The sequence below is a fragment of the Enhydra lutris genome, unplaced genomic scaffold (assembly GCF_002288905.1).
Source record: "Enhydra lutris kenyoni isolate GAN:26980312 unplaced genomic scaffold, ASM228890v2 scaffoldscaffold45, whole genome shotgun sequence".
In the NCBI taxonomy this organism is placed as follows: Eukaryota; Metazoa; Chordata; class Mammalia; order Carnivora; family Mustelidae; genus Enhydra; species Enhydra lutris.
Window position 1 is genome coordinate 13,460,194 of NW_019154129.1, and position 64,010 is coordinate 13,524,203.

Here is a 64,010-nt window from a genome sequence, read left to right on the forward strand (position 1 = left end):
CAGAGGTGCCTGGGTGGCTCAGTGGGTTAAAGCCTCTGCCTTCAGCTCAGGTCATGATCCCAGGGTCCTGGGATTGAGCCCTGCATAGGGCTCTCTGCTCAGTGGGGAGGCTGCTTCCTCCTCTCTCTCTGCCTGCCTCTCTGCCTGCTTGTGATCTCTGTCTGTCAAATAAATAAATAAGATCTTAAAAAAAAAAAAAAAGCAAATCCTTATATTCTATTAAAAAAAAAAAAAAAAAAGATTTCCACCCTGCTGGGATGTGTCCTGCCACTCCACTCTCCTTTCTCTTTCTCCTCATTGTTTTGTTTCTATCACTCCACTTCCCTTATTCTTTTTTCTTTTTTTTTCTTTTTTTTTTTTTTTGACAGATAGCGATCACAAGTAGGCAGAGAGGCAGGCAGAGAGAGAGGGGGAAGCAGGCTCCCCTCTGAGCAGAGAGCCCGTTGTGGGACTCAATCCCAGGACCCTGAGATCATGACCTGAGCTGAAGGCAGAGGCTTTAACCCACTGAGCTACCCAGGTGCCCTATACTCCCCTTATTCTTTAATAACTGTTTAAATTTCCCACCCTGCTCAGACCAGCCTCTTGACTCTCTTCTCTGACTTTCCTCATTTTCTCATTAATTAACCTAACACTAACTTTTTTTTTTCATTTCATGTGTTCTCTATATCCAACGTGGGCTCAAACTCATGTCCCCAAGATCAAGAGTCTCGTGTCTACTGGCTGAGCCAGCCAGGCGCCCCACATTTTTATTTTTACTAAGACCCACAAGAGGAAGCAGAGACAGCAAATGCTAAAAGATTTCCCAAAATGCCCTTCGGTTTTGGAGCCGCAGGTGATATGGGGTCCCGTGCAAAAGGGCATCCCTTAACCAGAGCCTTTACCATGCCCTGGGAAACCAGCATATTCAGAGGGTGAATGTCCGTCATGAAGCCAGTCCTGCGTGGCTGGCCTACAGAGCACATAAGCTGCTTCATCTGGGGCGCTCCGCTTGGCATTTATACAGAGAAACAGACAGCCCACCTGCTTGGGGGAAACAGACCTTACAGTGGTTTTTATCCCATCTGCTACGCTGGCTGTTCCCTCCCGTGGGTCTGGATGGTGTGCAGCCATCTGTGATTGTTTAATAGGGAGCCGTGCGTTCTGACTCACCCAAACGTGTTCTTCCAGCATTCACAGCCCAAGACAGGCCCCACGTGAGTCACTCTCCCAATCGAGTCAGTAAGGGCTCCTCGGAAGCTAATGATAATGATCTATGAAATGAAACAACTCCTTCGCCCTGGCCTCTGGTTCCAGTGGCTTCTCAGTTTTGCCCTTCCCCTACACTGACTACCTCCTTGGCAAGCAGAGGTCTCAGAGGTCCTTTCTGCTGTCACTGGATCACTTTTCCCTTGGGGAGTGGCTTTTAGGCGAGCGGCCGAAGCAGCGAGGTCTGACCCAGCATTCTCTTTTAACTGCATTTTAACTATTACAGATAAGCAAGGGATTGAATATTTTGTCTTTTTCGTACAAAATAGTTTGCATTTCTGTACGGCTCCAATGAACCAGCTCTCAGGAAGTTGGCTCCATCCCTATGTTCCATGGGTAGCCCTTCCCGGGAGTGATTGAGTGCCGGACAGCTCCTGCTTCATACCGTGGGTGACCACGTGGCCACTAGGAACTAGAGGCTCCTCGTTGCCCACCGTTTTGCCCTTTCTCTTCCCAAACCACATTTCTGTGAGTCAGGGCCATTCTGGCAGATCCCACTTCCGTGACACCAACTGTAATGAAAACCTCGTGTCCCTGGGACCCTGATTTACAAGGGTTTGGGGGCAAGTGGAGATAGAGAGATATACACCCTCACATTTTTTCCCTATTATTTCACACCGTGTTTGCCACCAGATCGGCAGAAATTTAAAAGTCTGGTGATGTCAAGTTGTAGACAGGTGTGAGCTGGGTGAAACTCGTGCTGCTGTCAGGAGTGTGTTTCGTGGCTGCCCCTCTATGGGGTCAAGTTTTCACCCCAAATGGGATTCAGATGTGAAGACTGATGAGGCCGCTCATACCAAGACACTGTGACAAGACTGATGACGCACATAACGAGGCTTTCTATGGGCAGCAGGGCCAGTGTCCAAGTAGGTCTGAGATGGCTTGAGAGAGCAAGGAGGGGCTCTCGTCATGGCGATGGGGGGCAGGCTGGGTGGAGGCCCCCACACACTGGCCAGGGCTTCCCTGCTTTAAATTTCCCTCCAGTGCCACAGAGAGAGCACCAGCGCCTTCTAATCAGCTTGCCCAGACGGGGAGCACAGGGGGAAAAGGAGGCGTGTAGCTTTAAGGCTGTCAGCCATCAAACGTCAAAAATGGAGTCAGACTCTTTATTACAGAGTGTAAATTAATACCTATACTCTGCAAACCAGTTTGGCCATATTTAATAGAGCTAAAGAGCATAACCTCCGTGGTGGGTAAGAGATGGCTGCAAATTCTTTGTTACTCCTCCCACTGAGAGGCGGACTCAAATTCTACCCCCACTACCCTCCCCCCCCCCCAGCCTGGGTTGGCCCCAGTGGCTTGACCCGCAGAATGCCACAGAAGCGATGGCCCTTGGGGTTGAGGTTCTCAACCCCCAAGGCTGAGTCTTGAGAAGCCGAGCAGCTTCCGCCCAGGCCTCTTGGACCCTTGTGCTGGGGGAAGCAGCTGCCATGTCTGGCATCACCACCCTGTGAGGACATCCCTGCAGGCCACAGGCAGGGGCCACATGGAGAGGGAAACGCCGACTGGCCCCAGCTGATCCAGTGACCCAGACGTCCAGCCCGGGCGCCGGATGTGGGAGCCGAGAAGACTCCTGAGGACCCCTGCCGCAGCCACTACTCATGTGCAATTGTGCAAGAGCCCAGCAGCAAGAATCCTAAGAAGCACCCAGCCCACCCTCGACGCTGTGGAACAGGAAACCAAATCATTGTTTGAAGCCTTCTAAGCTGTGGGATGGCCATTACGCATAGGAGAACGACGGAACACCTCTCCCTGTTGATTCCACTTCTAGATGGATAACAGCATAAGACTCCCACCCACGTGTCCACGGAGGTCTGTGTACAACGACATGCATTAGAACGTTGTTTATAACACTGAAAAAGTGCCAAAAGGCTAAGTCCTCCACTGACAGAAGAGTAGAGAAATAAATTGGGGCATAAACATTGGATGCAAAACCATATGGCAATGACCAAATTGTATCCAAATGCATCTTCGGGGATAAATCTCAGAAACATTTTGGAAAAACAGCTTCCTGGAGTTTTTTTTTTTTTAGATGTTTCTCTTTTTAAGTAATCTCTGTATCCAAGTTGGGGCTCAAATTCACAACCCCAAGATCAAGAGTCACACACTCCACTGACTGAGCCACCAGGTACCCCATGGAGTCCTTAAAAAAGAAAAATCAGTGTTCTGAAAGACACAGAAAAAGACAAGCAGACTATCTTTATTTATTATTTTTTTTTAAACTAGGCTCTACACCAAACATGGGCCTCGAACCCATGACTCATGATCCTGAGATTGTGACCTGAGCTGAAATCAAGAGTCAGGTGCTTAGGGACGCCTGGGTGGGTCAGTTGGTTAAGCAGCTGCCTTCGGCTCAGGTCATGATCCCAGCGTCCTGGGATCGAGTCCCACATCGGGCTCCTTGCTCGTCAGGGAGCCTGCTTCTCCCTCTGCCTCTGCCTGCCATTCTGTCTGCCTGTGCTCGCTCTCTCTCTGACAAATAAATAAATAAAATCTTTAAAAAAAAAAAGAGTCAGGTGCTTACCCGACTGAGCCCCCAGGACCCTTAATGGACTATTTTAGATTAAAGGAGACCTAACAGAAATGATAGTTAAATGCAGTGTGTGGTCCTTGATTTCATATTGTCTAAAATGGTATTACCAGGAACGTTAGAACACGGGTTTTACATTAGGTAAGGTTATTGTGTCTTATTTTATTGTTTGGTTTGTCGCATGTGATAATATTCCCTGATTACATAGAATATCTGTGTCCTCAGGAAATGCCGGCTGAGGTAGTCAATGGTTTAGCAAAATGTGTGCAGGTATGTGCTGTGTAAGAGAGAGATAAAGCACATGGGGCAAAACGTTCGCAACTGCAAGCCCGCAGAGATGGTGTGGCATTATATTATCCCTGCAACTTTTCTTTTCTTTTTTTTTTTTAAGATTTTATTTATTTATTTGACAGAGAGAGAGATCACAAGTAGACGGAGAGGCAGGCAGAGAGAGAGAGAGGGAAGCAGGCTCCCCGCTAAGCAGAGAGCCCAATGCGGGACTCGATCCCAGGACCCTGAGATCATGACCTGAGCTGAAGGCAGCGGCTTAACCCACTGAGCCACCCAGGCGCCCCCCTGCAACTTTTCTTGAGGTTGGAAAATTTTCGAAACTATGGATTCCGCCAATACACACAACACAGATGAGTTCAGAACCATTACGCTAAGTCAAAGAAGCCAGGCACAAAAGACCATCCACTAGACAGGATCCCATTTAGAGAGCATTCTGGAAAAGACAAAACGATAGTGACGGAAAGCAGATCAGTGGTCGCAGGGTCGAGCTACAGGAGAGAGACTGACTGCAAAGAGGCTTGAGGCACGCTGGGGATGAAGCAATGACAATAGATCATGCTTACCATGATTGTGGGAGCACTTACACCCCAGATATTTGTTAAAAACTCATCAAATGAAATACTAAACTTGGTGAGTTTTATTCTATGAAAACTATTCCCAGGGCGCCTGGGTGGCTCAGTCGTTAAGCATCTGCCTTCGGCTCAGGTCATGATCCCAGGGTCCTGGGATCCGCACTGGGCTCCCTGCTCGGCAGGAAGGAAGCCTGCTTCTCCCTCTTCCGCTCTCCCTGCTTGTGTTCCCCCTCTCGCTGTGTCTCTCTCTGTCAAATAAATAAATAAAATGTTAAAAAATAAATAAGCGAAGAAAGAAAGATTTCACGATGAGACCATTCTGGATTTAGGATGGGCTCTACATCAACGAGAGAGAAAGTGGAGAGCGATCTGAGACCCAGGGTCACAGAGAAGACCCGAGGGGAGCCCATGTAAAGAGGCAGGCAGAGCTTGGAGCGGGGTTCTTCCTAGCCAAGAAACATCCAGGATCTCTAGCAGCTAGGTGAGAGGCTCAGAATAGATTTCATCCTCGGAGCCTCTAGAAGGAACCAACCCTGTTCCTACTTTGCTTTTGGACTTTTGGCCTCTGGAACGCTGAGACAATAAATCATTGCTTAAACCACCCAGGTTGTGGTGATTTACAACAGCAGCCTTAGGAAACAAATACCTACTTCCATAAAGCTGACTTTTTTTATTTTTTGCAGCTTTTCTTTAAGATGGGAAGAAACTTGGAAACATCAGGTTAAATAGAAACAGCGAGCTGTCGGCCAGCGCGTTCGGCGTGAGCGGTGTCATACGGAGGGTTAAAGTGCTCCCAACAATTCTTCTTATTGTTCATAGATTGTGTCATAAAAGCCTGCAGGCCCCTCGGTCTGGACCCGAGCCATTCCCACGGGGTTGCCTCTACAGCAGGGGGCATCTGCTGGCCTCTGGATGCCAGTGTCAACTGCCCCTGGCTCTGTGAGGTGTGTGAAGTCTTCCCCAGGGAGGAGACCTTGGAGCCAAGACCTGGCACAGCGGGAGGCCCAGCAGGCGGCGGGGAAGGTGGGGGAGAGCGTCCTAGGGTGAGCATGAGCCTGTCAGAGGGCTGATTCTCCAAGGGCTGGTTTATCTTCCCCTCCCTTCACTGTCCCAGGCCTCTCCTGGGGACACTCTGCCCCTCTTGGATCCATTTTCCTCCTGGAATCAGCAGGGAGGCTGGGGGAGGGGAGCTGAGGGGCAGGGAAGGGGCTGAGCAGCTGGAAGCCAGAATTCCTGGGTCCAGAGGCAGCAGGGCACTGATTCAAATGTCCAAAGAGTGACTGAGGCTGAGTGCCAGGCAAGCCGAGCTGGGGGCCTCCCATTACAGGCACAGACAGATCACCGAGCCTCCCTGAGCTGGTTTCTGGTCCTCGAATGGTATGACCTCAGAGGGTGGCTGTGGGATTCTCTGGAACATGGGTGGTGAGTCACTTCTGTGGCCTTGCCCTGCCCCTGCTGAGGGCCACCAGCAGGACTGGACCCTTACTTAAGCCCCACAACCCTTGAAGCTAGCAAGTGCTATCATCCCCATTGTACAGACAGGGAAATTGAGGGCTGCAGAGGTTCATCAGCTGAATGACCCAGGGACATCCAGTGAACATTACAGCCAAACTGGAATTTGGCCCGAAGCCATGGATGCTGGAGTCTGTGAGACAACCTCCTTTGCTGTATTGCTTTATGAATTCATTTCTGGTTTATAGGTCTCTGCCCCCTCCCTGCTCCTGGGTAGAGCTTCGAACCTCCTGGGAGGAAGGCCTTGCCCACTTCATCACCAGGTAAGTCCAGCCCTCTGCCTGGCAGAAGGCGGGGCTCAGGGAACATGTGATAAGTATGGGTGGGGGGGGGGCTAGGCATTGAAGGGGTCAGATGGTGGCACCCAGGAGAGACTGAAGCATCTCCAAAGTCCACCAGGCTGTTGTCACAGGTGCTGTGGGAAGACATGGTGGCCTCACTAGGCCATGCCACCCTCAGACCTCTTTGCAAAGCAAACTGGCACCCGTACTCTGGGTTGGCGGCAAACGTTGTCCTAGCCTTCCCATGATCCAGCAATCCCAGTCCCTAAACCATCCTTCCAAGGAGTCCTTGAACCCTTTTCCCACAAGTCAGGAGGTCCAGCTCCCAACTTCCTTATTTCTCTAAGACCCAGGCAGCTGAAGTCCTGACAGCCAGCCAGAGGCCTGCGAACCAGCTGCTCCCAGTAGCACACATCTCTTCCCAAATTCTCATGCAATAATGTCGGAGGTAGCTCGAAATCAGCCAAGCAGGGATCACTAACCCTCCGAAATTGCCAAGTCTACAAACTAGGCCTTTCTTTTTTCCGCCAGAAAGCCTTCTGTTGATAGAAATTCCAGCACACCGCTGTTCCAGCCCTCCCTTTGTCCTTGCCCACCAGGCCAGGAGGCCCCGGACCTCCCGGCGGCAAGCCCTGGGAGTCTGGAGAGACTTAACACCCTGCATGCCCAGGCGGCCTTGGGCTGGACCCACCCCGAATGCTCCTGGCCTCCACACCAAGTCCTCTGTCCTCGCACTGGAGCATGGGGTCCAGCCTCGGGCCACCTCGAGACGGAGAGCCCCAAGCAAGTGAAGGGTCCCCCTCTGCCTCAGCTTCCTCATCTGTAAAATGAGGACAATAGCAGTTCCTGCTTCATTAGGATGTCATAAAAGTAAACGAGTTGTGCTCATAAAAGAGCTTACTTAGCAGAGTGCCTGGTATGTTATATTTGTCCTCGTTGTCATTCTCAGTAATGTCCTACCCCACAGGGCAGTTGTGAGGGGAAAGGAGCTGACGTCTGTGCGCAGCGTGGGATCTGCACCCAACAGGTGATCAATTAATGGGGCCCATGGTTTCCGATGGCAGCGGCACGGAGCAGGTGCCCAGAGCTGGGTGGAGGCGACTTTCCTTCAGCCCCGCCCCGCCACTCTGGCCGCCAGGGGGCGCCCCAGTCCTGCCCGCGTCACCGCCCCCTCACCTGCGCTGGCCGGGCACCTGGCACCGCCTCCGGAAGAGGGGATCAGGGACCGCGGGGACGTTGGAGGGAGCCCGGCATCTGCGGGTGAGAGCCTGGGGGGCGCCTGAGGACGGGGGCCGTTGGAGCTTCAGGTAGAACAGGGTCGGCGCGAGAAGGCGCCGGGGGTGGGGTGGTCGAGCCTGGCTCCTGGGGCGCGCAAGCTGGAGGCGAGGGCAGGAAGGTAGGTGGTCGCTGAGCCTCGGATGCCTGGGGCCGGTGGGGGTGTGTGTGTGTGTCGAGGAGCAGGGGGCTCAGACGCCTGGATCGAGATGCTAAACAGCAGCTCGGTACGAGAAGGTGCGAGAAGGCGGGAGGAGAAGGGACGCCCCCGGGTCTCCAGAGCGGGGTTGGGGCCACAGGGGCCACCTCAGGGAGACTTCGGGACCCCGCTAGGCCGGAACAACCGCGACAACTGGGTCCTGCGGATGGGGCTGGGCTTAGACATCTAGGGTGGAAGGGACAGGTGTGTGTGGGGGGGTGCACGCGTGTGTAAGGGGTGGGGGGGGACCCCCCAGAGGACTGGAGGTGGGGAGGGTGCCAGCGAAATCTGGTGTGTCTCCTTCTGAGCCCCCGATCGGCCGGGCTCTAAGCAGCCCTGGGAGAGCGCCACTGGGCTCCCGTCCCCAGGGGCGGGCCGGGAAGTAAACAGAAACCTGGAGTGGCCCCACCATCTGCTGGTACAACTTGTTACCTGGCCCAGCCCCGGGCCTGCCCCGGGGCCCCTGGGAAACTGGGGCCAACACTCCAGAATGGGAGGACTGGGTCTGGGCACCTGAGCTCCAAGGCATGGGGACCAAAACACCTGGATCTTGAGAAAATAGGAAAACAAGGACCAGGATACCTGGGAGGGAAGGGGGCTGGGGTCCTGGGCTTCTAGAAGTGAAGGGATCTGCAGGCCTAAATTCCCAAGGCCTGTACTCTGGGAGGGGAAGGGGCTGAGCTCCTCTTGAGTCCTGAGTCTCTGAGAACTTGGCTTCTAGAAAGAGCTTCCCTGCTGGTGAGGGGCTGGGAGCCAGGTCAGCTAAGGTGTGGGGGGTGGGGGGCACGGTCAGCAGGGTCCTGGAGCACTGGGGCAGTTACCTGGGGGCAGAGGATGTCTGTCAACAGCAGCTCATTTCCTTGTACTCCCTGCCTCAGTTTACCCCGGGGACATTAACGGAGCTGGGTGGCCAAGACACAGATCATTAACCCTTCACAGCCCAAGGAGGCCCTAGCCGCAGGGCCAGATCTTGACCAGCAGGGGGCAAGTCCCAACCAGCTGCCTGTCCCCACTGACCCTCCTGTGCCCACAGAGGCTGCAGCCACCATGAGCTCCCCACAAGGACCAGGCTTCCTGTCGGGGCTGCTCTCTGGAGGTGCCTCCCCCAGTGGCAACGAGGGCTTCTTCCCCTTCGTGCTGGAAAGGCGGGACTCGTTCCTGGGAGGGGGACCCGGGCCTGAGGAGCCGGAGGACCTGGCCCTCCAGCTGCAGCAGAAGGAGAAGGACCTGCTGTTGGCTGCGGAGCTTGGCAAGATGCTTCTGGAGCGCAATGAGGAGCTACAGCGGCAGCTGGAGACACTGAGCGCCCAGCACTCTGAGCGCGAGGAAGTGAGCTGGCGGCCCGGGCAGGGGTGGGACAGGGGACAGCCTGAGCTGGCGGAGGGCAGTTGGGAGACAGGTGCGCAGGGGGAGGCCCCTGGAACAGCAGTTCAGGATTGGGCCCCGTGTTCCTGGAGGGATTCTCCAGTGGTTGAGGACATGGGCTCTGAGGACAAGCCAGGACCTGGGTTCAGGCCTCTGCCTGGCTGTGGGACCCTGGGCCAGCCACCGGCCTTCTCTGAATCTTGGGTCTGGCCCCTCAGTGGGATGGCACAACCCCAGCCCCCAGTTACTGGGCACCCCTTCCCTGCCTGGCCCTGGGCTAAGCCCTTTCTGTGTGTTATCTTGGCCAATTCTCTCCTAGTCCTGTGACATAGAATTCCCCCCTCTGCCCACACAGCCATTCTGAGGGTCACATCGGGCCCCTAAACACCCTGGACAACCCCAACTCCAGCATCCATAGAGCCCCAACCATTGCTTCAGGATAGACCTGGGGAGCTTATGTCCCTCAGTTCCTCCCCCGGCCACCTGGTGGGTATGTCAACATTTAAGTGGTGCATCTTGACCCCATCACCTGTGGTCCTCATCCCCGCTTCCCATATCAGGACCAGAGCCCAAGCGTCTCATGACCTCTCTTCTCCCACATGTGCAAGCCCTAGGGATTTTGCCTCTAAACCAGATTCTGAATCTACCCGCTTCCCAGGGTCTCTGCAGCCTCCAAGCTGGCTGAAGCCAACATCGCCTCTGCCCCAGCCCCGCAGCTGCCTCCTCACTCATGCCCAGCTTCCACTCCTGCCCCCAGAGCCCATTCTCCATGCTCCATTATGGGGCCGCCAGAGGCATCTTCAAGAATTGCAGATTGGATCATTTCTGTCCTTGCCTAAAATCCCCTCACGGCTCCCCATCTCACAATGACACTCTTCACCAGGGCCCAAAAGTCCCTGCTCGAGGGCCTTGGCCGGTGACACCGCTGTCCTCCCCTAGCACCTCTTTTTAGTTTCTCAAGTAACCCCCACGTGTTCCCTTGGGACCTTTGCACGTGCTGTTCCTTGCTGTAGCCCTCTTCTGTCCTGCACTTTAGGTGTGAAGTCAAACGTCACTTTCTCTTTAAAGAACCCCCCAGCCTACCCCGCTCTTCCTCATCAGGGTTTCTTTACAGCTCTTACGCACTCCCTCTGAAACGACCAAGTTTGACCAAGTTCAAGCCTGTGTCCATGCGCCTGAGTCTCTAGACTCTAAGCTGCCAGAGGCTAGGAACCCGGTGGTCTCCAGTGCTGCAGACAGCCAGACCCCACGGCGGGAGGAGCTCAGGAAGTACTGCTGGGCTGGCTAGGGGGCCGGAACCCGGGGGGTATTAAAGAGCTTGTCTAATCACAGAGAGCAGCACAGCAGGGCACCAGCAAGGACAACTGGACCCTGAACCTGGGGATTTAACCCTAGAGCTGTGTTGCCCCCACGATATTTGGTTAAGAGTTTGTGCACGTGGGTTGGAATTGCTGCCTCACTGCTTAACTGTGTGTCCCTGGGCAAGGCATTTGACCTCTCTGACCCCCAGGCTCCTCATATAGAAAATAAGTACACTGACAACTCTAACCGTGGTTGGCCGGATGAAATGGCACCAGGAAGGCGCTAGCACAGGGCCTGGCCGGAGTGCCTGCTAATATCTGGAGCACCATACGTTTAGCACTGCCTTCTTGCTTTAAGGGTTTATAGAGAGTGGGGGCCAGAGGCTGGCCCCCCCGACTTGCCTGCCTCCCCAAGCCAGACAGCTGGGTGTGACAAGAGCGTCCCCCCGCCTGTTGGACAGGTTTTGGGGAGGGCACGCTGAGGCCTGGGGCCCAGGCGGGGCTGGCCAGGGTTAATTAGAGAGAGCTGGCCCAGAGGAGCTGGGGGAGAAGAGCTGAGCAGAGGCTGACCCTCCTCAGCCCCTGGGACACTAGCTGGTGAGGCCATGGGCCGGGGCTTAAATTCTGCCAGACTCAGGCGCCAAAAACGGCGCCTGCGACCTCGGGTGCAGAAGCCCAGACAGCAGCCGGAGGTGAGCGGGCATCACAGATCCTCACTCTCCTCCAATCCCAGATCAGCTCCTCCTGCCTGACCTGGAAACCTCTCTCCACTCTCCCCCCCGCTCCAAGGCTCTGGTTTTCACTCTCTGCCTGCTTCTCCCTCTTGCTTCCACACCTGTCTCAGGCCCCCCTGGACCCCCTCTGGGTCCATCTGTGTGTTTGCTCCAGCCTCCCCTCCCCCTATCCCTCCCTCTGTCCCTGACCCTCTGTCCGGGCCCCCACAGCGGCTGCAGCAGGAGAACCATGAGCTCCGCCGGGGCCTGGCAGTGCGGGGTGCTGAATGGGAGGCCAGAGCTGTGGAGCTGGAGGGGGACGTGGAGGCCCTGCGTGCCCAGCTGGGAGAGCAGCGCTGCGAGCAGCAGGACAGTGGGCGTGAGCGGGCACGGGCCCTCTGTGAGCTCAGCGAGCAGAACCTCCGGCTCAGCCAGCAGCTGGCCCAGGTGGGAGAACCGATCCTGTGTCCCTGGCAGAGGGAGGGCAGGTGTCTGTGTCCCAGTGTGGGGGTGGGTGCATGGGGCTTGGGGTCAAGGCTCAGGGCCAGCTGGGGGCTCCACTGCCTTCCCCCTCATCCCCAACAGGCCTCTCAGACCGAGCAGGAGCTTCAGAGGGAAGTGGATGGCCTTCGGGGGCAGTGCCAGGCTCAGGTCCTGGCAGGAGCAGAGCTGAGGACGCGGCTGGAGAGTCTACAGGGGGAGGTAAGTGCCAGCTGGGGCTGGGGGTGATCTGGGGCTGGCCTGGTACCCCCCCTCCAGCCCTGAGGTCTCTCCCCAGAACCAGATGCTGCAGGGCCGCCGGCAGGACCTGGAGGCCCAGATCCGGGGCCTGCGTGAGGAGGTGGAGAAGGGCCAGGCCAGGCTGCGGGCCACCCACGAGGAGCTGCTGCTACTGCGGCGTGAGAAGCGGGAGCATAGCCTGGAGGTGACCGGTGGGGGGGCGGGGGGGTGCATCTGACCAGGGCAGGGGCCACTGCCTCGGGGCTTCCAGGGAGATGAGGCCATAGCTGGGTCATGGGGAGCCCCAGAAGCTGGGCCAAGAGAGCCTGGGCATTAGCCCAGGGGCACGTGGGAGCTTTGGAAGGAGACTGAGCAGGAGTGGTCTGCCTTTAGAAGGCATCAGAGCCCAGCAGTTGGGAGGCCAGAGATGATGGAGACTTGGACCAGGTCTGGGGCAGTGGAGATGCACAAAAGGAAATGACAAGAGGCAGCAATGGCCTGATGTTTGAGCTCTCAGGAGCATGCACTCTGTGGTGAAATAACGTGAGCCCGGATCCCAACATCCCTTCTTACTTTCCTTGTCTGTGAGATGGGATGGGGATGATGAAGAGCCGAAGGGAGGGTGAAGCACTCAGCACAGCGCGGGGTTAGAAGGATCAATAAACACTGGAGGAGGGCCTGGGGTTAGCGGGCCGACCGGTCGGGGGGGGGGGGGGGGCCCCGCCAGGTGACCAGATGGGGTGGGGCTGGGGGGAGGCGGACTGGAAACTTTAAAGCCAGGGCACCTGTCCGCACCCTGCTTTATAGAGGAGGAAATTGGAATCTGCCGAGGGGACCTGCGCGGCCCAAGGCCGCCCAGCGATCCGGGGGTGGGAGCAGGATCCCTGGGGTGCTCCGACGCGCGGGACTGCGGGCTCTGGGCGGCGCGCCGGCGCCCCCTGTAGGTCGGCGGCGGGATGAGGGCGCCGGGCGTCCCTGGCTGGCTGACAACACTTCTGCCCTTCTGTCTGTCCCTCCTCTGTCCCTCCGCAGCTGGAACGCGCGCGCTCCGAGGCCGGGGAGGCATTGAGCGCGCTGCGGAGACTGCAGAGGCGCGTCTCGGAGCTGGAGGAGGAGTCGCGCCTTCAGGACGCCGACGTGTCGGTAGCCTCACTGCAGTCCGAGCTTGCTCAGAGCCTTGACGGCGACCAGGACCAGAAAGCGGACGGACGCAGAGACGCCCCGGTGAGCTCGTGGCCCACTAGCCCCCACGTGCCATGCAGACTCCGCCCCTCCTCCTTTCCCCAGGAGGTCCGACACCTCACTGACAGATTCCTTTGGCGAACAGAACACTCTGTCCCCTGAGATCCAAGAGGCATTCAGCCACCAGCCTTCAGCCCAAGAGGAAAGCCTGGAGCCTCCCAAGAAGCGAGCATCCCTGAGGCCAGGGGAGATACTCGAGGAGAAGGAGGCCGAAGTGGCCCGGCTGCAGGATGAGGTGTGGGAGTGCGAGAGCAGATGGAGAGCCCCTCTCCAGGCCAGTTTCTTTTGCCCATCTACACCTCTGAGCCTTTGCCTACTAATTCCCCCTCTACATGGATCTATCTTCATCCCAACAAACTTGTAGTTATGCTTCAAGAGCCAGACTGTATGCCACGCCACCTCTTCCAGGAGGGCTTCCTGGGCCCCATTCCCCCCCACCCCCCAGCCCCACCTCCTAGTGCTTCTCTCAGCATCCCTTCTGCAGGCTTACACCACCCCGCCGACCCTACCCCACCCCATCCTGCACCAGCCCGGAGGCTCAGATTATTCTCCACACTGGCTGCAGCTGCCCCGAGAGTTTGTGGAGCAGGCGAGGGAGGGGCTGGAGACCTGAAGCCCTGGCTGCTGGGAGACCCAGGGGCCCACCTGCTTCTCTTCACCTTCCCCTGCCTACAGATCACGCTGCAGCGGACAGAGATACTGTCCCTGCGGGAGGAGCTGCGAAGGCAGAAGGAGCTGCGAACACAGGAGGACCCCGAGGAGGCCCTTAGCGGCGCCCTCTCGGATCGGGACGAAGCTGTGAACAAGTGAGCCTCTGCCACCATGCACCACAGCCCCCGTGGGACTCCCAGGCACCCTGGGCCTTCGAATCCCACCCCCCAACCCCCGCCACGTGATATAGTTATCCCCACACCCACCAGGAGCCCTCCGACCTTGCTTTCGGGGTCAGCAGCACCACTCCCGTCGGGGTCCAGCGGCGTCTCGCCACGCCCCCTCCCTGACGCCCGAGCGCCCTCGGACCCACTCTTTGCGCCTCTTGCCGGCAGAGCGCTGGAACTGTCCCTGGAGCTCAGCCGCGTCTCTCTGGAGAGGGACTCGCTCTCTCGGGAGCTGCTTCGCACTATCCGCCAGAAGGTGGCGTTGACGCAAGAGCTGGAGGCCTGGCAGGTGAGGGGCGGGACCGGAAGGGCGGGGGACCGGAAGGGGCGGGGCCAACCGCGCTGACCCGCTCCTCCGGCCGGCGCAGGACGACATGCAGGTGGTGATCGCCCAGCAGCTGCGCTCGCAACGCCAGAAGGAGCTCAGTGCGGCCGGATCATCCCCGCATCGCGCCGCAACGCGCTTCTCGCTGCGCCTGGGTCCTGGGTCCGCCGGCGGCTTCCTGAGCAATCTCTTCCGAAGGACCTGAAGGGCGGGCGAAGGGGACCGCCAGTGGCCTCTGGTTCACGTAACTCTTCTGGCCAATGTAGCACCAGGGCCCTGTCTTCCAGAGGGGGCTGGTGCCCTCCCCGCCCCGGGAAGCTGGGCAAAGGCTCAGTGGGAGCAGGGGCCAGCTTTGGGGGCCAGGGACCCCAGGTGGGTGGCGGGGCAGGTGAGGCAGAGTTGTTTTAAATCTATATAGGTCTCTGTTTTCTAAGCACCTTGCGCCTGGCGTGCTCCAGGGCAGAGATGGGGGTGGGTATTTATGTATCAAGGTCGAACAGAGTAATATATAAAAATCATTACCCCAACTTGGCCTCCATTCTTGGGAAGAACATAAGCGGAAAAATAGCCTGAAAATTTATTTATTAAAAAAGAAAGAAAAAAAAAGCACTCCAAATCCCTACTACGGAAGAGGTGTTGACAGAGCTCAGAAGGACAGGGAGAAGGCGCGGTAGCCCAGATTGGTGAAGACATCCACCCGGCAGCTGTTACCCGCAGCTGTCAGGACCTGGAAGCAAGAGGGGGGTGACTGGCCCGGCCATACATGTGTCCCCCCCACCCCCTTCCGCGCCCTGAGGACCGCCGCAGCTCCTTGCAGGACCCACCTTGCACTCAGGTGCTGCTGGCTGCTGGTTGAGACTAAGGCTAAGCAGCCCTGGGGAGGAGCCAGGCACCTGGGCCTTCAGCTCCCCACTCAGCTGCCACTGGTTGACACAGCGGCCCTGGCCAGCAGACAGAATCTGTGGAGGGTAGGGAGGGCAGTCAGGGGTCAGAACTGGAGAGGGGAACCAGGAAAAGGTGGCAGAAGCAAGACAGAGGGCCTCACCAGGTCCTGGTAGAAGGTGACATGTTTCTGTGGTGCCCGCATGGGGAAAATGGTGGTGGGCGTGGAGGATCGGAGGTGCCAGAGGGTGAGTGCTGGGCCGCCTCCACAGACCTGGGCAGAAAGGTGGGGGTCCCCAGCCACTTTGAGGTCAGGCTCTCAGCTGGCAGGGCCCGCAGTGGTAACCCCATTCTGCACCTTGCCCTGCTCACCATCCAGTCTGAGTCAGTTGCCAGACATCCGATCCAACGCCCATTGTGGGGTCTCGAGCACTCCTAGGGGAAAGAGGGTAAGAGAAGGAGATGAAGACATGGGTGATGCCCAGGGAGGTGGAAGGGAGGACAGGGCATGGCGCGTGCCCTCACCTCATGCTTATACACCTCGATGGTCTGGACTTCCTTGGCTGTGCGGAGGTCTGTGGGGGAAGGACCGTGAGAAGCGCCCTGCTGGCCCCAGTCTTCGCCACCACCTTTCCCTCCAACCAGACACTAACTTACCCCAAAGTCGCACGGCTCCATCCTCACCACCCGACAGCACCTCGGGGCTCCGCTCCCGCAGTGCCAGGCAGTGGATATAGTCTGTGTGGCCCCGGAGAGCCCGCTGCAGGAGGGCCAGTGTCAGGAGGAGACCCTGGAAGGATGCCCCTACTCCCATCCAGCCCTGACCACCCAGCCCCGTGGCCTGCTCACTGTGAAGGCCCCAGTCTCAAGGTCCATCGTATGCAATTGACAGTCTCCCCCCGCCAGGATGAGAGAATTCTCCTACAGAAGAAGGCAGAGTGGAATCGCAAGTCAACGTCGAATCAGGACAGGGAGCGGGGAAAGGCTTTTAAGACTGGACCAAGAACAGGGCAGAGTAGAGCCCCAGTCACAAAGGGCTCAGACCTTGGGGACGAGAAGCAAAGCATTGATCTCAGGCACTTCGAGACTGGTCCTGGGAGAGAGAAAGCGAGGTCAGCTCTGGTGAGGCAGTACCTTTGCCCCCAAGCCCCTTCTGCCCACAGGGCCCTAGCTTACCTGTACGGAGGCTGACGCCGCCATAGCTCCTTACAGCCCTTCACGGAAGGAAACACTGGATGATGTCAGAGGCTCCCTGGGAACAGGCACCCCAACCGTCCCCCAGCTCCACACTCCTTACCTTCTTGAGGATCTCTGCCCAAAGCCAGGCCTTCACCTCCCCATCCCCAGCACTGAGCAGGTGTCGATCAGTGGAGACCATGCTGTAGACAGGCCCATCATGGGCTAGACGGAAATGCAGAACCTGAGTGACCCTGTCCTGCTGCCGTCCCCTACCCGGGGGTTCTCTAAGCCAGACTCAATGGCTGTACCCACCTTGGAATGTGACCACGGGCTTCTTACTTTCTTCTTTGGCCTCAGAGCTCAAAGCAGCAGACAAGCTGAAGGGAGAGGGGAGGGCAGCCTGAGAGTCAGAAGCAGGGGGTGCCAGTACCAGGGGTTACAAGTGCTAGAGCTACAGGATGGTGGGAGCAGGGATGAGGATACCTGAAGATGGCTATCTGCCCATAATTGTTGCCAGCTGCAAGGAACTTCCCGCAGGGTGAGACACTCTGGGAGAAAATGGTCATGTGGAGCCGCTGCAGGGCCTGAAACACTTCCATCTGTGGGGGGAAGCTGGATGAAGGCGACCTGGGACATCTAGGACCTGCCAGTCACACTCCTTCCTGCATCCCCTGCCGTCTGTCCGGCCTCCCACGGCCCAGATCGCTCAGCCATCCTTTGAGGTGGCCCACCAAGTGGGTGTGTGCCCAGAGTCCCAAGGGTTGTTGAGGTGTGATGTCTACCAGGACCTTCAGCAAGTGCCCAGCCTGGCCTCCTCAAGTGGCAATTGGAGCTCACGGGAGACTTTGTCACAGGTGTCTGAGCTCATGTATCTAGAGCTTCGCACACAACTGTCTCGTAAAAAGCACTTAAAAAGTGGCTCCAGGGGTGCCTGGGTGGCTCAGTGGGTTGAGCCTTTGCCTTCCGCTCGGGTCATGATCTCAGGGCCCAGGGATCCTGGTCCTGGGATCTCAGCGGGGAGCCTGCTTCCCTCTCTCTCTGCCTGCCTCTCTGCCTACTTGTGATCTCTCTTTGCCAAATAAAAGAATCTTTTTAAAAAATTTTATAAAAAAAAAAAGTGGCTCCATTAACCCGATACATAAAATATACTGACTTCTAATCCCTACCCTCCGACTTTCACGTTAGGCCCCTAAGGTCTTGCTGGGTCAAAGGCCGCTCCTGGGTCAGAGTCCGAGTCCCAAACAAAACAGGGCAGTCGTGCTCAGGAATGACTCCTTGCCTGCCTCTTCCTAGCCGGGCAGGGACTACAAACCCCAGAAGGCACCGCGCACCACGCCCGCCTCACCTGACCCAGAGGTATAGCGTGTGGCACAGCTCGCTCCATGTGGAGAACTACAAATCCCAGGGCGCTCAGCGCGACGCAGTTTCACAAGTCGGAACGTGCCCGCGAGCGGTTCCCTTCGGGGCGCCGGACAGCCCCAACACCGCCGGCCCGGCGCGAAGGCGGCCGCCGAGTATTACCCAGAGCTTCAGGATCCCAGGTGACCGCCGCGAAGATCGCCAACACGAAGTAGCGCCCAGCGCGGTCCCTCTACGACAGATCCCTCCCCCACTTCGCCGAGCTCACCCGCTACCTAGCCGCGCGGCGCTCGCCTTCCGCGCCTGCGCAGAACCTCGCCACTGCGCGCGCCTAGTGCCACGCCCCTCACGCTGGACCACGCCCTCTGAGGCTCCGCCCCGTCGCCTGGATCCCACCCTCTGCCTGTGGGACCCCGAACCCAAATGATCCTGCAGCAGCCCCTGGAACGAGGACCCCCAGGTCGGGCCCAGCGCGACCCACGGGCCGCGTCGGGGACGCCCCGAGCCCAGGACGTGAGGTGTGTGTGAGGGAACTGGGTGGGCCTGCCCCCAGGCCCAGGAGCTTGGGCTGGGGGCTCATGGCTGGTCTGCAAGATGACACGCGGTGGGGCGAGTCGGCAAGGTTTGGGCATAAGCTAAGACTGGGCTGAGTTCTGAGGCAGGCTGCTGGCTGACCTGGGAGATGGGGTGACTTAGGTGTCAGCTGTGACGGGTGGTCTGGGGGCTTCCTGGCTACACTGCAGGCACTGGAGAGCCGATCCTGGGGATGGGGCCAAGAGGGTGGGGTGCACCTGGCTTTTTTTTCTTCCCAGCTCCCCTCCCCGAGGAGCTGTGCCCATGAGCACCAAGCGGCGCCTGGAGGAGGAGCAGTGAGTTTGGGGGCAGGGAGGGACTCCCAACAAGATCTCTGTCACCTTAGGTCCCCAGCAGACTGCCACGGATGTGAATATCCCAGCCTGCCTGTCTTCCTGTCTCTCCCCAGGGAGCCCTTGCGAAAACAGTTCCTTTCTGAAGAGAACATGGCCACTCACTTCTCTCGACTCAGCCTGCACAATGACCACCCTTACTGCAGCACCCCCATGGCTTTTCCCCCATCTCTGCCCCCACTCAGGTAGGCACCATCCGCTGTCTTGGCCTTCTGGAGGATCACACCCGATCTTTGAAGCCACTTTCTAGGCCCTGCCTCATCCTGCTATTTTTAGCTTCTACCCAACCTCTGTTGTTTCCCATCTTGGCTCCTTGGAAGGTGCTGGCAGCCCAAGAGCTCTTGGGGACCTGGACCTGGAGGGAGGTGGCTCTTCCAGGCCAGCCTCAGCCCCATGCTGTTATTTCCTTTTCCAGGAGCCCCTGCTCTGAGCTGCTTCTGTGGCGCTACCCTGGGAACCTGATCCCTGAGGCCCTCCGGCTGCTGAGGCTAGGGGACACCCCCACCCCCCACTACTCTGCAACCCAAGCTGGGGAGATAATGGAGCTCTGAGTGCTGGTGGGCAGTGTTTCTGCCCACTTTCCTTCTTCCCCACAACAGAGAAGACCAGCATCCCCACTGAGGGACCAGCTGTCCTGAATATTCTCCAGACCAGGCCCCTGGGCCCCAGGACGGACCCTCAACAGAGTAGGACACTGAATCCCACAGAGCCCTGGAGTGGGAGGGGCCGGAGGGACAGGAGCATGGAAAGGGAGGCATTCCCCCTAGAACTGAATAAAGATTGCTGAGCAAATGAAGGCTTCCGTCTGGAACCCTGGGACCTTTTGGGAAGGAAGGTGGGAAGGCTGGGACACTGGATGCTTGGGGTTTCTCAAAATCTTCCCTGGAAAAAACGGTCAGGGCCTGACCAGGTCCTGGCAGGCTGGGCTCAGGCATTGAGAATGTGTGAGTCAGAGCCTCACCCCCCGCCCCCGCGGCTGACTCACTCCTCCCTCCAGCTCTGGGAAGTTGGGCTGGGGATCATGCCACTCTCCAAACCATTTAAAGTTAAAGATTCTTTTATTAATAAATTTTCCCTCCCTTCCAAACTCTCTCCCCAAAATAAATATTTCCCCCCCTTTGAGGGTAGGGGGGACAGTGTCTTAGGGCCAGCCCCCCTAGAGGGCCAGCCCCCTAGTGTTAGCAACAGGTCCCTAACCCCCCAGACAGAGACCCCATGGTGGAATTTCAGAACGTCCGAGTGGGTGGGGCCTGATGATGTCTGGCCCTCGGGCCCTTGGGCCATGGGGGCGGAGGGAGGGACCCTTTGTGCAAATGCTGCGGTTCCTTAGTGTCAGCTGTCTGGTGTGAGCCAGCGTGGGTCTCCTTTCCTATTCTGGAGCCAGAGACAGGGCAGTCAGACACCTTGGAAGGCTCCTCTGAAGCCTGGGCCCAGGCCTCGGAGAGCTGATTCACCAGTCCCCCATCCCTCCACACCCCTGTTGTTGGAAGAGTGGCTCTGGCTGTGTCTGGAGTGAGGGGGCTGGCTCCAAAATGAATGAATGAATGAATGATGAGTGGGTGGGGCCTCCTGCTGGCAAGGGCTCTCACTGTCACTGGATCAGTGCCACACCAGGACAGCCCTCCCCGCCGGTCTCCTCAATGGGGGCTGCAAGATAAGAAGAGGGGTGGTCAGGAACAGGGAGATGGTGAGGAATAACGGGGCGTGGGGGAGGGGGACGGGACGGGAGGGGCTGGCTCACTTACTAGTAAACTTCTCTCTCCTGCGGCACCGTCTCCAGACCAAGAAGCCAGAAAGCAGTCCCAGCACGAGGGCTAGGCTCAGAGCACCCCCCCAAGATGGGCCACAGCAGTGGGAAGGAGGCTGGAGGGGCTGCAGCGCCTGGGGGCGGGATTCCAAGTTAGGCCTCGCCCCTCTCGGTACTAGCCCCGCCCCCTCTATCCCCCTAGATCCCACCTGAGACAAAGCCCCACGCCTTTTCTCCACCTTGGCCCCTGTTCTAATCCTATCCCTTCCCACCCCACCTCCAACCCCCACTCCTGATTAATTCCCCAGATCTGAAGCCCACTGCGCCCCTCTCGACCCCCGCAACTCTTCTACTCTGGTCCATTCGCCCCTGGTCCCTCCCCCCACTCACAGCCCAGGCAGAAGTCGCTGTGTGGTCGCGCCGAGCAAGACGCGCAGTCCATGCACTTGTCGAGGTCCGCGCTCCAGGAGCTGCCGTGAGAGCAGGGGGTGGTGCCTGGGGAGGGGGCCGCCGGTCAGAGGCTGGGGCGGGGCACGGCTATTCTGGGGGCTGAGGTCAGGGTCGGCCGGCTCGAATAACGTGAGTCACCGGCGCCCTCCCCCCGCATTCCTCACAGGTGACCGCACGGCCCGGCCGGGGCTCAGCAGCGTGAGGGAAAGGGGGCCTAGCGCGGGACGCTGGGGGGGGGTATCAGGTCCCCACCGCCACCCCCCCGCAGCCGGCGGGTGACTCACTCCTGGGCACCCGGCCCGACCCCAGTCCCTCCCCCCGCATAGCTGGGCACTGAAGTCACCGGATGGAAGGGGGCACCCCACATGGTATAGGGGGTACTGACCCCCGTGTTCTCGATACCACCCCCCCCGAGACTCTTCGGTCAATGGGGCCAGACAGACCAGGTACTTAACAGGATAAGGGCGTGCCTTCTCACCGAACGAGACATCCCGCCCTCAAACTTTCTTTTTCCCTCCACTTCCGAGTCTGGACTTATTAGGACAGAAGCCGTCCCCCCATTTGAAATGGGGGAAACTGAGGCCGAGACTGTGGATGAAGTTCGGAGCGGGATGAACCTCTCCCGGCCAGGGAGTGCGGTGTCTGGAGACCACCTAACCCCGAATCCCCGTGTCCGCCTACTTCCCCCCCCCCCAGTTGGGCCCCGTTCTCTGGGCCCCCAATGCCGGCCCCCTGACCCCCGCCGGGGGCCCCCAGGGCCCCCCGCGACCTCCCGCCCAGCCCGCGCCCGGCGTACCTGGCACTCGATCCCCGCCCGCCGCGCCCAGCAGCGCCAGCCCGAGCCCCAGCAAGAGGAGCCGCGGCAGCGGACGCAGCGGCCCGGGAACCATGGTGCGCGTCCGGCGGCCGCGGCAGTCTGAGCCCGCCGAGCGCGGGCCGGGGCGGACAGCAGCTGCCCCGCCTCCGCCCCCGCCTTCCGGGGCGGTGCCCTCGGCTCGGCCCGCCCCGCGACCGGCTCCTGGACGCCCCGCGACCGGCTCCTGGACGCCCCGCCCTGCCTGGCCCGCTCAATTCAGTCATTAGCTCAAAAAGCACCAACTCGGTGCGCCTGCGGCGGGGACCCCGCAGGGACGCAGACCTGGCCCTGTGCTGTGGATGCCGAAGTCCAGGAAATTGGGGGTGACAATCAGACACGAACAACGCATCTCAAAGATAACTGCAGCTTTCTTAAGGACCCCGGAGCATAATGATAACGACATAACAAATAATAATAATAATGTCTTTAATTTCTACCCTGGAGCTTAGCTACACAGTTAAATGTGCGCTTGTTGTCTCCAATTTTTCGGAGTGTGAAACTGAACCTTGGGAAGCTTGGGTGAGTTCCCAGGGTCCCAGGACTAGTAAGTCGCGGAGTCAAGAGCCAAGCTGGGGCTTCATGCCCTATGCCCTGACCCACTGGGGGCCGGCGTTAGCCAGCTGAGGTCCCACCCCCCGGGCCACACGCCGGAGCAGCGGCCCCAGGCTCGAGCGACCCCAGCTGACGAGGTTGGGATTCGCGCGCCGCAGTCTGGAATGGGGTCTCTGCCCCTCCCCGGGGCGGTGGTCCAGTGACGTCACTGCCTCTTTAAGACCCCCACCTCCGCCCCCGTGCGCACATTCTGCGGCTCCTACGAATCCTTGTGGGCTTCTCCGCAGGTGAGCCTGGGGGAAGTGCCAGCGTTGGAGGGGAAAAGGCGGACTCCTCAAGGAGTGGGGTGCAGGGGGTATGTTGGTGTAGGTAGGGGTGCGTGTAGAGAACCTGGACTTATCTGGGGGGACACCGCCCCTGGGCGGGGGTCTGAGCCGAAGTCGCGGAGCTGGTCAGGTTCTTCTGCAGCCACCGAAGGGTTAAACGCCCCTCCCCCTCCCCCGGGACAAAGGCACAGAAACCCGGGCGCCCCTCCCCCACCTGCGCTGCTCTCTGGGGCGGGACCCCCCTCCCCCTCACCTACCGGAGCCGACCCTGCTGATACCGACGCCATTAAGCCCTTCCCGCAGCACCGCTCCCAAGTTGCCGTCCCTTCTTCGGGCCGCACTCAGATCGAAAGCAGGAGGGGGCGCCCTTGCACCAAGCCGACCACGTAGTGTGCGGAAAGAGAAGGGGTCGAGGACAGGGGTAGGGTCTTGGAAGGGGATAGGTGCTGGGTGCCTGGACGGGCGCTAAGCGGGCCAGAGGCGTGGAGGGCCAACGCTGGGGTTGGGATGAACACGGCATGGGTCGCCCCGTCCGATCTCCTCTGAGGTCATTAGCTCCGTCAGGTATGGGCGGGATGCAAATGAGTGCACAGTCTGTCCTCTGGCCACGCGGCTGGGGCCGGTGATAACTTAAGGTCCAAATCCTGTGTGGAAACTTTGGGCAACGGAGAACCGCAACAGGACCTCGAGCAGAACTGACCCCTGAAGCCAACCACAACAGAGTGGGGTGCGTGAGGAGACAAGTGAGGGGGGCAGTTCGCTGGACACACTCCAAGAGTTTAGGTCCTTTTAGAGGAATTGAATCCTGAGAGGATGGCATTTGGGGCAGGAAGGCACAAGAAAATGTCCCCAGCCTTGGAAGTATCCTCAGTGTGACCCTAAGGGAGGGCAGAAGAGCAGGACCCAGGGGGGCAGAGGGGAGCGGTTGGGAAGAGCTTTTGGGCAAGAGGGTGGAATTTTCTTTCTTCACTTCTCCGGCCCCCTCTGGAGTTTGACTGAGGCTGGGCCAGGACAAGTAGGGCCTGGCTAGGCCAGGGATGACAGATCACCTGAGAAACAAAGGTCACCACCCGCCTGGGGGTATGGAACTAGGTTGGGGTGAGGGGTTTGGACACTGCTATTGGGTGGTGGGGAGGAAGCTTGGATCTCCGATCTTGATGTTGAAACTGACAGGTTTTGAGCCTGAAACTCCTGGCTAGAGCCAACCCATCATCTGTGTGCCCCAAGGAGGGCACCTGGAAACTGCCCTCTTTGGGGGGATTCCTGCCCTTTTGGCTACTTTGCTGTCTGATAACACTGCCCTGTGTGGGATGCCACAGCCTGTGGCGTGAGAGTTGGCCCTCATCAGTAACAGAGGATCTGGACCAGCCTGTCTTCATATCAGTATGCTTCTGTCCCCCAGGGCGGCTCCTCTCAGCCTCAACTTGGCCATGGCTTCCGCTGGTCTGCAAATCCTGGGGATTGTCCTGACACTGCTTGGCTGGGTAAATGCTCTGGTGTCGTGTGCCCTGCCGCTGTGGAAGGTGACCGCCTTCATCGGCAACAGCATCGTGGTGGCCCAGGTGGTGTGGGAGGGGCTGTGGATGTCCTGCGTGGTGCAGAGCACCGGCCAGATGCAGTGCAAGGTCTACGACTCCCTGCTGGCGCTGCCCCAGGACCTGCAGGCCGCCCGCGCCCTCTGCGTCGTCGCCCTCCTTGTGGCTCTGCTCGGGCTGCTGGTCTACCTCGCGGGAGCCAAGTGTACCACCTGCGTGGAGGACAAGGACTCCAAGGCCCGTCTGGTGCTAGTCTCTGGGATCATCTTTGTCATCTCAGGGGTCCTGATCCTGATCCCCGTATGCTGGACGGCTCACGCCATCATCCGAGACTTCTACAACCCCCTGGTGTCAGACGCCCAAAAGCGGGAGCTGGGGGCCTCTCTCTACTTGGGCTGGGCAGCCTCCGGCCTTTTGTTGCTGGGCGGGGGGCTGCTGTGCTGCACCTGTCCCTCTGGGGGGTCCCGGGGCCCAAACCATTATATGGCCCGCTACTCAGCATCAGCTGCACACGCCACCTCTCAGGGTGCCCCTGAGTACCCCACTAAGAATTACGTCTAATTCTGGTAGGGGAGTGGAGGCTCCCTCAGCAACCTGCTGGGCTGGAGACACTGAGACGGTGCCGCAGACAGCTTGGGGATTGTTTTGATCTTTTTCACTTTTGTGGGGAGGGGTATTTTTAAAATTCACTTGATAACCTAACCAAGGAACCCAGGTCTCTCCTGGGCTCTGCTGTTGGTATTTCTTGCCTTTGGATGATGGCACCAAGGAGGAGATGCTTTGGTTTCTGGATCTTTCTCCACCCTGGGCATCCCCTTCTTGGAGGCCATCTGGAGCTGTGGGCCAGCATAGCCGTCCGGGGGCTCTCAGCCTGTCCTGGAGCCCCTCCTCACTGGTCCGGCCTCTGGAACCCCTGGGGGCTCTCAAGCCTCACAGATACCAAAGAACTGCCCGCCTCCCAGGTCTCAAGTCCCGTCCCAGCTGTGCTCCAGATGCCCCAACCCCCGCCACCCCGATCCTCTCACCTTCAGCCCTGCACACTTCTGCCACGCCGCCCCGCCAACACACTCACCAGTTTTTGCTAAATAAAGCGTGTCTTATTTTGTTCTTTGCCTTGGGTGCTGCTGCGGGACTGCTGGGTGCCAACCTGGCAGGGGAGGAGGACAACACAAGGGGCTCATCTTAACCTTGTGCCTCTGTGCCTCACAGGGGAAGGGAGGGTCTCCACTGCACAAGCCGTGGGCTGACAGCCCCCTGGAAGGCCACCTGGTCTTCCCCACCCAACCACAGACCGGAAGAGCCAAGGTACAAATTCTCTTGTTTATTCCCCCACTGGCAGGTGGGCATAGAGGGTGGGGTGATTGGCTGGGGCTCCTGGCCTGGACCTCTGGATTCAGGTGGTGGCCAGGCTGGGGAGGACCCACCCCAGGCAGGGATCCCCTCCTTATTTTAGAGCCAAGGACCTTCTGCCCTTTGGGTGAAGCCCAAATTCCTAGGCCAGGGGTAGCCTCAGAGGAAGAGGATGACCAGCCTAAGCTGTGGACCAAAGAAGTGAGCAGTTCGTCCAGGGGGAGCGGAGCGGGGGGTTGGGGGGGCAGGCGGGCACACCCCATTAGCTCTGGCTCTGCCTGGAGGGCAAGGTAGGAGAAGGACCTGTAGGGACCCCACTCCATAGCCAGCCCTGATTGGAGCTTCTGGGAAAGGGGTTTTGCCTCGGGTGGTGTTGGCAGTGGGGGCAAGGTCAAGGCTCTGAGCTGCGGGTTTCCAGGGACACTTTCCACGTCATACATAGTCCCTCTTGTCCAGTCCAGATGCCCCTGAGCGGGAGGGGATGGAGTAACCCAGCCTTGGTCCTCTTGGCCGCTCGATCTGGGGTGGAGGGCACGTGCAGCAGAGGAGGCCCCCCCCCAAGCATGAGCAGGGCAGCAGCGGCCCAACCCAGGTAGAGGGAGGCCCCCAGCTCCCGCTTGAGGGCCTCGGCCACCAGGGGGTTGTAGAAGTCCTGGATGACGGCGTGTGCGGTCCAGCAGACAGGGATGAGCACCAGGATGCCTGAGAGGAGGAGGAGGACCCCCGCGGTGAGCACGATGCGGGCCTTGGCGCCTTCGTCCTCCACGCACGTGGTGCATTGGGCCCCTGTGATGGCCACCAGCAGCCCAAGCAGGGCCAGCAGGAGGGCAACAACGCAGAGGGCACGGGCGGCCTGCAGGTCCTGGGGCAGCGCCAGCAGGGAGTCGTAGACCTTGCACTGCATCTGGCCGGTGCTCTGCACCACGCAGGACATCCACAGCCCCTCCCACACCACCTGGGCCACCACGATGCTATTGCCAATGAAGGCGGTCACCTTCCACAGGGGCAAGGCACACGACACCAGGGTGCCCAGCCAGCCCAGCACGGCCAGGGTCATACCCAGGAGTTCAAGGGCAGTTGAAGCCATCTTGTCCGCTCAGGTCTTCTTAACCCTAGACGGTCTGGTTGACTCCCAGGGGTGGGTCCGTTGCCACTGGGTGGGGGTCTCAGTGCCCAGGACGTGGGGAAGTCAGTGGCCTTGGCCAGGACCGTCCCTCACATCCGTGGGCCTCTTGCAAAGCACCTCTCTCTGACCCGGACGCGCACAGATCAGTCTCACAGCCCTCAGCTGAGTAGCGGCGTTCTCTCGAGGGTCCTGTTGGCCGCTGCCCCCGTGACCCAGCTTGCAAAGACCCTCCGGACCCACCTGCAGGCTGAGCAGAGCCTTGTCCCGCCGGAGGCGCAGCAGCGCACAGTCTGTGGGTGTCACCTGGGGACTCAGCCGGCTCCCAGGTGCAGGCGGGGTTTTGAGGTGGAGGCAGGGGAGGGGCAGCGGGCAGAGCAAGGGGTGGGATGGGGAGCCTGGGAGGGGGTACTGCGACCGGAACGGGGAAGGAAAGAACCTCCGTGCCTGTGGGAATGCAGGGACAAGGGAAAGGACAGACAGGCCAGCTGGGGAGCAAGGAGTAGGACGGGGAATGGAGCTCCGGCAGGCTCAGCAAAGAGAAGTAGAGGTTCACGCCGCCGCCCCTTCCCCCAGCAACTCCTCCCTGTAGGCGTTTCATTCCGTGTTGCCAACACACCCGGATCCCCCAGTATCGCACACCCCCAACCCCGCTCTCGTCCCCCTGCCCGCCCCAGGAACCCGATCTGTCTTCAGTCTCAGCCCAGTGGCCCCGGTGGCTCTCAAGGGAGGGGCCCCGCCCGCACTGTTCCCTGGGCGACAGGTGCCTGGAGCCCAGCTCTGGTAGCATCACCGTGGCAACGGCCTAGAAACACCCCCCCCAGCTCAGGTGTGCCGTCTCCACCCCCACACTGAAACTGAGGGCCCAGCTGAGCTGCCACAGGTCTCTAGGGGCCAAGGGATAAAGAATTTCTTGTGAAAGCAGGGGAGGGGCACACATGGGTCTGCGGGTGAAGGGGGAAGAGTAGCAGAGACAGAAGCCCCAGCTGGGGGTGAGGCCCCAGGACCCAAGGCTTTGCCATGAGAAGTAAATGATCACTCTGGAGGAGCCCAAGAAGGTGACCCCAGGTGAACCCTGCCTCACTGTCCCCAGGAAAGACTCTCCCACTCCTGAGACCCCGTTGGAGCCTGTGACTCCTCTTGTGGGGGGCAACCTGGGACTCACAGACTATAATTCAAATCCTGCCACCAACCAGGGACCGATCATGGAAGGTCAAGGTCCTTACCCTTCTTAGGTCAAATACCCCTGTGAGAAACCTTACATGACCCACAAACATGGGCCCCTCGTATGGGAGGTCATGAACTCCCTCAAGCCCCTTCCTGGGTGCTAGGAACTGAGGGAAAAAGAATGGGGGTGGGAGACGCTGATGAAAATTCCTTCCTTTCATACACTTTCCTGGCTGGCAGGCGGACCCTTTAAGGCAGAGCTGGGGCCCCATTTGGAAGAGCCTCTCACTTCCATACCTCATCCTGAGAAGGTAGGAGTCTGCTACCTTCTGCTCTATGAGGGGGCACCCCTTGTCGGCCTGGGAAGTAACAGGGCCACTGGGGCCCCCAACATGGGCTCTGAAGGCAGCGCTCTAGGGCCCTGGGTGTGGTGTGCACTGGGCGCCTCTCTACCTGTTCAGTGTGTGCACTGCTTCTGGGAATGCGGTTTTAGCACTTTGGGGAAGAGAGGTTTATACTTTCATCAGATTTGCAACAAGGTCATCGACCAAAAAAAGCTCGAGAGAACTGCTGAAAGGGAGACTGAGGCCAGCACCCAAGAGCAGGGCTGTGGGGTAGACTGCGGTGGCCCGGCAGACACGGCGGGGAGTGGAAAGGGGCCAGAGGGGGCCATGACTGGGCCTGCAGGCCGTGGTGATCCTGGGGAGTCTCGGAGCTGTTTGCCCAGCTCATCCATCGCCTGGGGCCCTGGATTTCATGCTGGGGAGGGGCGGCTGAGGAGAAGGGCAAACAGAGGCAAGCCTGGGGGCCTGGAGGAATCTGGACACACAGGTTGAAGCAGTTGTTGAGGCGAACCTGAAGCCCAGGTCTGTGAGGGCCCCAGCAACCCTCCCTCGGGGCCTCCCATCCTGGGCAGCCCAGCCCCGGGTCTCTGCTCTCTAGGCTCAGAGAAAGCCTTGGGTTTCATGAGATCAACTCACCCTGACGAGCCCAGGTCGCCCATGAGCCTGCAGTCAGGCCTGGCGCCAAGGACCCTCCATTCCACCCGCAGCTCTAAACCCCCAGCATTGTGCCGGGCCCCGTGCGTGCTGCACACACACATCCTGGCCAAGCGTCCTGCCCCCGGGGACAGCACCCAGGACCCTCAGTGTTCTAGATCCAAATTCCTCTGGGCTCAACAGGTCAACAGTCCAGCAGAGAAGACGTGCACACTACCAGGGGTGGGCCAGCCACATGGGAGGGGGTGCTCAGAGGCTGAAGACACAGACCCCCCAGCCAAAGCTTTCGGAGATGGTGAACGTGGGATAGGCTGTGGGAGAACAAAGAGAGGTCAGCAGGGCTGGTCAGAGGAACCGCGAGCAGGAGGGCTAAGTGGCCGAGGGTGGATTCCCAGGGCGCCCAGGCGGGAGAGTCTTCCCACCCTCAGCCCTCCTTAGGCCGTCTCTTGGGTCCCAGGGCCACCTGGACTGCGTGGGATCCGGGAACCAAAGGGTTAAAGTTGGGGCCCAGCAGGGACTGTCAGTGGGGCTGGAATGCCATTGATATGGAGGTGAGGACTCCCTCTGCGCGGTTACCACCTCCGTGTCCGCTGGACTCCCCACCCCCACCGTCTCCGCTTCCGCCCGGAAAGAGATGGGGGAGGGAAACCTGCCCCAACACACGACTGTGGAGGGAAACTGAGGCACGGGGGAAGGGAGGGCGGCCTCACTCCACTCACTGCTTCGGGGAGTAGCACAACTGGACCAGATCTTTGTTCTGTGGGAGGACAGTGGGGTGGGGCCACTCAGGTGGGCGGAAGCAGCCGCGCTGGGCTTAGGCAGGGGAAGGGCGGAAGCGGGTTAACTCCAATCCCAACAGCTAGCACGCTTTTAGAGAAAAGTGTGGCCCAAAGACAAAGGAGGGGAACTGAAGGTCCGAGAGCCACCATGGTGCCAAGAAGAGTATGGGGTGGGCTGGGGGACTGCACAACCCCAAGGGAACACCAGCCTCCGCCTCAGGGAGGTGCCCAAAGCCCCAGACTTTATGGGTAGAAAAGCCAGATTCCCCGGGCCCCTGAACCAAAAGGTGCAGATGAAACCCTGGAGTCCCAGGACAGCTCTCTACTCCCATTTTCCAGACAATGAAACAAGCTCAGAGTGCAATGGGAACTTGCCCACAGGTCCTTTGAGAAACAGGACAAGCCTGAAGCAGCCCCAGACCATGACCTCAAGGCCCTGAGCCCAGTGCTGGAGGGTGACCTGGGGTCCCAGTGCCTCTTTGCCCACAACGCCCCCCTGCCCCCCCACATCCTGCCCCATTCCTCCCCAGCCAGTGTTCGCTCCTTCCCCCTCGCTCCTCCAGGCACCCGGCAGTGCTCCAGAGGCAGACTGCCTCTGGATCTGATCACACCGGGAGGACCCCCTCCCAGACCCCCCACCCCCACCCCGCCGCCCCTTCACTGGCTCTGCGTCCACCTGCTGTGGGCAGCCTCAGGGAGGATGGGTCAGACCTTGCTGGGTAAGTCACCAGTGCAGTAACCTCAGCTGCTTCCCTGCTGCAAAATGAGGGAAGGGAGAAGTCGGCCTTACCTACCCCCAGGGGCGCTACAAGAATCTGCCCAGGCAGGGAGCACCCCACGCACCTTGGGGGGGATCACTGTAGGGCCTGACTTGTCACAAGAGTCTTTTGATAACAGCATCATGGCCTTTTCACTCTGGCCAGACTCCGTAGATCTGGCAACAGTTAACTCTATTATCTGCGGTAACTGAGGCTCTAACCGAGCACGGGCTTCCCCTCACTGAGGTTTCTCTGTGGCAGCAGTTACCCATCTGGGGTTCTGAGTGGGGGTCACCCTTCACCTCAAGGCTGTGAACTTTCAGAGCATGCCTTCAGTCTTGTCCTTCCTGCAGAGTGTGATTCTTAGCGGAGAGAGGAGAGCAGCGGGATGTCCGTGGAGGAAGCAAGCCAGCAGGAATGGGAACTCGGCCATAATTCAAGAAAGGGGAAAGGGAGTCATTAAGGTACTTAGTGGCTTGGGCTCCTGCTGAAGAACTGCAAGGGCACCCAGGGCTCCAGGTCAGCAAGAGACAAGGTGTCAAACACAGGGTTCGGGGAAGCTGGGAAGACAGCTCTGGAGGTGGGCCAGCCCCCCCTCCCCAGGGGGAGAACACTGCCCGTATGGATTGCATGGCAGCCCTCACCACAGGCCAGGCCTTAAGCCCTGGTACCTGTGAGCATGGCCTTATTTGAAAACAGTCTTTGCAGCTGTAATTAAGATAAATTTAAAACCTCAAGATGAGATCATTCTGGATTCAGGGTGGGCCCTACATCCAATGACGGGTGTCAAAAGAAAAAAACAGGAAGATTTGAGACACAGACACAGGGTAAGGCGGGGTGAAGCTGGAGCCCAAGGCTGGAGGGACAAGGCTGCAAACCAAGGAACGCCAGGGTCACCAAGAGCTCCGAGAGGCAAGAGAGGATCCTCCCCAAGAGCCTTGGGAGGAGGACAGCCCTAAATGCCTTGATTTTGGACCTCTGGTTTCCAGAACCTTGAAAGAACAGATTCTTTTTATTTTAAGTGGCCCAGTTTGTGGTGATTTGCTCCAGCAGTCCCAGGAAATTCATATACTGCCTTTCTTGCTGGTGGATCCCCAGCTCTCAGAGGTCGCCCAAGGTCAAGTTGGCTTCCCGATACCACTCCGGACCTGTAGAAGACCCATTGAGATAGGACATCTGCCTGGTTACCTGAGACCAAGCCACCTGAGTAACAAAGGGAACTTTTATTCGGGGTTGTGCGCTGCTGGGGAGAACCTGGCAGGGTAGGGATGAAGGAGAGGGCAAGCAAAGGTGGGGGGAGAATATTAGCTTCCTTTCATGACTCACCTTGGAAGCGTTCCTGTCCCTGGTGGGGACGACCTGGTCCTTGCATGTGATGCTGCTGCTCCTGGGCCCAGTATCGGTTAGCCATCAGCACCACTGCTCTTCCGGGGCACCCAGGAAGAACCTTTGGTTCTATTTCAGTTCACAGCCTGACTCCCGAATTGTTTCCAGAAGTCATACACGCAGAGTAGGGCAGGGCCTTGTGATGGGACCCAAACCCTTCGTTTTAGAGGGGAAAATGAGATATTTTGCGGACCCGGTCAGGGCATTTCAAACTCTTGTTTTCATTTCCTCAAGCCAAGTGCGGTGGGCGCCCCCGCCCCCACAACCCCCGTCCCTGTCCAGAAGGCTCTGATAAGCCGCGCACTTATCAGCACACGGGATGAGTTACGGTCTCAAATAACCAGGCGGGAGGCTTGCTGTAGGGCGGGCGGGGAAAATGGAATAAAGACCCTATTCTTTAAAACGAATGTATTTTTAGACTTGGTGCTTCCACCCCAAAGCTGGGCGGCTCCCCGGACACTCCCTCCCTCTTGCGCAGTCCAGGCTCTGACCCAGGCTTTCTGAAGCCGTCGGTGTGGGGAAGGTGGTCAGGGCGCCCGGCCCGGCAGTCCCAGGCGGGGCTGGTTACTAACCCGCCCGCAGCCCCTCGGGGTCCACGGTCTCGGGAGGGCCGCGCCGTCAGCAGGGAGGCGACAGGAAGAGGTGCGGCGGCGGGGGCGGCGGCAGCGGCGGGGGGAAGGCGGGCAGCAACCAGGGGGCGGGGGGCGCGGGCGGCGCCAGCAGGCTGGAGGGCGCGGGCCGCGCGGGCAGCGGCGGCAGCGGCTGGGGGCGGCTCGGCGACGAGCGGGGGGCGGCCGCGCGCGCCCACCGGCCCGGGCGTGGCGGCGACGGCGGCCTCGGGCAGCGGCGGCAGCGGCAGGTGCGCGGGCGGCGGCGCGGGCGCGGGCAGGCGCGGCAGGTCCTGCAGCGCGAGCGCGGCGGCAGGCGGCGCGGGCACGCAGGCCTCGGGCGGCAGCTCCGGCAGCGCCAGGTGGGCGCCGGGGCCCCAGGGCGCGAGGGGCTCGGGCCGCAGCGGAAGCGCGGGCAGAGGCGGCAGCTCCGCCAGGGCGAGCGCCAAGGGCGGCGGCGCGGGGCTCAGGCCGGGCGGCAGGCCGGGCAGCGGCGGGTGCGGCAGGGACGGCGCGGGCGGCGGGGTCAGCGACAACGACGCGCGGGCCCGGCCCAGCCGCGAGTCGGCGCGGGCGCGGACGAGCCGCGGGTTCGAGCGGGAGCCGGGGAGCCGCGCCGCCAGCTTGGCCGCCGCTGCCTGCGCCAGGGCCCAGCGCCCGCCTCCGGCCTTGACGGTCCTCCCGACGGACCGCCGCGCGCGCGCAGGGACCGACCCAGCCAATCACCGGCCGGCGCGCAGGCCGCCTTCGCGTGGGTCTCGCCGGCGGGCACGAGCTACTCCGGGCGGCCAATCAGAGGCGGCAGCGCTCTCTGTGAGAGTCCCAACCAATCACGGCGCCCCGCAGTCCCACAGGCCACACCTCCCACCAGCCCAGCGGCAGGGCGCTGCACATGTGCATTTGGCGCCCCCACCTGGCCTTAGGGTGCAGCCGCAGAAGCCGCGCGCCGACAAAGGAGGTTTGCCCTTGGGAGACTCTGGAATGAGACACCTGGGAGTGGGTCAAGACCTATGCAGAAGGGGACGCCTGGGTGGATCAGTTGGTTAAGCGGCTGCCTTCGGCTCAGGTCAAGATCCCAGCGTCCTGGGATCGAGTCCCACATCGGGCTCCTTGCTCAGCAGGGAGCCTGCTTCTCCCTCTGCCTCTGCCTGCGACTCTGCCTGTGCTCACTCTCTCTGACAAATAAAATCTTAAAAAAAAAAAAAAAAAAAAAAGACCTATACAGAGGGGTGCCAGGGTGGCTCAGTCGTTAAGTGCCTGCGTTCAGCTTGGGTCACGATCCCAGAGTCCTGGGATCAATTCCGCATCGGGCTCCCTAATCAGCTGGAAGCCTGTGTCTTTCTCTGTCAAATAAATAAACAAAATCTTTTAAAAAATAATAATAATAATAAAAAGACCTATGCAGATTCCCATTCAATTATCTTTAAGAAAAGATCATTCAAAACCAGAATTTGATGACATGGAGCATTTACCTTATCCTTAACAAAGGGTATAAATGACAGATGGGTGACAATTGGGAAAAAGGAGAGAATGATCGCTCTCTTTAAAATCAGAACATAGCAGGGCGCCTGGGTGGCTCGGTGGGTTAGGGCCTCTGCCTTCGGCTCAGGTCATGATCTCAGGGTCCTGGGATCGAGCCCTGCATCCGGCTCTCTGCTCAGCAGGGAGCCTGCTTCCTCCTCTCTCTCTGCCTGCTTCTCTGCCTACTTGTGATCTCCATCTGTCAAATAAATAAATAAAATCTTTAAAAAAAAAAAAATCAGAACATAGCGGGGTGCCTGGGTGGCTCAGTGGGTTAAGCCACTGCCTTCGGCTCAGGTCATGATCTCAGGGTCCTGGGATCGAGTCCCACATCGGGCTCTCTGCTCAGCAGGGAGCCTGCTTCCCTCTCTCTCTCTGGCCTGCCTGTCTACTTGTGATCTCTGTCTGTCAAATAAATAAATAAAATCTTTAAAAAAAAAAAAAAAAGAAAGAAATCAGAACATAGGGGCACCTGGGCGGCTCAGTGCATTAAGCCTCTGCTTTCAGCTCGGGTCATGATCCCAGGGTCCTGGGATTGAGCCCCGCATCGGGCTCTCTGCTCAGCGTGGAGCCTGCTTCCCCCTCTCTGCTTACTGCTCTGCCTGCTTGTGATTTCTCTATCAAATAAATAAATAAAATCTTTTAAAAAAATAAAATAAAATCGGAATATAGAAACTTTTATTAAAATAACAGAACATTTCTAGGTGGGTTAGGAAGCCTATCACCCATTGCCCTCACTGAGACAGTCTGCTGGATGGCCCCATGCCCAGAGATTGGAGAACAATCCTGTTCTCCAGTGTTAACAAAGATTCAATAGAGTAAATTTGCAGATTTAATCAACTTTCAGTGATTCAAGAATCGGACAGCATCTGATCCACCAAATAGAAGGGAGCTGTCAGGAATTGTGTAGCATGGAAGGTTTTTATAGGAAGGAGGGAGAGGGGGCAAGGAAGTTATAGCAAAAAAGATTGTTCCAGGCAAAGTCACCTTCTCTTGCTGGGGGGGGCCTGTCTTGGGTGGATTACCTCATCTTCCTTTGGGTGGGGGTGGATAGTGAGGGCCCATGGGACATTAACTCATTGGTGCTGACCAGAAAATCACTGACTGACAGGTTGAGACTTTCTGGGGGAGGTAGGAACTGCAATTAAGTTAGGTGTTAAGCCTCCCATTGGGGGACTTGGCCTAAGTTGCTCCATTTTTGTCTTCTGGTTTTCTTTCTAAGACCAGTAAAAAGATGTGATTTATTCTACCACCTTGGGGCAGAAGAAGATGAGACTATTTGGATATATTTTTTAGAGATTTTATTTATCTGAGGGAGAGAGAGCTCGTATGCATCGTTGGAGAGAGAGGAGCAAGGAGAGAGAAGCAGACTCCTGGCTAAGCAGGAACTGGGTCCCAGGACCTTTAGATCATGACGTGAGTCAAAGGCAGAGGCTTAACCAAGTTCTGTGAAAAAGGCAGAGTCCACCGGGCGCCTGGGTGGCTCAGTCGGTTGAGTGGCTGAGTGGGACTGGCCTGTCTCTGAGGAAAAGTTCAGAGTGGTAGGTCAATCGCCAATTGTACAACTTCAGTTCTGGACCCAGGTAAAAAGAGTCCTTTGCTTCTGCATTTCTGGGCAAGCAAATTTGTAATCAGAGGATAAGAAAAAGCAGCAATCCATTAGCACTAATATGGATACTGGATTAGTAACTGGCTTTTCAAGACGTTTGAAAGCGTTCAGTAATCTGAGATATTAAAGTTCTGATTTATTCATTTCCAAGAGCCCCTTAAGTGCTTAGGAAGAAGTTACTGGTGGGATTTGCAGATGAAGGAGATTCTGCGTGTAATTGAAGTGTCTAAGGGAATTGAGCTAGTCAGGTTTGTAAGGCACGCTAAATATTCAGGGGGGAGTCAGATCCATCAAACTCATAATTTTTTTTTTAAGATTTTATTTATTTGACAGACAGAAGTCACAAGTAGGCAGAGGCAGGTAGAGAGAAAGGAAGCAGGCTCCCTGCTGAGCAGGCTCAATCCCAGGACCCGGGGATCATGACCTGAGCTGAAGGCAGAGGTTTTAACCAACTGAGCCACCCAGGTGCCCCTCAAACCCATAATCTAACTGAACGTGATTCAGAGAATGTAAAAGTGAGTTTTACATCAAATTATAAAATTGATCAGTGCAATAACATTGGGAAGCAAGTGGAAGGCTTAAGAGAGAAAGATTTTTACTTGAATAACTAACTAATAGGCTGGTTATAAATGTAGACATAAAGAATGCACCAGTCCCCTCCCTAACTTGGATGTGTCCCCCACGACACTGTGACAAAGTGCTGTCCCATTTGTGGAACGGATGAATGAGGTGGTGGCCTGGACTGCCCCCACACCAACCAGCAACGCCCCCACCCCGGCCCCGGCACAGTACACAGAGGCCAACAGGGTAGCATGCCACCTTTATTAATACTCTTAGCCCGAAGGAGACCCTCAGCCAGAAGCCAAGCCCCAGGATCTGGCCGTCCTCGCCCAACACACGGCTGTGGTTAGAGAGGCTCTCAGGGTGGGCAGTGAAAGGGCCTCAGTGTTCAGCATTTCCCAAGAGGACAGTGGCCTAGGAAAAGGCAGGGCCCTGGTGAGGTCTGGACCCCTCCTCACCTCCCAGGGGACCTGCACCCTCTCCCACCTCTGGTCTCTAAGATCACTCAGCAGATACCTGCAGGTGACCTGAGTGTGTCCTCTCCCTCCCAAGGGCTGGGACACCCCCAGTGCAGCCTGGAGAGGGGCAACCGTGGTGGATAGGGCGAGTGGGGGACTGGGCCACCGTGACCCCTCTCACCTCCATAGCCATTTCCCAGTGGGCCACTGCTGTCTCTCTTCACTGGAGGGCTGCCTAAGGCACAGATCAGCCAGGGCTCCAGGTCACCAGGGAACTTTAGAGCGCCCCCTGCCCTCCCCAGCTTCACCCCGGGCCCTGGGAAACTGCCACTCACCAAAGAGTCCAGGGCCCAGCTCTGGCCTTAGCTGTCCATAGGTCGCTGGGGGAAGGGACAGAAGGTGGGAGCACTGAGTCCCCAGTGGCCCTCACATGGTGTCTGTCACTTCCCCATCTTGGTCTCGTGTCCAAGCTCACGCTCAGGGTCCCCAGCTCCAACCGTCTCCTCAAACCCCATCCATTCCTGCCTAATCCCTCTTGTCCCTGTCCCACGCCTTCTCTGCAGAGCTCTGGGTGCGTCTTGGCCCAAGACCCAGCTCCCTACAGCCAGCCCTGACAACCGCACGATGCTCGTCCACATCCCCCCTTACCTGGCTGGCTCCTGACCCCTGCGTATGTGCCTCCAGGCCCATATCCGGGCTTCAAGGCAAGCCCCCAAGGCTGCACGGAGGGCCAAGAAGAGCCCCTTAGGGCCCTGGCCTGACCTGCAGAAGGAGAGCTACTGTGGGCACCCCTGCCCACCAGCGCCAGACATCCAGGAACCCACAAGCCCCCTGGGGTTTCAGGTCCCTGCTCACTTGGCTTGGTCCCCGCATCCCTTACCAGGGTTCACCCCCTAAACACTCATTTCCTACCATTTCCTTCAGAGCCTGGAACTACTGCTTTGGGGTACACTGGTGCTTCCTCCCCATACCCTGCAAGAAATCCAAGTGATTCCTGCCCAGCCCCAGGATGTCCCTCCCCGGCCCCCAGCCCCTGCACTCTGTCCTCTGTCCCTGACTCACCATTCCTAAAGCCATTGACCCCGGGAAAGTCTGGAGGAGGGAGGAGAAGGTCAGAGACAGGAGGAACCCTTCAGTCCAGGGCCCCCCAGCCCACCCCAGCACTCCCAGGCACCTGGCTGCGGGCGGGCCTCAGGGAAGACCCCAGCTCCCAGACCATTCCCATAAGCAAAACCTGCAAGACAGCAGTGGGAGAAAGGCTGGGTGAGTGGGGGGGTGGGGGTGGGGCTCAGGGTGACCAGCTCGTGGAGAGACAGGAGGCAGCAGATAGACAGAGACTGACTCAGAGGCAAGCCAGAGAGGGCCTCACACACACGGTCCCCATGCTCAGCCAACCAACCCTGTGCAAACTCTGTTGTTCCACCTTCTGGAAGCCTCTCCTGGCCTCCCTCTGGCCAGCTTCCCTTTGCACCCAAGACTGTACCTCAGTGTGCACTTGACCCTCAGCAGACTCCTGTCTCTGTCCTGTCTCTGGCTTGTCTCTGGCCGGCATTATGGCCTGCTGCAGACGGGATGTGTGCTGGTTCAAGGAGAGAGCCAGCCAGGGCAAGACACAAGGACAAGAGGGCTTGCCGCAGGGAAAATACCAGCTTGTACCCTTGGGGGCCCAGGGGGCTCACCAACTTTCTGAGGCTTGAGGCCACCACCAAAGCCTAAGAGAAAGCAAATGGGGGCGGAGATGGAGGAGTCAGAGAGAGATAAAGCCTCTGACTCCCCTCTTCCTGAGCTAGGGGCCAGGAGAGGAGGGAAGGGGAAGTGCCTCCTCACCCAGTTCTGTTCCCAGTCCATAGCCATTCAGGGGCTGGTACCCTGTGAGGAGAATGGGGCCATTAACTCCTTGGGGGCCAAATATGGACCTTAAGGGCTCTGAGGAGGAAGAAGGGATACTCCCTATCGACAGGGAACAGAACCAGAAGAAATGGGCTTAGAAAGCAGCAAGAGAGACTCCGGGTAGACTCAGGGAGGGACTTCCTGGCCTTAGGAGCCTGGACAGCTGCGGCAGACTGGGGCCCAAGGATGACGGAGGAGTGACCCTGATCTGGGCTAGGGACAGGGGCAGACAGAGTCACACCTGCTTTCTGAGGTTTCAGCCCCCACTGGATGGCTGGAGTCGGTGCTAGGAGGAAAGCCACGGGAGTGAGCTTAGGGCGGGAGGGGGGGGGGCTGGGACTGCTGCAGCCTGCCCCTGGGCGGGAGCAGCCGCTGTAGGGGCCCAGCTAGACCAGCCCCTCCTGGGACCAGGGATCCCCTGGCGCCCCATCCCCGGCCCCCTACTCCACACTGACCTGGGAAATTGCCATTCTGCCCTGGGGGAGAGGGCTGGGATTTGGGGCCCCAGCCGCCGCCCTCTTTAGCAGAAGGGACCCCTGAAGTGGGAGGCCTGGGGAGAAGCAGTGGAGGGACCCTCCCATGGCAGGGACCTAGATGGGGAAGGAAGGGGGAGGGCAGTGAACCCAGGCTAGCACCTGCCCCAGGCCAGTCTCCCGGCCTCAGCCTGGCCAAGCCACCAGCCCATAATGACTTCTAGGGCAGACACAGCTTCCGAGGGAGGCCATGGCTAGGCCAGAGAAAGCCCCACTCCCGTGGTACCTGGGGTACAAGGGGACCCAGCCACCTAACATGGCTCCTGCTCTGGGCCCACCTAGACCCTCTGTGTTCCAGCAACATCCCTCCTGCCTTTCTCCTGGTGCATCTCCCTTCACCCCCAGCCCTGCCCCAGGAGCCTCACCTGGCTGGGCCCCCACCCCATTTCCGTTGCCATATCCTGGAGAGAAAAAGCAGGGATGTGAGGGGTAGTAATTTAGCGGGGAGGGTTCTGGAAGGAGGCAGGTGGAGGTGCAGGATAGAGACGGGGTGGGGGGGGCGTCTCTCACTTGCCTGGCCTTTGAGGTTTCATACCCCCTCCCAGAGCTGCAGGAGAGACAGGACCCCTCAGACTTCAGACCTCAAGCTCCCAAGAAAGAGCCCAGTCCCCCCCCTTCTGAAGCCGGGGCCACACTCACCTGCTGGGAGCTGCAGTCCCGGGGTAAAGCCTGGGGAGAAAAGCAGGTGTGAGGGCTCGGGCAGCGGCAACAACCGCAGGGCAAGGTGGGGGAGGGGCGGGAATGGGCTCACCTGACTTTAGAGGGCTCATGCCCCTTCCCAGGGCTGGGGAGAGACAGAAACAGGCTGAGTGCTAGCTGGATGCCACCCTGCCCCTTCTCTTCCCAGGACCCAACTCTGCGCCCCCTGGGGCCCTGCCCACCGCCCCCCCACCGCCCCACTTCCTCCCTCACCTGGCTGGGCCCCTTGGCCTGGGAAGACTCCGGCTCCCAGCCCATTCCTGTAAACTGGGAGACAGGGTGTGTGGATTGGGAAGGGGGAAAGCAGTGAGAGGAATAGACAGTTTCTGGGGTTAGAGAGCAGTGGGGGCCTGATTCTGAAGCTGATCCCAATTCTGGAACTTCCCCACAGCACCAAGCAATTCTCCCAACACCAGCTGGGTGTCTGACAACATGCCTCAACCCTGACACCAGCCACCTGCAGACAGCCTCAGACCCCACAGGTGAAGGGCTCAGTCCCCCACCCCCTCATTTCAAGCACCCTCAGCCCAGGTTGCCAGCGGTACGTCTGACCCTCTGGCTAGGAACCCAGCTCCTTGCGTGGGACCGATTCGCTGGAACAGCTCACAGAACTCAGGAAAAGTTTCCTTACTAGAATCCAGGCTCTTTATAAAGGCCAGCAGATGGAGGATACGGAGGCCAGGCGTGTGGGAAGGGTGGAGGGGCCTCTGCACTCCCCGGGCCTCCAAGGGGTCACCCGCCACCCCAGAAGCTCTCCCTGACTGGCCCTTTTGGGGTTTCAGGAGGCTCCCTCACACAGGTGTGGCTGAAGACCCTTTCCATCTCCAGAGGTCAAAGGGAGGGACTGAAAGTTCCAACCCTCCAATCCCAAGTTGGGTGCCCCTAGCAAGCAGCCCCAACCTTAGATGACACGGGGCTCTCCAAAAGTCACCATTAACATAACAAAAGACACTCTACCGGTCTCCGCACTTAGGAAATTCCTAGGCTTTGAGGGGCTCTGTGCCAGGACTGGGAGACCAAATAGTTCTACCGTATTAGAAGTCCCCGTCTCGCAGGACTCACAGGGAGGAAAGCCTTACCTAGCTTCTGCAGCTTCCCGCCCTCACCGATGCCTGAAGAAGAGATGGGAACAGGTTATTGACCTACTCCCCTTCTCTGGGCCTCTCCAGAACCCCGGGGTCTGGCCCCAGCGCCTGCTTCCCTACCTGGTCCGTAGCCCACAGGAACCTCAGGGCCTGTGGAGATGGAGAGGCTCAGGTACGGGGGGCCGGGGTGGGTCGGGGGGAGCTGGAAACCCAGGCCTCCTGGGCCTCCTGCCACTTCCATGTAATCGCCAGCCCCGCCCTCACCTAGTCTGGCAGGAACCCCCGCCCCCAACAGGGCCTGGGTGAGGACCAGTGCTCCCCGCCAGGCCCTCCTCTCTTCTCCCCTCAGTACCTGCTCTGCAGCCTCTGGGAGCTGGAGGGCCCGTGCGGGGAGGAGGGATGAGCAGGGGGTTGGGGCTGGCTAAGGTGGGGGAACCGCCAGTGGTCCCCCTTCAAAGCCCAGCCAGAACTGGGAGTCCTGGAGGCCCAGCTGCCCTAGGCTAACCCGTCCTCCTGCAAGGCCGCCAGGGAAGCAGGAGAGGACACCCAGACTTGTACCCCCCAGACCCCACCAGTCTCACCTGGCTGGCCTCCCAGCCCATTGCCATTCCTGAATCCTGGGAGGGACAGATAGATAGGGGTGTGAATGGGGGCAGGAAAGCTCGGGCTTTGGGGGAGGTGGAGAGAGACAGGCAGGGGTGAGGTTCACCTGGCTTCTGGGTTTTACCTCCACCCCAGGCTTGGGGAGGTGGAGGCTGATGTCCACCCACCAGACCTCTCCTCAGGGTCCCCTGTGCCCCCAGTTTCTCCCAACTCCTCGGGACCTGTCACGGCTGGGTTCCTGGTCCTTTTTTTTTTTTTTTTTTCTTTTTTTAAAGATTCCATTCATTTGACAGACAGAGATCACAAGTAGGCAGAGAGAGAGGGAAGCAGGCTCCCTGCTGAGCAGAGAGCCTGATGCGATGTGGGCTCCATCCCAGGACCCTGAGATCATGACCTGAGCCAAAGGCAGAGGCTTAACCCACTGAGCCACCCAGGCACCCCTCCTAGTCCATTTCTGTTACCATATCCAGGGGAGGACAAACGGGGGTGGACAGGAAGGGCTGGTTTTGGAGGGGTTCAGGAGGAGGCAGGACAGAGCCCTCAGCATGGGAGTGTGGGGCAAAGAGGCTGTGGTACAAGGGAGAGGTCACCTCCTCCCTCCCCAGGCCTCCTGGGCCACAGGCTAAGCTCCCATCTCCCCACCACGTGGAAGCCAGCCCTCCGCTTTCCTCTCTCCCTGAGAGAAGCCTGGGCCCAGGCCCCTGAGATAGCCATGCCTCCCAGCGGGTCCCAGATCCTGGAGAGCGAAAAGGAGCCTGAGGAGGGGGTGCTCTGGCTTCAGGGGGCCCATGGACACAGACAAGACTGGGCCAGACTCACCTGGTTTCTGGGGCTTCATGGCCTCCCCAAAGCCTGGAGAAGACATGGGAGCAGGTGAAGGGCCCAGAAGCCCCATCTCAAGGCCTCCCCAGGGTCCTCCCCACCCTGCTTCTACCTGCTCCGTATCCATTCTGGGTCACTAGGCCTGTGGGAAGAGGAAGGGTGAGGGGAGACGTGGGGTCAAGCTGACGTAGAGGTGAAGGTGCTCCCTTCAGAGCCAAGCCCGAAAGCTGGAATCCTGGAAGCTTATGCTCAGCAACCCCCCCCCCCATTATTTACCAATCCTGCCCCTGCCAGGCCTGGAGGGAGGTGGGAGAGGGTGCCCAGATGCTGACCCCCAGACCCCAGCAGTCTCACCTGGCTGGGCTCCCAAGCCGTTGCCATCCCCGAGTCCTGGGGGACAGAGGGGGCTGTGTGAATGGGAGAGGGGAGCTTAGGGTTTGGTGGTGGAGAGGGATAGGCAGGGGTGAGGCTCACCTGGTTTCTGGGGCTTCATACCCCCTCCAAAGCCTGGTGGAGACAGGGAGCAGATGAGAGCCTGGTCCCCATCTCCAGGTGTCCTCAGAGCCCTAGAAAGTGCCTACCTGGTCTGTAGCCGTTTTGAGTTGCAGGACCTGCTGGAAGGCAAGAGGGGCTCTGGGGCCAGCCTCTCTCTGAGGTTCCCCCTGGAATCTGACGACGGCCACCCCCACCCAGTGGAGCCCCTACTCTCCCCCTGGGGCCCAACTCCCTGGGAAACCTGAACATCATCCCCACTGCCTGGGTCCCTCCTGGACGGCTGTCACTGCCGCCACACGCGTCAGCCAGTGGGGGAGACCAGCAGACTGGGTGATCCGGCTCCGCCTCCCCAAGCACCAGCTCCTTTCTTGCTCCTGCCACCTTGGCCTCTGAGCTGTTTCCAGAGCCGCTGCCCTCTCCAGTCTCTCTTAGAGGCCGCAGCTCAAGCACCCACCGATGGCCTCCGCCACCCCTTCCCTAGATGCTCCCGGCTCCCCACTTGTGCTCACACTCCCTTCCTGTCCACCTGTCCCAGCGCGCCCCAACGTCCAGGGGGGGCCTGTCTCCCACCTGGCCAGCCCCTGGTGGGCTGCTGAACCAGTGTTGCTCACACCAGGAGGGAGAGGCATAGGTGGACAGTGGGTCTCACGTGGCTCCCAGGTAGAGGGAAGGCCAGGAGGCTGTCTGTGTGTTCCCCCCGCAGGCCCTCCTGCTCCCTCAGTCCTAACTAGGCCTGGGCACCCCCAGTGACCCCTACGCTCCTAGAGCCTCAGAGCCTCACCTGGTTGGGCTCCTACTCCCCGGAAGGTGCCACCTCCCAGCCCGTTCCCATTCCCGAATCCTGGGGAGACAGAGCAAGAGGGAATACGGGGGATCTGGGGCTTGGGAGCACAGACAAAGAGATACTGACAGGGAGACAAAGAACAGGGCTCACCTGGCTTCTGGGGTTTTCTGCCCCCTCCAAAGCCTGGGGGAGAGACTAGCAGGTGAGGGACCCAGAAGCCCAGCCCTGGGTCCCAGCTTCAACCCCATCCCCTTGCTACCCCTGGTCCAAAGCGATTATGAGCTGTGACATCTGCTGGGGGGAGGGGTGACATGGAAAAGCGGGGTGGTGCTGAAACAGGCCCCTGGGTTCCCCCACCCTGCTGCACGGATTCCCTCCCCTCCCCTCACACATTCCTCAGTTCAGCCTGGCTACCAGAGTCAGGGAGGGGGCCATGGAGCCTGTGACGGGAGAGGGGCTGGGAAGGCGGGCTGCAAGGGACCCACCCCTCAGACCTGTCCCCGCAGCTGCTCTCTGGCCCACACCTCCTGCCACCATGCTTCCGAGCCCAGTCTCCTTCAGTCCTCCCACCCAGCCCTGGAGCCAAGGGTGGCTCTCTCTGGCTTAAAACCCGAAGGGTGCGGGCCTTTGCAAGGTTAAAGCCCCTCAGGACTGGGCATGCTGGCTGGCCCAGGAAAGGCAACTTGAACGCTGGTGGAATGAAGGAGCCCCTAAGAGACCCTGTGCTTGCACTCAAGGCATGGCCGGGACCTTGACCGCTCCAGCCTTGTGCCCCTGCCCCAAGCTGCCCCAGCCTGGCCAGGCCCCTGGCGATTGCCAGCTGCAGCCTGGAGAGGAAAAGCAGTGTGAGGAGTGGGCTCGGGGAAGGAGAGTTAGGGACTAGGGCAACACCCAGAGCCATGGAGCCACATGTGGACGTCATCCCATCCTGTTCTCCTCCGAGGAGTCAGTTTTCTGCCCTCTAGTCACTGACCTCCCTAGCTCCTCCCCAGAACCCCAGCTTGGCCCAGATGCCCTTACCTGGCTGGGCTCCGAGTCCCATCCCATTCCCATTGCCGAGTCCTGGGAGGACAGCAAGAGGGAGTAAGGGGAGGCCCAAAGGCCAGGCGGAAGAGGACAGAGACACAGGGACAGCAGGCAGTGCACCTGGCTTTTGAGGTTTCACGCCCCCTCCAACTCCTGAGAAAGGGTCAGGGACCAGATGAGAGAGCCCGGAGCTCCCTTGAAGTCCCACACTCACGCCTCTGCCCCCCGGCCCCCACCCCATACCTGGTGCCTGGCCACCATTCTGAGCCACAGGGCCTGTGGAGAGAGGGAGGGCGGGGCTGGAGCTGGGCCAGTGTGGCTGCTCTGGGGGGCTCCCCTGACCTGTGCCGCTCTCACCCAGGACTTCTGTGTCCCTCAACTGCTCTTTGCAGGAAGCATGCCCAGAGAAGGGCTTGGAAATCGGGAAGACCGTTCTGAGACCACGCTCAGGCCGTAGAAATGATAGCAGCAGCCCAATGAAGAGAGGAGTCCCTTAGGGGGGTAACACGTGCCCAAGGGGGGGACAAGGAGAGAGGGCTGCTCTCCCCTCACCTGGCTTCTGAGGATCCATTCCCCCTCCCAGGCCTGGGGAGAGACCAAGAGGCTTCCCAACCTCCCCACGGCCCCACCCCCAACTTTCTCCCCTACTTCATCCTTGTTCCAACTCTACACCTCCTCCCGCTTTTCCCTCCCCAGGCTCAGGCTCCAGGTGTCCTCACCTGGCTGGGCTCCCAGCCCTGGGAAGGAACTGGCTCCCAGTCCATTTCCATATACTGGGGAGACAAAGCCAGAGGGAGTAAGCAAGAGGGAGGGGGCTGGGCTTCACAGGGAGCCAGATGGAAGGCAAGGTGGAGAGAGGGGTGGGCGTGGATGGGGCATCTCACCTGGCTTCTGGGGTCTCACACCCCCTCCAAAACCTGGGGGGAGAGATGTGGTGGATGAGGGAGTCCCAGGGGCCCAGCCCCTTCCTGTGGCTCCAAGGCCATGATGAGAGGCGAGGCACAGGGCTTCTGGGGTCCCAGCTGAGATGAGGGTGAAAGAGGGGTGCCCTTCTTCTACCCTCCCCCAATGAGTCAGCAGTTCTGCCCTGGGGGAGCCTGGGAAAAGACCCTCCCCGTGCCCACCCAGCCTTATCAGCCTTCAGCTCTTCTCCCACCTTACCTGGCTGGGCGACAGCACCTGGGAAGGTCCCCATTGCCAGCCCATTTCCAAACCCTGGGGAATAGGGCAAGCGGGGGTGGGGGGGGAATAAAGGAATAACAGGGAGTGGGGAGGCAAGACAGAGATGGGGAGAAACAGGGTGGGGGCTCACCTGGCTTCTGGGGTTTCACACCCCCTCCTGTGCCTGAGAGGGAGATGGGGCTCAAGTGAGGGTCTCAAATCCCATTTCTGGAATACCTAGAATCCTGCCCCCAGCTCCCAAAGACCCTGGGCCCACCTCTACCCGTTCTGTAGCCAGTCAGAGCTGGAGGACCCATAGGGAGAGGGAGGGATGAACAAGGGAGGTTTGGAGTCCTCGATAGGGTGGGGGTACAGGACCCTTGGACCACACCAGAAATGGCAAACTGGAAGGCTCCCTGTCTGCCTGCCTCAATCATTGAAAAATCCTGATCCTTCCCTCTAAGGCCTGGGAGGGAGGCAGATAGAACCAACCGAACCAACCCCCAGAACCTGCCAATCTCACCTGGCTGGGCTCCCAGCCCATTCCCGTTCCCAAATCCTGGGGGGACAAATGGAGATAAAGGGTGTGAGAGAAAGGTGGGGGGACAGAGCTGGGGCTGGGCAGGTTTCCCTCAGAAGCCAGGGGAGATCCAGGGACTAGGTGAGGGGCCCAGGACCCTCCCTGCTGCTTCTGAGCAGCAGGCCTATGGGAATTCAGCTCCTATCTGCCCATCCCAGAGGTGGAGAGCCCCGTTGGAGAACGGGGAAGGGGGCCTTGGAGCCCACTCTCAGTCAGCCCAGGGGACATGCAGTGAGCCAGACTTGCCCGCACTGCATGGGGCTCAGTGGGGGCAGCACCGACAACAAGCAGAGACAGGAAAGAGTTGGGGGTGTCTGGGGTGGGGCACACAGGTGAGATGACATCAGAGCAGTCTTGCCGGATTCCTATGTGGGAGGGGAGTGTGTACAAGAGGATAAGGAGACCAGCCTGAAGGGGTCACAGTTCACTTCTCTGGGGACGGAGGCGGGGTGGGATCAGCACTGTCCCCACATATTTTTGAGGTGGCTGCTTCTCCCAACCCCCAAATCCCATTTGTCCATTTCTCACCTGCTCCCAGGCCACTGGGGGAGCCGTAGCCTGGGGGGGAGGGGATGAAGACAGGAAGTTGAACCTGAAGGGCCGGGAGGGGCTGGGAGCTGGGGTTCCTCACCCTCATTTGGAGGATACCGCTGCTCCCATGAGAGGACCTGCTCATCCTCTCAGCCAGCTTTACCTGATCTGTAGCCATTGGGGCTCCCGAAGCCTGTGGGTTGCGGAGAAGGGGGTTAACTTAGGAGGGGGCAAAGGGCTGAACCTGAATGCTACCCCTTCTGCTGTGCAAGCAAGAATGTAACCCCCTTTGGGCCTCAGTTTCCTCTCCGGTCACAGGAGGGGTGAGGACAGCACCAGGTGAGCAGCCTGGAGGCAGGGGCCTTGGGGGAGGTGTTCGGGCTGGACCCCTGGGGGCAGATCCCCCTGCTCCTTCTGCAGGGGCACAACCACCAACCCCCTCCCAGCTCCATTCTTACTCTGGAGAGTCTCTGGACCCTCCCTTCCTGGTGCCCCACCCCCTCATCTTTCTCTCTTGCAACTTTGGTGCATCAGGTCTCAGGATGGAGCCACTTCTCCCACCCTGAGGACCCCACAGATCCCTGGATTGAAGACTCTTCTGTGACACTCTGCCCCTACCTGCCCAGCCCCTTGGCCACCGGCCTCGTCTTCTCACCTCCGCCCTCCCTCCCAGCCTTTGCCCCTTCTCACTGCCAGGATGTCCTTACTCTTCCCTGTTCTAGCTTGACCCCCTTGGAGACCCAGTTCCAAGCCCCTCCTCTGAGATGTCTCATGCCTGCTGTTGACGTGCTGCCATACCTCACCCTGGTTCCAAAGGTGTGGGGTGTCTTTGCTCCCCACACTCGAGCTAACCACGGACAAGAGTGTCTGCCATGAAGACAGGGAGGGACCCTGTGCTCTCCTGGGCCCCACATCGGGATCCCAGAACTAGGTAGGGAACATCTGGGGCTCTCTTCCAGAGATCTCCCGGACCCGCAGGGGAGAAACCAGGCTCTCTCCCTTGACCCCAGTGACAATGGGGACCACTTACCTTTCCCTGGGCCCGGAGACAATGGAGGTAGTCCTGGGGAGCAAGGAGGCGCAGACTCAGGATGGGGACCCCAGAGATGGAGAGGGAGAAGGACCCGGGCATCTATCCCTGAACCCCCCATAATCCTGCCCCCCAGACCTCACACACCCGGAGCCCCAGCATTGGCCCAGTGCTGTCCCTAGCCCTCCCAGCCCCAACCTCAGCTGCCTGCCTCCCGCCCTCACCGCCTTGTAGGCTTTCCGAAGCCAGGCAGAGCAGGAGAAGGGCTGCGGGGAAGGCCCAGGTGCCCATGATGCTGAGTGGAGTGGGAGGGCACACACCCTTTGGGCCTTTAAGCACCTCTCCTGGGTGGGGTCTCTCACCCAGGCCCCCCAGCTGTGAGGGGCAGAGGCTCTGTTGGCAGACCCCAGAGGGCCAGCCCCCCACCTCTCTCCGTGGCAGGACTCCAGAGCCCGGCCTTCTCCCTGCCCCACCCCTCATCCATCACGAGTGCTGACAGCCGGGACAGGCCCCCACCTGGCCCCCGAGGCTCACTCCGCCCCTGTCAGGATTGGGGCCCTGGCGCCAGGCCTCGGGGGCTCAGATTCCCTCCCCGCAGCTGGCAAAGGGCAGGCAGGCACCCCAGGCCCAGCCCAAACACAGCTGGAGAGGGGAGAGAAAGCCAGGCCCAGAAATGGGGGGGGGGGGGTGGCTGGCAGCAGAGCCCGAAGGAGTTACTGTGTTGCACGGAGAGCGGGGGGCAGAGGCCACAGTGTCCCAGAGGCACGTGGAGAAGCAGCAGTGCAGGACACTGGGTCTGACAATGAGGCTGTCCAGGAAGAGCCAGGCAATTAGCTCGTCTAAGCCCGGAGACTCCGGGACCAAAGCAGGAGCTGCCCCCACCCCCTTCCATAAGAAATGGTGACACAGAGGGAGCCTGTTGAGGGATCACTGCTGTTGCCTGAAGGCTTGGTGGGAGTCCACCTGCCACAGGAGGCCCTCTCGGTGTCACCTCGGTCTCCTGCTCAGCTCTAGCAGCAGTGACTCCAAGGCGGGGGGACTGGAGGGAGGGGCACTGCCTAGGGGGCAGTGGAGATAGGAAGCACTCTGTTTCTAGGGTGGCAGAAGAGCCTGGAGCCCAGGCCAGGTGGGGGGCTTGGTGGGGAGCCAAGTACGGGAAGACAGAAGAGGCAGGCCTGGAAGTGCCAGGAGTGAACCCCCACCTCTGAGCTGGCTGGGGACAGCAGTGACTCAGCCCCCCTGGGCCCTTGTCCAGAAGGTTCCACACCCTGTCTGTCTGAGGGTCTGGCCCCTGCCCAGCCAGCCCCTCCTGGCACCTCTGGCTAAGGAGGGCGGCCTATCAGGTGGGGCTGCCTGATGGGGTGAGGGCCTAGACAGGGGCTACAGTGGGGAGTCGGCCTGCTGCAGGGCTCCCAAGACCATGGCACATACAGGGGCTACCTCTAGCCACATGGGACAGCAGGGCTTTGAGCAGATGCCCCCCAGCATGGAGATGTGCCTGTCCATGCCCTCCCACCCACATCCCAGGCTGCACCCCAGGACCACACTCCCACAGCCCCCTCTGTTCCCACTAGGTCCCCTCAGCCCGGTGCCCCCGGTGAGGCGCCCCCATGTGCCCACTGCTTCCCCTGCCTGGCATAGAGCTATGAGCCAGAGTCCTGAGGGCTGGACCTTTTACTGGCTGCTGGGAGGGGCCCCAGGCCCCTGGGCCCAGCCACCCCAGGAGAGCCCAGAACAGGTGGGACGATCTCTGCAGACTCCCCGGGGAGGGCTTCCTGCCAGGCCACCTGCTCCATCCCGTAAAGGCAAGCACCAGCTCCCTAGTCTCCTCGAGGGCCTCGGAGTGGGCTTGTGGTTACCAGGCCAGCCACTGGATTCAAATTCCGACTGGATTCAAATACCCGCTCTATCCGGCCAGGATGCGGGAGCAGGAACCCAGCCTCCCTGGGCCCGTTCTCTTTCCTCTACAACGAAGACACTGACATCCAGCGTGTCAGGGCTACTGGGGGGAGCTGCTTCTTACTCCCGTCTTACAGATGGGCAGCAAGGGAGAAGGGAATGGGCTCAGGTCCTACAGCTCCCAAGCACGGGGCCTGGGACTTGAAGACAGACAGTCTGCAGGCCCAGTTATCCCAGACACTGCCTTGCTCTCTGCCTGCCTCATGTCACTCTGGGCCCAAGATGTGTGCTTCAGACTCGGTATAGCTAACAGCCCCCTCTACAGACCCAGACACAAGGCTTGCCCCACCGGGTGCCAGGGAAGCTTGGCCCACGAGGAGGTGGGCACAGACCAGGAGGGGCCATGCAGGGGGTTCGGGCCGAGTGCCTGCGAGTCTTCTGCCAAAGGGAATGCTGGTGCCCACCGCCACTGCCAGGCTGCCTGGGGGCTGGTATGGGCCGGTGGTGGAAAATGCCAGCCAGCCTGGGGCTTGGGCCAGCTTCATGATGCTGGGGGCCAAGCCCAGTGGGGCACCCCTGGCCCATGCAACAGTGCCACCCCTCCCCCAGCACATCCAGTCCCTTCAGGCCATCCCCTAGCCCAAGCCAGCCTGGCTAAGAGCCCCTGGACCACGTGGAGGCCGGGAGAGCCCCTGATGGAGTCCCAGCCTCGGGAACCTTCTCTCCCAGGCGTGAGAGGACATGGTGGCTCGGCTTCCAAGGAGAGGAGCAACTTTGAGGGGATAGAGCTAAGAGCCCAGGGCAAGGCGACAGCTGGGTGTTGGGAGAGCAAAGCAGAGGCCCAGGAAGCGTGTCGCCTAAAATGGCAAAGCCTGTCAGCAGACTCCCAGCCAGCTGTTCAGAGCAGCACCTGCCCGGGTGGGAGGGAATTTGGGGAGGACAGCTGGAGGGGAAGCAGGCGCCCCGTGAACCTGCGACTGTGCTCAATCCCCTTGGGTCACCCGCTCGGCCCTCCATCGGGCAGCTCTTCAGCGCAGACCCCTGCCCTGGCTGACTCGGAGACACCGCTGCCGGCACCTCCAGGCCCTCCCAACGCTGACCTCTGTTAACTCCGTCTCCACCCCACGCCGGTTTACTAAACCTGTGCTAGTGTGAAATGAGGCACACACCCAGAAGCGTGGGTAAGACAAATGCACACTAACACACCTATACAACACCCACCGCACCTGACACCAAGACCGGCTCCCCCGACGCACCCACCACAATCCCCTCTTCGTTACGGTGCCCTGTTTGCCCCTGGGCCGTCCTTTCCCTGCTTAAGTCACGTTAGTCCAACTTCCCTGGGAGAGTCTGGGTGTGGCCATAGCGCTCTTGCGGCGACGGGACACACGGGGGCGCGCGGGGCTCGAGCCGGCTCTCAACGGAGCGCGGGCGGGACCCCGGGAACCCAGCGCTTGGGCTGGGGGCCGGGGGCCGGGGTCCGGGGCCTGGGGGCCAGGGGCGGGAGAGCCGGGAGCCTGGCGGGGGGGCTTCTTCGTGGGCCCAGCCCCCTCCAAGTTCTTTGGTCTCAAAGCCTGCGGGCCCTTGCCTCTGCCCCTGTGGTCCCGGGGCGGGTGTGGGGGTCCTGGTTCCTCTCCCCAGGAACTTCCTTTTGGCCCCGGCAGCTGCTTTGAAAACCTGTACAACTCGATACAAATGACAGAATGTTGCTGTTATTATTAAACGGTGAGTAAGCTCCTACTGTGTGCTTGCTCGGCCTTGACCTAAGCCCTTTGCATTCATTTTCTTATGTAGTGCTCCTACCCTACAAGGACGTGGGAACTATCATCTCCATTTCACAAACATGGAAACAGGTCCAGAAACATAAAGCAACTCGCTCACGACAGCACAGATTACCTGTACAGCAGAGCAGGGTAGAGCCCTAATTTTCCTTACTCCACGAGCGGTGCTCTCTCCTATCTGTACTTAACTTCATAATACAGTCCTTCCACAGAGGGAAATATCCCTTGGAAGAATATTTTTGAATTTTAAAAATATTTACTTTAAATAATTGCAAAGCAGGCTTTCAAGAGTGGGCAGCTGGAAGAAGCCCAAGGTCCCGGACTTCTGGGAGATGGGACTGGCAGAGGGGATGGCAGCTGGAGAGAGGCCCCCCTGCTTCCCCAGGCCTCCTGGGGACAAGCTTGGGGTCTTTCACAAGGATCCAGCCTGAGTCACAGGGGCTGTGGCTGCCAGAGATGCAAATGCAAAGGAAGGGTGTGCGGGGGCGGGGGGGGGGGGGGGGGCGGATCCAGCCCCCAGAGAAGCTCCAAGTCTATGGGCCTAACCTGATATGCCAGGCCCTCCCGTGCTGGTCCGTGAACTGGAATGTTCCCTGAAGGTGCAGGCACAATGGGCTGGGAACCCTAACCTGTCAGAAACTTGGGGGATGGGTGGTAAACAAATAAACCAGTAAATAGAGGACAGGATTTCAGATAGAGGAAGTGTAATACGAAAATAAGGTGCGACAAGATGGGGAGTGTTCTAGAGAGGGTGGCCTGGAAGCACCCCGTTAAACGGATAAAAGGTGCCCTATGTGAAGGAAGGGGCAACCCCCAGCCGCGCTATTGTTAGGAACTAGCCCTTGCCCTGCCCCGGCTCCCCGCTAAGGACTTTAAGGGGATCATCCAATGTGAACCTCTAGCTGCTTGGGGAAAGCTGCATCAATCAGCCCAGTTTTTGCAGGAGAAGAGACTAATCCGAAGCACGGAAAGGCCCGGTGCCTTCCCAAGGTCGTTCAGCCCGGGAGGGGCTGAGGCAGGGTTGAGTTGAGCTCGAATCTCAAATCCAGAGAATGGTTAGGGCTGCCTCGGAGGCGGCCGCGGCCAGTCTGCAGGGCTTCCCCGGGGGGTGGGAGAATGTCTGGCATCCCGGTGAGGTGACGGCAGGCATGACGGAGCCAGAGAACCCAGGGCGTCCCACCCCGCTGGGACCCGGAGGCCGCAGGGACTTCCCGTCTGGTCCCGAGGGACCGCCTCCTGGGGCACCTCTGGGGCAAACCGCCCCTTTTACAGTCTCGAAAACCAAGCCAGCGAAGAGAGGGCGGTGGGTGCGGGACTGGGGTCTGGAGGTCTGTCCACATCCCGGGAACCGAGTGGGAGAGGTCCATCGGCCAACTCGGACTCCGCGCCACCCCTCAGCCAGGGCACCGTACCGCGTCGTAGCTTCCGCCGGGCTGGCGCCGAAGAGACGTCACGCCTGCGCAGTGAGAGGGCACGCCCTGAGGAGCCAGCGGAGCGGGCCCGGTGACGCGCACGCAGAGACGTGGGGGGCGGAGCCCCGGCGCCCTGGGCGACTCTGATGGGCTGCATCCGGGAGTGGGCGGAGCAGAAGGCGTTCCTGGGCGGGGCCTCGAGGCAGGTTTGGAATTTTTGGCGCGAGCCGGCTCTGCGCGCGTTCACGGGCCGTTCCCCTCCGAGAGTCCTCCGGTAGAGAGCTGTCGCCCGCAGGCCCCAGCCCGCCTGACCGCCCCGGGGGCTTCCGCAGCCTCTGCCGACCCGGAATCTGGGACCTTGCTGAGCTGCTCCCCGCCCTCCAGGTGAGCCCAGGCCGGGTCCTGAGGGTGGTGGGCCGGGACTCCCCTCCCGGCAGCCTCTGCCCCGTGACAGCCCCTGCTGGGGTCAGCCTCAACGGCTCCCGGCCCCGCGGGGTCGCGCCCTGCCCGCGGCGGCCCCGCCCTCTGCCCTGCCTCGGCTCCCGGGGCGGGCCCCGGCCCTCCTGGCCTTCCCCGGCCTCCCAGGCCCCTTTTCTGGGAGCGCCTTTCCCCGAAGACTGCCCCCCCCCCTTACCGGGCCCTCTCCGGGAGTAGCTCCTCACCCTTGACAGCCGGTCTCTTCGGATGTTCGCCAGGGTTTCCCCACGTCCACCGAGGTGAACCAGCTGTGGCCCTGCCCGGGAGGAACTCACAGTCTAGTGCGGTAGACCGTGGTCAGCGATGTGTCCGGCCCAGTGAGAGGGTGAGAAAGCTCCAGAGGTCACGCAGGCCGGCCTGCTCCGGGCCACCCTGGACTCTCTGGGGGAGCCCTTGTTCCTTCTCTCTCCCCTGTCCCCTCCCCAAAGCTGTTCAGCCAGGCCAAGTGGTGCTAGAATGCAAGGGATATTGGGGTGGTCTAAGAACTGGTTTAAGAGGCAGGTGCCTGATGTCCCCAACATGCTGGGACTGGGCCTCTAACCAGCGCTGGAGGGGGTTCTGACACCCTGGTTCTGCGCTCGAAGAAACCTGACATGGGAATCCTGAGGTGAACCCTGCGGAGGAAGGGTCCCCACAGGGTGTAGGGTGTCTTCCCTGCAGGCCCCTGGGGGGGGGGGTCCCTCCCCTGTCCTCTCACTGTCCCAGCTACTGGAGGGCACACCACTTCAGAGGACTGCTCCCTCCTGGTTCTGTTACTGACTCACTCCTTGCTGGGTATGGTATCTTTTGATACACTGTGGCTTCCTCTCCAAATTGGACTCCTCCTCTTTGGTCTTCTTGTTTATAATGTTTCTGTTATAACATTATAGCAACATAAGAGCCCTTTCTCTCCCAACACACACCTTGGGACGGTTGCACTTTGTGTGTTCCTTCAGTTACCACTCAGAACACTATTATATATTACTTGTTATGTAACAGCATTTACTGGGGGATCTGTATGCCAGACACTGGGCTGAGCCTTCCCTGAGGTATTACCGTCCACAATGCCCTGTGGCTCGGTGTGTTTCTGAATTCAACATGTCTCTTGATTTTAGAAAGCTAATAGGGTACACACATCATTTATATGTAACATCACCTGTGGGCCTAGGACATCATCCCATAATCAAACCCATTAATATTTCTGTCAAGAAATACATGAACAGGGCTGCCTGGGTGGCTCAGTGGGTTAAGCCTCTGCCTTCAGCTCAGGTCATGATCTCACGGTCCTGGGATCGAGTCCCACATCAGGCTCTCTGCTAGGCAGGGAGCCTGCTTCCTCCTCTCTCTCTCTCTCTCTCTCTCTCTCTCTACTTGTGATCTCTCTCTGTCAAATAAATAAAATATTAAAAAAAAAAAAGAAGTACATGAACATTCACTGTTAGAGGGTAAAAGAAGTTAAGTCTGAGTTTTCTGCTCGGTGATTTTTGCATGTGGAGATCCAGTCGTTGCAGCACTGTTTGTAGAGAAGACTTCTTTCCCACTGAATGGTTTCAGTACCCTTGTCCAAATCAGTTGACTGTGAGTGTCAGGGTTTATCTCTAAACTCTCAGTTGCATTTCAGTGATCTATACATCTGTCCTTCTGTGAATACCACTGTTCTGATTCCTGTAGCTTTACAATCAGGAAATGCAAGACTTCCAACTTTGTTTCGACTATTCTGGGACCTGTGAAATTCCGTATGAATTTTAGGATCATTTTCTCAATTTCTACAAAGAAGCCAGCTGGGATTCTGATTCTGATTTTACTGAATTTGTAGATCGGTTTGGAAAGTATTGCCATTTTTTATCTATGTTAGTTCTTTGGATCTATGAACATATAATGTCTTTCCATTTATTTATATTGTCTTTACTTTCTTTGAGAAGCTGAGGGAAGAATAGAAAGCAGGTCTATATGTATGATGTTTGTTATATTGATCTTGTTTATCATTTCTGATTCTCTTCACTTGTTCCTGTGGATTCACCTGGTGTCATCTCCTAGTCCAGTATCGTTCTGTTCCCACCCAGCTCTTTTGGGCTAACAGTATGTATGTTACATGTCTATACTTAATATGCCCAACATACAATGACATACATATTGTTTTGTACAATTGCTTTTTAAATCAGCTAAGAGAAGAAATACATATTTACATGTAAACGTTAACGCTTCCTTTAAAGATTTTATTTGTTCATTTGAGAGAGAGACAGAGAGAGCACAAGCAGGGGGGAGGGGCAGAGGAAGAGGCAGAAACAGACTCCGCAATGAGCTGAGTGCCTGACGTGGGGCTCAGTCCCAGGACCTGGAGATCAGGACGTGAGCCGAAGGCAGATGCCTAACCATCTGAGTCACCCAGGCACCCCACATTGTCTTCTGTTTCACATAATTACTTTTTTTTTTTTAAGATTTTATTTATTTATTTGACAGAGAGAGATTACAAGTAGACAGAGAGGCAGGCAGAGAGAGAGAGAGAGAGGGAAGCAGGCTCCCTGCTGAGCAGAGAGCCCGATGTGGGACTTGATCCCAGGACCCTGAGATCACGACCTGAGCCGAAGGCAGCGGCTTAACCCACTGAGCCACCCAGGTGCCCATAATTACTTTTTTTTTATTATTATTACTTTTCAGTGTACTAGAATTCATTGTTTATGCACCACACCCAGTGCTCCGTGCAAATATGTGCTCTCCACAATACCCACCACCAGGCTGGCCCAATTTCCCCCCCCCCCCGCCCCTTCAAAACCACATAATTACTTTTATCAGTGCTTTGTTTCTTCATATAGATTCTGATTACTATTTGGAATCATGTACTTTTAGCATGGAGAACTACCTTTAGTTTTTCTTATAAAGCAGCTCTATTAGCAATGAATTTTTTGTTTTTATCCAGGGATGTCTTTATTTTGGCTTTATTTTTTTAAAATATTTTATTTATTTATTTGACAGAGAGAGAGCACAAGCAGGGGAGGTGGCAGAGGGAGAAGCAGGCTCCCTGCCAAACAGGCAGCTGGATGTGGGGCTCGATCCCAGGGCCCTGGGATCATGACCTCAGCTGAAGGCAGACACTTAACTGACTGAGCCACCCAGGCATCCCTATTTTGCCTCTATTTTTGAAAGATAGTTTGTTGGATATAGAATTCTTGGCTGACAAACTGCCCTCCCCCACACTTTGAATATGCCCCCCCACCGCCTTCTGCCATTGGCTGTTTCTGGTGAGAAGTCAGCGGTTAATCTCCTGGGGTGGGGGGCTTATAAGTGATGAGTCCTTTTCCCTCTCGCCACTCTCAAGATTGTGTCCTTGTTTTTGGCTGTCAACATTTTTTAATACAATGTTTCTGGATGTGGATCTCTTGGCTTATCCTACATGAAGTTCATTGAGCTCATTGGCTAGATTGATGCGTTTTTCTTGGGGCGGGAGGTTTTTCTGGGAATCACATCTGGGAAGTTTTCCCCTGTTATTTCTTAGTGTATTTTCCCTGCTGCTTCTCTTCTTTCCTTCCCACGTGCCATTCTGCGGACACTGGTGAACTTAATGGTGTTCTACTTTTCTCTGAGGCTCTGTTCCCGGTTCTTCCTGATTTGTTCCGTCTGTTGTTCGACTGAATAATCTCTCTCCTTCTGTCTTCAGACTGGCTAGCATCCTGCCAGCTCAAATCCACTGTTGGACATCTCCCAGGAATGTTCCCATTTCGGTATTACACCTTTCATTTCCATAATTTCCACTTTGTTCCTTTTATAATTTCTATCTCATTATCAATATTCTTTATTTGGTGAGGTGTTGTCATCACAGTTCTCTTTAAGCACAGTTCCCTTTAGTTCTTTGAACCCAGTTGGAGTGGCTACTTTGACATCTTCATCCGTGAAATCTGACATCTGGTCCCTCTTACCAGTCGTTTCTGTCTCCTGCTTTGTTCCTGTGTGTGGGTCACACTTTCCTATGCCTTTGTGTGTCTTGTAATTTGTTGTTGTTGTGGAAAACTGGATATTTTAGACAGTGCCATAGCAACGGTGGGTACTGGTTTCTCACTGGTCCTCTGCGGCTTGTGACTTTGTTTGCTTGTTTATTTGCTTCGTGACCGGCTGGGCCCTTGTAGTGACGTCTCTCTCACCCCCTCCTCGGAGGGCCCAGCTGGGCACCCCGTGCACCCCTTGGAGCACCAGGGGCTTCCCAGGGGCGCTCTCTGCCCTTCCCCTCCCTCAGCTCCTACTCCACCAGTTGTGGGCTGATCGTCCCACTGTTTCTGACGCTGCCTCGGGCTCCACTGCTCCATAGACTGATCTAATTAAATTGGGGCTCCTTCAACAAGGGAGTTTTTGCACTCAGTGTCTGGGGTGTGTTCTGACCCCAGCAGGGCTCTTGCTAGCTGTCTCCTTCCCCAGTTCTCTCTGGGAAGCTGGCTGGCCCATGGAGTACTTTGTTACACTAATGGTGGTGCCAGCTTCCTCGCATTTGCTTACCACCAAAACCTCCACTGACTTTGAGAGCGCCTTTAAGCTTGAACTTCCCACACATTGTTTCAAAAAAAGTCCCCCCCCCCCCCAGAGAGAGCCTCAGAACTTTCTGTGTCATTGTCTGCTTCTCCACAGGCAGAATCCCTAGGCCGCAGCTCTGGAGCTGAGGGCAGGGACAGTGGTGCCCGTCTCCCTGGGTGACGCTGCTGCCTTAGGGTGGGGACAGCAGCCTCTGGCCTTCTCTGCTCACCTTTCCCACGGGGGAGCCTCCTTCCTGTGAATGAGCTTGGGCTTGAGTTATCAGGCCTCCGTGTTCCCAGCCCCCTGGCCCTGAGGCTGAGCTTTTGCCTCTTGAGCAGGGGCTGATGGCAGAGGGAGCCCCGGCCTGTCTGCCGCACCTGCCACCCGGAGCGGGAAGTGGAGCTTCATGAGATGAGTTTCAGCCCCACAGCTAGGAGAAAGAAGTCAGGAAAGAAACTTGGCTTCAGACCTTTGTTTTTACTTTTGAATTGGAGATAAGAGATGCTGGGCCTGTGTTAATATTTCCGCCTTACATTTTTGGAAGAAGGTGTAAATTTTCGGGCCAAACAGCTGGTTGTGACGGGGCAAGGACACACAGGCAGGCGGTCCGGCTGTGGAACCTGCCTCATCTTAAACTCTGCTGGGCTGTGGGAGTCTCTAGGACATGGCCTTGGGCTTTTCACTTTATGCTTCTATGACCTCCAAGGTACAGATGACTGTGTGCTGACGCACACGTATTTGTCTTCTACTTCTCCCGCAGGTGCTTGCTGTCCCTGTGGCCTCCATGTTTAAAGCTGAACCTGCGTGCGGAGTGGGCGTGGCTCTTTTCCGAAGCCCCTTTGGGGCCACAGGACCAGGCACTGTTTGAGTGGACACAGTGCTCTGTACTGTGCACTTGGGGTCTCTTGTGCTGGCCATGCCCGTGCCCACAGAGGGCACCCCTCCCCCGCTGAGTGGTACCCCTGTCCCAGTCCCAGCCTACTTCCGCCATGCCGAACCTGGCTTCTCCCTCAAGAGGCCTGGGGGTCTCAGTCGGAGCCTCCCACCCCGACCCCCTGCCAAGGGCAGCATCCCCGTCAGCCGCCTCTTCCCTCCTCGGACCCCGGGCTGGCACCAGCCGCAGCCCCGGAGGGTGTCATTCCGAGGCAAAGCCTCTGAGACCCTGCAGAGCCCCTCGTATGACCCCAGCCGGCCGGAGTCCTTTTTCCAACAGAGTTTCCAGAGGCTTGGCCGCCTGGGCCACGGCTCTTACGGAGAGGTCTTCAAGGTGAGTGGGGGCACAACTCCCTAGGGCTGCTGGGGGACCCTCCCCCCGCCTCCCTTCCCTGCTTCTCATGGCTTGACAGGCTCCCATCGTCAGTGCCTGATCTGACTGCTTTCCCCGTCCCCCTGCTCAGGCCCCCCAGTACCCACGCTCCCCTTGCCCTGAGCCTGGCACACCGCACAGTGGCTCCCGGCTGCCCTTTCTCCTGCCATGGAGCCGGCCCGCTCTGTGCAGTGCGCCCTTCCCCCGTCACCTCAGGCAAGCAGGCACCCAGGCTACACCCTCCATGCCACTTTGTTTTTTTTCTTAAAATATATTTCCAATCATTTATATTCCCTTTAAAATGGTCATTCTCCTTACACAAGTACTACACGGGAGACAATTTTGTCGTTAAAAAGTACAAACAACAACGGCCCCTAGACCAGTTCTTCGTAGAGGCAGCTACTGTGCTTCTCAGGGGGGTGTCTTTCCTTCCAGACCTTTCCCTATACATGCCCAGAGTTGATCATTGAGAAACAAACTCACTTTATATTCCGCACAGCGCTCACCCTGCCCACGCGGTTCTGCAGCCGGCCCTCACAGAACCGCGGGCCACAGAGACCCTCCTGGGTCCAGACTTTGAGCTCTTGGAGTGGGTCATCCAGTTTCTCTATTGCACGTGCGCGGGTATCCCTAAGGTAGCTCTGCTAGAACGTCCACGCGTGTGTGGTCATAATAGAACCCGCCCGGCAGGCCTCCTAAGTGCCGGTGCCCCCTCCACTCCCCGCCACGGGCACCACCTCCCTTCCAGGTACGCTCTAAGGAAGACGGCCGGCTCTATGCAGTAAAGCGCTCCATGTCACCGTTCCGGGGCCCCAAGGACCGGGCCCGCAAGCTGGCCGAGGTCGGCGGCCACGAGAAGGTGGGACAGCACCCACGCTGTGTGCGGCTGGAGCAAGCCTGGGAGGAGGGCGGCATCCTGTACCTGCAAACAGAGCTGTGCGGGCCCAGCCTGCAGCAGCACTCTGAGGCCTGGGGCACCGGCCTGCCCGAGGCCCAGGTCTGGGGCTACCTGCGGGACACCCTGCTGGCCCTGGCTCACCTCCACGGCCAAGGCCTGGTCCACCTTGACGTCAAGCCTGCCAACATCTTCCTGGGACCCCGGGGCCGTTGCAAGCTGGGTGACTTTGGGCTGCTGGTTGAGCTGGGCACACCTGGAGCTGGAGAGGCCCAGGAGGGGGACCCCAGGTACATGGCTCCCGAGCTGCTGCAGGGCTCCTATGGGACAGCGGCGGACGTGTTCAGGTGAGGGCTGGGACGTGAGAGGCTCTGCGGTGGGCCAGGGGTGGGTGCAGTTAGCAGAGGGAGGGAAACGCTGCCCTAGTCCAAAGTCAGGAAGACTCGGCCTTGGGCTGGACACCCTGCCCTGAAGGGGTGGAGGCCCGCCCTGTAGGCAAGGGGGTTCCGTAGAGTTGGGCTGTCTAAGCAGCGGACCCTCTGGAGCCACTTCACATGGGTCCACCCCATCCTTGCCACACCCCCCACGGGGGAGACAATGACCACACTTACAAGTAACGGACACAGTGGGGTTGAGGGACTTGCCCAAAGTCCAGTTAGCACGTGGTGAAGCTGGGACTGGACCAGGCACTGGGTCCCCTCGTCCATGCTAATAACCCTGTTTGGCCTCGAAGAGCCATGTCCAGCCTTATCCACAGAACCATGATGGGAACATTAGTAACCACAGTGCCCGTGCAGTCAGTGAGGGGTGCCAGGAGGACTCACCAGCTGCTGTAGGCTCTGCTCTGCCCAGGGTCCATGCTCCACAACATGGTCCCATCACTGGCCCTGTTGAGTCCTTCTCAGGACTCCCCAACTGCCCCCCAACCATGTCCCTGGCTCATGGCAGAAGACAGTACCCCTTCCCCACCCTCTTCTTGGGTAGCCTGGAGCTCTGGGATCTGTCATCCCAAGGCCAACCTTGCCCCTCTTCTGTCACTGCCCCTGTCCTTCCCAGTCTGGGTCTCACCATCCTGGAAGTGGCGTGCAACATGGAGCTGCCCCACGGTGGGGAGGGCTGGCAGCAGCTTCGCCAGGGCTATCTGCCCCCTGAGTTCACGGCTGGTAAGTAGAAGGCAAGGATGGAGAGGACCGTGCTGCCCCAGGGAGGACAGGCTTGCATGGGAGGGAATGGCCGGCAGTGGGGAACACTGAGCTTAGAGCCCCTCACTCCTGACATGGCCCTGCCCCGTGGACAGGCCTGTCCTCCGAGCTGCGTTCTGTCCTCACCATGATGCTGGAACCTGACCCCAAGCTGCGGGCCACAGCCTCAGCCCTGCTGGCCCTGCCCATGCTCAGGCGGCCTCGGCCCTGGAGCGTTCTGTGGTATGTGGCTGCTGACGCCCTCAGTCGAGGGTGGGCCCTGTGGCAGGTAAGTCGGTTGATGGGGCAGGGTGCCCACCCTGCTCCCCGACCACAGGGTCTGATCTGCCTCCCCCACCCCTGTCCCCGCAGGCCCTGCTCTCCTTGCTGTGCTGGCTCTGGCATGGACTGGCCCGTCCTGCCGGCTGGCTGCAGCCCCCAAGCCCCCCAGCCACCCCGCCTGGCTCCCCACCCTGCAGCGTCCTCCTGCACAGCAGCCTCTCCAGCAGCTGGGATGATGACAGCATAGGGTGGGTGAGAGCTGAGGGTGCTGGGGGTGGGAGACGGGGTGGTCATCACGTCCAGGCCCCAGACCCAAGAGAATTAGTGGTGAGCAGGACCCTTCCCACAAACCTAGCCCCCGTCACGCCCTGGGACGGGAACCGAGGCCGGTGGGGTGCAGCCTGGCCGTGAATGCGGCAGTCTCTTCCAAGCTCGGTGTAGGGAATGTGTGGAGCAGAGCATACCTGGCAACTTTGCGCTTGGGGCACTGCCGCCCAGGTACCCCCCCCCCCCCCCAGCAGGGGCTGCCTGTGTCCACAGATGAGGCACCGAGGAGCTGGTCCTGGGAAACTCCTGGTGGCCAAGTGAGGGGCTGTAATTAAGAAACTGCTGCAAAAGAGAACCACATGCTTGGGGCACAGGCCTCAGGAGAAATCACCATTAACCCCTTCCTTACGGAAACGTCACCCCCTTGCCACGGGGACACTTCATATCGACAGGAAGTACCCGAAAAGCTTCATCTCCACAAGGTCACTACAAAGCCAGCCGTCCTAACCACGTGTTCCGAGACAGAACGGACGTGGCCTTTGAGTGGTCAGGTGGCCTTTCAGAGTTGTGAAAGTGCTTCTGTCAAAGGGCACCGAGTTTCTGCTGTTCCCCACTGGGTCCCCATCCCCACCCATGTCAGGCTGGAGCCTGGCACCTGCATAGGGACAGGGTTGGTCTTGCTGCTCCCAACCAGCTGTGGCCTCCTCCCCGTGCACCCCCCCCCCCCCGACACCTTACTTGTCTGGCCCCTCCCGTGCAGGCTCTCGCTCTCTCCGGCGGCCGTCCTGGCCAGGGCTGCCGGGAACACCTCCACCCCCCGCAATGGCTCCCCTGCCCCCCGGAACAGGTACTCACTGAGGTGAGCAGGTCCAGAATCCAGGGGGGTGGGAGGTAGTGGCTTTCAGACCCTGACTGTCATTTGTCTCTCTTCCCTCCCACCCCAGGGAAGCCCTGGACCTAAGTGACATTGACTCTGAGCCCCCTCGGGGTTCCTTCCCCGCCTTTGAACCTCGGAACCTCCTCAGCCTATTTGAGGACTCATTGGGCCCAACCTGAGTCTACAGGCCAGCCTCAGTGCTTTTAACCTTTTAGCCTCCCCCCCCCCCCAGTCCTCCTGGAGGCTGGGGTCCCTCTGGGAGCTCCAGGGGTGCCTCCTGCCTACCCATGTCTAATAAAAGGTATTTGAATCTCGGGAGCACCCATGCTTGTTTGTGTGGCAACACTGTGCTTCCCGCCCCTTTACTGATGTTGTCCAGGGTCTGCGGCCCCAGCGTGGGCCGAGGCTGGGCCCTCATGCAGGGCCCCAGGCCAGCTGGTTGGAGGCGGGAGCCATGCGCTGCATGTAGCCGAGATTTCCTGAGCAGGCACATCCCCACTGTGTAGGTTGGGCCATCAGAGCATTGCACTCAGAGTGGAGAGGGGGCCTCAGCCCAGTGGACCCCTGAGTCCAGTGCCCCTCAGCTCTCATGTCTCTGTGCTAGCTGCCTGGAAAAAGCAACTGCAGCTGCCCTCCTACCCCTTGGTCCTGGGTTAAGAGACTGGTCCTGTTGCCCAAACTCCTCACTCTCTGGACAGAAGGGAGAAGAGGGGAGGTGAGCCTCAGGCTGCAGGGAGGGCTGGCATGCAGAGCAGAAAGACAAAAGTCAGGGAATAGGGGCTGAAGGCTGGGCCAGGCACCCATATAAGATACCTTACGTGTGGGGCAGAGTGGGCTCATGGCTCTGGGCTGGTAGGGTTCCAACTGTCGGAGCCAGACATGACCCCGGAGTCCCTCCAGCCATGCCCTCATAGGTCACAAAGGATAAACTGAGGCCTAGGAAGGAAAGGGTTCCTTCTAGCCTACCCGGACAGTACCCTGAAGGAAGGTAGCAGGGAGGGAAAGCCAGAGCTCCGAGGTATGAGTAGAAGAGGTTAGTCCACAAGGAAAAACGGACGAACAGATGAGGGCTCCCAGCTGGGAAGTCCTGTTTGCTGGAAGCATCCAGGCCATCGGCCCCTCCAAGACCAGCAGCAGGAGTGAAGCACACTATTGGTTCCAGAGGACTGTCAGGAGGCCGGCGTGGCAGGCGGGAGGTGGCTCAGTCTGGGGGACAGGCGTGGTGGGCAGCCCAGAGCAGGTCGGGCACGACGCCGGCGTGCAGCTGGAGGATGGAGCCCACGCTGAGCAGGTGCATGATCTGGTGGGAGTTGCCCCAGTAGTCGAAGCGGCC

At 59.0% G+C, this 64,010-nt stretch overlaps 9 protein-coding genes across 13 annotated transcripts in view; 4 read left to right on the plus strand and 5 right to left on the minus strand.

Annotated features, from left to right (window-relative positions):
- The first annotated feature begins 8,112 nt into the window (after positions 1-8,112).
- On the plus strand, positions 8,113-14,657 carry LOC111156243 (BICD family like cargo adaptor 2). Its single transcript, XM_022517000.1, has 9 exons — positions 8,113-9,237; positions 11,519-11,734; positions 11,873-11,989; positions 12,066-12,212; positions 13,040-13,231; positions 13,335-13,484; positions 13,925-14,055; positions 14,296-14,416; positions 14,496-14,657. The coding sequence occupies exons 1-9, from the start codon at positions 8,956-8,958 to the stop codon at positions 14,655-14,657; spliced, it is 1,518 nt and encodes a 505-aa protein (XP_022372708.1). The 5' UTR covers positions 8,113-8,955.
- A 360-nt stretch (positions 14,658-15,017) lies between these two features.
- On the minus strand, positions 15,018-18,367 carry LOC111156209 (THO complex 6). 2 transcript variants are annotated; one of them, XM_022516947.1, is made up of 13 exons: positions 17,859-18,367; positions 16,997-17,112; positions 16,826-16,890; positions 16,632-16,735; positions 16,511-16,548; positions 16,379-16,427; positions 16,184-16,255; positions 15,992-16,094; positions 15,860-15,909; positions 15,707-15,769; positions 15,498-15,608; positions 15,277-15,411; positions 15,018-15,179 (listed from the first exon to the last, which is right to left on the minus strand). In XM_022516947.1, exons 1-13 carry the CDS (start codon positions 17,895-17,897, stop codon positions 15,099-15,101), a joined length of 1,026 nt encoding a protein of 341 aa, XP_022372655.1. In that variant the 5' UTR covers positions 17,898-18,367; the 3' UTR covers positions 15,018-15,098. The 2 variants fall into 2 exon arrangements, with proteins under 2 accessions (XP_022372655.1, XP_022372656.1); XM_022516948.1 differs by lacking the exon at positions 15,277-15,411 and having other exon boundaries at positions 17,859-18,258.
- LOC111156211 (host cell factor C1 regulator 1) lies at positions 18,262-19,590 on the plus strand. 3 transcript variants are annotated; one of them, XM_022516950.1, is made up of 4 exons: positions 18,268-18,390; positions 18,685-18,741; positions 18,855-18,983; positions 19,214-19,590. In XM_022516950.1, exons 1-4 carry the CDS (start codon positions 18,296-18,298, stop codon positions 19,347-19,349), a joined length of 417 nt encoding a protein of 138 aa, XP_022372658.1. In that variant the 5' UTR covers positions 18,268-18,295; the 3' UTR covers positions 19,350-19,590. The 3 variants fall into 3 exon arrangements, with proteins under 3 accessions (XP_022372659.1, XP_022372658.1, XP_022372657.1); XM_022516951.1 differs by lacking the exon at positions 18,685-18,741 and having other exon boundaries at positions 18,262-18,390; XM_022516949.1 differs by lacking the exon at positions 18,685-18,741 and having other exon boundaries at positions 18,291-18,390; positions 18,792-18,983.
- Positions 19,591-19,887: 297 nt separating this feature from the next.
- Positions 19,888-21,886, minus strand: LOC111156212 (TNF receptor superfamily member 12A). Its single transcript, XM_022516952.1, is given in 5 exon segments — positions 19,888-20,445; positions 20,544-20,631; positions 20,633-20,679; positions 20,936-21,040; positions 21,792-21,886. Coding segments are annotated over 5 exon segments (390 nt in total). The 5' UTR covers position 21,886; the 3' UTR covers positions 19,888-20,389.
- A 2,273-nt stretch (positions 21,887-24,159) lies between these two features.
- On the plus strand, positions 24,160-24,825 carry LOC111156182 (claudin 6). The gene has a single exon (XM_022516901.1). It carries the CDS (start codon positions 24,160-24,162, stop codon positions 24,823-24,825), a length of 666 nt encoding a protein of 221 aa, XP_022372609.1.
- Positions 24,826-26,046: 1,221 nt separating this feature from the next.
- Positions 26,047-26,701, minus strand: LOC111156184 (claudin 9). Its single transcript, XM_022516904.1, is given in 2 exon segments — positions 26,047-26,175; positions 26,177-26,701. Coding segments are annotated over 2 exon segments (654 nt in total).
- A 9,718-nt stretch (positions 26,702-36,419) lies between these two features.
- Positions 36,420-48,420, minus strand: LOC111156263 (collagen alpha-1(III) chain-like). The gene is made up of 36 exons (XM_022517033.1): positions 48,046-48,420; positions 47,822-47,854; positions 46,955-46,984; positions 46,789-46,818; positions 46,204-46,239; positions 45,832-45,864; positions 45,681-45,734; positions 45,404-45,436; positions 45,239-45,292; positions 44,640-44,795; positions 44,514-44,555; positions 43,644-43,676; positions 43,491-43,550; positions 42,796-42,828; positions 42,689-42,721; positions 42,569-42,604; positions 42,327-42,356; positions 42,212-42,244; positions 41,371-41,406; positions 40,910-40,939; positions 40,784-40,816; positions 39,918-39,971; positions 39,757-39,789; positions 39,645-39,674; positions 39,371-39,406; positions 38,928-39,062; positions 38,714-38,758; positions 38,410-38,451; positions 38,262-38,294; positions 37,757-37,816; positions 37,645-37,674; positions 37,495-37,554; positions 37,231-37,344; positions 36,918-36,962; positions 36,764-36,817; positions 36,420-36,538 (listed from the first exon to the last, which is right to left on the minus strand). The coding sequence occupies exons 1-36, from the start codon at positions 48,299-48,301 to the stop codon at positions 36,513-36,515; spliced, it is 1,911 nt and encodes a 636-aa protein (XP_022372741.1). The 5' UTR covers positions 48,302-48,420; the 3' UTR covers positions 36,420-36,512.
- A 4,771-nt stretch (positions 48,421-53,191) lies between these two features.
- LOC111156072 (protein kinase, membrane associated tyrosine/threonine 1) lies at positions 53,192-62,870 on the plus strand. 2 transcript variants are annotated; one of them, XM_022516660.1, is made up of 9 exons: positions 53,192-53,297; positions 53,609-53,715; positions 58,630-59,136; positions 59,924-60,417; positions 61,127-61,233; positions 61,368-61,540; positions 61,624-61,781; positions 62,561-62,659; positions 62,745-62,870. In XM_022516660.1, the coding sequence occupies exons 3-9, from the start codon at positions 58,786-58,788 to the stop codon at positions 62,854-62,856; spliced, it is 1,494 nt and encodes a 497-aa protein (XP_022372368.1). In that variant the 5' UTR covers positions 53,192-53,297; positions 53,609-53,715; positions 58,630-58,785; the 3' UTR covers positions 62,857-62,870. The 2 variants fall into 2 exon arrangements, with proteins under 2 accessions (XP_022372368.1, XP_022372369.1); XM_022516661.1 differs by having other exon boundaries at positions 62,561-62,647.
- A 977-nt stretch (positions 62,871-63,847) lies between these two features.
- Positions 63,848-64,010, minus strand: part of LOC111156073 (progestin and adipoQ receptor family member 4) — a 2,386-nt gene continuing 2,223 nt past the window's right edge. Inside the window, 1 exon segment of the mRNA XM_022516662.1 lies at positions 63,848-64,010. This exon segment is cut by the window's right edge and continues 45 nt beyond it. Coding sequence (XP_022372370.1) covers positions 63,879-64,010 — 132 coding nt within the window. The 3' untranslated portion in view covers positions 63,848-63,878.

Coding starts and splice junctions, on each gene's coding strand:
- LOC111156263 (XM_022517033.1), bottom strand. CDS start 48,301: ATGAGGGGTGGGGCAGGGAGAAGGCCGGGCTCTGGAGTCCTGCCACGG. Junction 46,985..47,821: donor GTCTCCGGGCCCAGGGAAAG/GTAAGTGGTCCC, acceptor CGCAACCCACAG/GCTTCGGGAGCCCCAATGGC. Junction 45,437..45,680: donor AGGTGCTGTCGCCCAGCCAG/GTAAGGTGGGAG, acceptor CTCTCCCCCCAG/GTTTTGGAGGGGGTGTGAGA.
- LOC111156211 (XM_022516949.1), top strand. CDS start 18,296: ATGATCCTGCAGCAGCCCCTGGAACGAGGACCCCCAGGTCGGGCCCAG. Junction 18,391..18,791: donor CCCCGAGCCCAGGACGTGAG/GTGTGTGTGAGG, acceptor CTGTCACCTTAG/GTCCCCAGCAGACTGCCACG. Junction 18,984..19,213: donor CCATCTCTGCCCCCACTCAG/GTAGGCACCATC, acceptor TTCCTTTTCCAG/GAGCCCCTGCTCTGAGCTGC.
- LOC111156182 (XM_022516901.1), top strand. CDS start 24,160: ATGGCTTCCGCTGGTCTGCAAATCCTGGGGATTGTCCTGACACTGCTT.
- LOC111156072 (XM_022516660.1), top strand. CDS start 58,786: ATGCCCGTGCCCACAGAGGGCACCCCTCCCCCGCTGAGTGGTACCCCT. Junction 59,137..59,923: donor CTTACGGAGAGGTCTTCAAG/GTGAGTGGGGGC, acceptor CCTCCCTTCCAG/GTACGCTCTAAGGAAGACGG. Junction 60,418..61,126: donor ACAGCGGCGGACGTGTTCAG/GTGAGGGCTGGG, acceptor TGTCCTTCCCAG/TCTGGGTCTCACCATCCTGG.
- LOC111156209 (XM_022516947.1), bottom strand. CDS start 17,897: ATGGAGCGAGCTGTGCCACACGCTATACCTCTGGGTCAG. Junction 16,549..16,631: donor GGGCAGAGATCCTCAAGAAG/GTAAGGAGTGTG, acceptor CCTTCCGTGAAG/GGCTGTAAGGAGCTATGGCG. Junction 15,910..15,991: donor TGGAGCCGTGCGACTTTGGG/GTAAGTTAGTGT, acceptor CTTCCCCCACAG/ACCTCCGCACAGCCAAGGAA.
- LOC111156243 (XM_022517000.1), top strand. CDS start 8,956: ATGAGCTCCCCACAAGGACCAGGCTTCCTGTCGGGGCTGCTCTCTGGA. Junction 12,213..13,039: donor AGCGGGAGCATAGCCTGGAG/GTGACCGGTGGG, acceptor GTCCCTCCGCAG/CTGGAACGCGCGCGCTCCGA. Junction 13,485..13,924: donor TGGCCCGGCTGCAGGATGAG/GTGTGGGAGTGC, acceptor CCCTGCCTACAG/ATCACGCTGCAGCGGACAGA.